A 72,089-nucleotide genomic window follows, 5' to 3' on the forward strand; every position below is an offset into this window, starting at 1 on the left:
ATGGGGAGGGGGGTTGGGAGATGCACTATAAAGTGGCAATGTTTGCTGATGATGTCATGATATTTTTGATGAAGCCAAAAATAAATATACCATGGCTATTTAAAATGCTAAGGCAATTTACAGAGTTGGCAGGCTATAAAATAAAGGAAACAAAGGCAATTGTAGTAAATTGTGCTTCTACTCAGCAATTGGTTCAAGATTACCCTGCACTCTGGGAACACTATACCATGAAATGCTTAGGGGGTCTGGATAGCAAATAATATACAAGACTCTCTGGAGGAAACATGGAATGAGATGAAAAGTAAAATAAGAAGTATGATGAAGATTAGGGAGTTGTTAAAAAGCATATATATCTATATCTATATCTATATCTATATGTATGTCTATATATATATATATATATATATATATATATATATATATATATATATATATAGATGTATTAATAGATATATATGTGTGTGTGTGTGTGTGTGTGTGCGTGTGTGTGTGTGTATAAATATATATATATATATATATATATATATATATATATATATATATATATATATATATATATACGGGATCCATCAATATGTTCGAAGTTTCACTACTTCGAATCACAATTCACTGAGTCCACTTGTTCAAAGTAGTGAAACTTCAAACATTGACTTTGGCATTCACACTAGTGTGGAATGGGAATATTCCCTTTTTCCCGCTGTAGTGCGATCTCAGAGTTGGTATATTTAAGTAGGGGGTATGGGGGGTGCAGGGGTGCTTGCCCCCCTGCAAAAATATGTTTTAGTGTTTTGTTTTTTTTGGGTAGCCCGGGGAACTAGACTTCAGCAAAAGTGCACTTTCGTTTAAGTGGACTTTTGCTGAAGTGTAGGGTCTACTGCTCTATTTCAAAGAAGTGTATTTTCGATGTAGAGCAGTAGATCCATATATATATTTATATATATATATATATATATATATATATATACACACCACAGTGTCCAAGCAATAGATATGTTAGTTCTATATTTTGAGTAGGTTTTCCTGTGGAGGAATGGAAGATGCTACAACTGGAGGTATCTAAGTATATTTAAGGGAGTGGCCTACACATAGCACACACTGGAAAAAAGAAGTTATATACTTACTATAATGTTCCATCTGTGTTGTCCATTTTCATTCTTCTTCAACAGATGGGTTCGGATCCAGTACTTGGATCCGACTCAACTGTTAGACTAGCTTGTGACTAACAACAAATTCTCAAGCTCTTTTCCTACCCATAATGCACTTTTCCTAATGCCCTCAGATCCTATTTACAGCTTGACAGAGAGGGAAACTATAAAAGAATTGCCATAACTGGAGTTCAACGCAAGGGACATATGGATTGCTATGAGTCTCATTCCTCCAGAAGTCATTTGTGAGAAATGGAGGGGGATGGAGCGTTCGGAGTTGAGTAAGAATGAAAATGGACAGCACAGATGGAATGTTATGGTAAGTGTATAATTTCTTTATCTGATGTTGTCATTTTTCATTTAATCCTCATTGGATGGGGCAGAGTCCCCAGCTACAATACCTAAACTCCTGGGTGGAGTCTAAGGAAGAATATTCCTGAGTATAGTTGAGCCAAAGACCGGTCTTCCCCTTGAGACCAGATCTAGTTTGTAATGAGTGATAAAGGTATGAGGATTTGACCAAGTTGTAGCCGCACGTATATCATCAGTGGATGCTCTAGACTGGAATACATTGGAAGTAGCCATAGATCTGGCTGAATCAGCTTTTATTGGTTTTGGTAAGGGGAGATTCAGTTTGCTGTAGACAAATGATATGCAATCCGTCAACCATCTGGCTAGAGTTACCATTGCAATTTATTTGTCCAACTTGTTAAGTGTAAAGGAAACAGACAGCTGGTCTGTCTTTCTAATTCCTTTTGTCATGTGCAGGTAAAAATGTAATTGCCTATGAACATCCAGTAAGTGCAGCATATATTCTCCTTTATTTGTAAGGTTTGGGAAGAATACTGGCAGGTTAATGGTCTGATTAATGTTGAATTCTGACACTACCTTAGGTAGGAATGATGCATTGCTACATAAGGTGACCCTATCCTTGTGGAAAATCAAGCATGGGGGCTTAGAAGATAATGCTTGAAGTTCTGAAATTCTTCTAGCAGATGTGATTTAAACTAAAAAGACAGTTTTCCAGGTCAAAAATGTTAAATCACATTGTGAGGGTTCAGAGGGGGAAATGTGTTAAGGCTTGCAGTACCAAATTTAAATCTCATGGAGGTATAAGATCTTTGTAAGGAGGTCTAAGTAGGAAACTGCCTTTCAAAAACACTTTGGACAGTTGAGAAAAAGTGAGAGAGGAATTCTGAAACCCCATATGAAAGTTAGAGATGGCTGCGAGTTGAACTTTAATAGTTAATGAACTAGCACACTCATTAAATAAACTCACAAAAAATTCAAGAACAGAATGAATCAGGGCTGAGAAGGGGTCTATCTGATTCTGCTCTGCCCAATAAACAAATATTCTCCATTTACTTCTGTAAAGTTTTCTTTTAGAGGGTTTGTAGGAAGATAACAGTACAGAACGGGCAGGCGAAGAAAGCATTGTTTGCCTGGCTATTAATGAAATTGGAGAAACCATGCAGACAGTTTGAGATTTGAGATGCCCGGGTGAACCATGCCTGTTGGGTGAAACAGAAGGTCTGGAGATGGATCCATTATCTAAGGGGGTATTGAAGATGAGGCCAAAGGAAGGGGAACCAAATCTGTTGAGGCCAGTAAGGTGCAATGAGGATAACTTTGCTCTTCACCCTAGCTGCTTTCTGAAGGAATTTGGGAATTAAAGGAGTCAGGAGAATAAGTGTACAGAAGACGGGGGGGGCAATCGTGGAGTAGAATATCCCTCAATGACTGTCCCAGTGGGGGCATTAGGGCAAAGAAGCTGCTGTGCTTGTTGTTTAGGGGAGATGCAAAAAGATCGTAACAAGGCTGGCCCCACTAATGGAAAATCATGTCCATCACTTTCTTGTTGAGAGACAACTTGTGAGGTAATAAGATGTACCTGCTCAGTTTGTCTAATATCACGTTGGACTTCCCTGGAATATGAGTTGCAGTCAGAAAGTGATTGGAAGAAATTACCCATTACCACACTCTCAAGGCTTCTTGACACAGGGGGTAAGATGTGATCCCCCCTTGTTTGTTGAGGTACCAAACTACTGACACATTATCCATTTGGATTGCAATGGTTCTGAGTGGGAGCAAGGTCTGGAATCCTTGCAATGCCAAAAGCACTACTCTTATTTCCAGAATATTGATATGCAAGTTGGCCTCTTCAGGGGACCAAGTGCTTTGGACTGTCTTCCCCAGAAAATACCCCCCACCCCACCCAATCTGGGAAGTGTCCATGGTCACTATGACCTTGGGCTGAGGAGAAATGAAAGGACAGCCTTGCAACAGTTATTATGACTGCATTCACCAGGAAAGATACTTTTTGCATACCTAAGTTATTCTTATCATTGTCGACAAGGGTTGAGAGAGAACTGACCATTGTGTTTGTAGTATTCATTGCAGAATTCTGATATGATATCTTGCTAAAGGAACTAAGATTATTGTCACTGACATTGATCCTAGGGCTTGCAGAATTAACCGGGCTGATTGTCTGGTACTGCAAATAATTTTCTTGACCTGATTTCTTATTGTTTATTCTCTTGAAAAGGGAAGAGAAGCTACCATGGATAGTGTGTTGAACATTGCCCTATGAATGACAATGTGTGAGTTGGTTGCAATTATGACTTGTTGTAATTGATGGTTTCACCAAGATTTGAACAAGTCTGCAACACTTGGTATTGTGCTTGTACCAGTTGATGCCTGGTTGGAGCTGTAATGAGCTAGTCGTCTAAGTATGGAAACACAGGGAATCCCTGCAGTCTCAAGTGAGCTGCTACTACTGCCATACAACTTGGTGAACACCCTGGGGGCTGTGGGGAGGCCAAAGGGCAGTGCTCTGAACTGGAAATGACTGGCTCCCTGCCTAAAGCGTAAGTACCTTCTAAATCATCTGTTCATTTTTGTATGATAGTACACATCCTGAATGTCTATCAAGCACATCCAGTCATCCTTGCTCAGAAAGGGCAGAATGGACTGAACCGTGACCATCCAGAACTTGGTGTCAACTGATTTGTTCAACACACTGAGATCTAAAATCGGTCTCCAGTCCCCATGTATTCTTTGGCACTAAAAAGAGTCTTGAATAAGTTCCAGATTCGACTTGGTCTGGTGGGACCTCTTGGATGACTTTTTTCCTAGCAGCTTTTGGATTTCAAGTGCTGCTGCTTCCCTCTGATTGGATGGAACATCTGGCATTTTCCTTGATAATGAAAGTGATAGGTAAAAGGGAATAATATAACCTTTGGAAATTATTCTCTACACCCAAGTGTCTTTTGTTATGTTTTGCCAGGCTTCCTGGTGCAGAGATAAGTGACCCCTAACTGCCTCCAGAGGAAGACAACTGGGCCAGCAATGAAAGAGTCTGTCAGAAAATGTATCTCTAGACCCTTGGTTTTGTAGGCCTCCTCTGCCATGGGGTCTCTTCTGCCATTATTGCTTCCCCCTCTGCCAATGAGAGAAGTACTTCCACATGTGTCCTGGAAAGGACCCTGACACTTTCTGAACTATGTCTTTCAATCTCCCTGTTGATTCATGGAAAAGGTTCATTGAGGGGTAAAAAAATATATGCCCACTGCAGATAAGGTCTTTCCATCTTTATCACACCTTTGCTGTGGGGCCAAACAAAGAAGACCTGTCAAAGGGAGCATTGATGAAAGATGACTTGAAGGGCTCTGTAAAATCACACAGGTGCATTCCAGGCATGCCTCCTGATGGAAATACCTGAACCTGCGGCCCTAGAGGTGCCTTCTCCAGCATGCAGGATGAGCCTCATGGACAAATTTGCAATAGATTGAAGGGTAGCCAGCTGTGAGGCCACTTGAGCCTCTCCAGTAATGGTCTCTGAAAGGGAGTCTGAAAGTGCCTTAATCAAGTCCTTTGCAGTCTTGTGAAGTGTGTCAAGTAGTTCAGTGATCAGAGAACAAATATCGCTGAAGCATAAACTCATTTCTCAAATCTGTCCAATGCCCTAGATTCTGTATTAGGGGAATGGAAAGTGGAACTCTGTTCCATGTGTTCCTTCCTTGTTGCTGCCACAATGACCGTTGCATCAACTAGTACTCCCTTACACCAATATTCTCTTCCTACCTGTGGAGACAGAAACCTGTCTGGTTTCTTGGTGATTGACTCAATCATATCAGGTTCCTTCCATGCCCGCTTAGAAACCAAATCAATAAGTTCATCGGTGGGCAGTGTAACCCAGGAGGTAGATGGGCCAGTCCTGAAAGCTTCCAGAAATACTGAGTCCTCAGAAGTTGGGTTTTGGCCAGACCAACCACCATTCTGTTTAAGGATCTCAAGGATGTCTCTAAATGAGACATTATTAGGTTGAGATTTGGGAGACCCTTCTCGCTCATGAAAGTCAGTATCCTTGGTGATGGACTCCTGGGGAGATTCCTAGTACCTTCCCTTGTATGTCCTCTTCCTAGGGACAGCTTTGGTGGGATGATCCAGAGAAGTATCAGAAGAAATGACAATACCCGGCCTGTGTTGTCTAAAAGCTTTGGGTCTGCTGTCACCATGGAGTAGAATGCTGAGGATCATAGTGCAAGGTCAGCCGAGATGTTGAGGATAGTGTGTGGAAAAAACAATTGCAGGAAGAGATAGAGCATTGGAAATAACCAGACTAGAAGTAAGGTGGGAAGAGATCTGTTGTATTCCCAGCAAGGTTACTAAGGTATGAAAATTCTAGATCGTTGACTGGAAATACCTCCCCAGATATTTTACACCCCCATATACTTAGTAAGATGTTTTGCATGGTGGAAGCATATTGTTGGAGGTGTATGGAAGAACATTTATTTATTTATTTTACATTTGTTTACTGGGAAAGTCCGACTGGGATAGGACCCATTTTCAATGGAGGCCAGGGAGAAAAGCTCCAAATATAGAGATTATACAAAACGTATACAAGAAATTATACAAAAATATGCAAGACATACAGTACACCATAAATTACATTCTATGCTATTATAGCTGACATTTGTATTATACAATCATCTTAAATAATTCCTTATTGTAGTGTAGATATTGCAGTTTCTCAAAGTACACTGAGGAAAGGTTTGTAGGGAGAACACAGTGCCATATATTTTGGAGTTGTACTAAATTAAGGAAATCCCATACTGATTTGCAAAAGACAGTTGAGAAGATATTAATGGAAAAGCGTACACTAAAACAAGAGCTTTACCTGTTAAACCATGTTGGGGGGGGGTCCCAGATATCGAAAAGTAGGAAGGAGTTGGTTATCATTAGTTTGGATAGCATCCAGAAAAGTAATTACTAGAAAATGGAAAACTCAGCAGAAAGCACAAAGCACTGAAATATTACAGGTGATGAATGAGTTAAGAAAATAAGAAAACTATGCTCTTTAAGGAGCATACTAGCAGATATCACAGGAGGAAATGGAGGATGTGGAAAGACATGATTAAAGAAGTAGGGTAAGAAATAATGCATGATAAGAAAGAAATACTAGAAATGGCATTTAATCAGACTAGGTAGAGGGGAAATTTATTGGACAGCCCATACAGTACGATTAAGAGGGGATGGGAAGGAAACAGATTAAAAAGACAAGCCATAGACAGGAAAGACATGTTTCCCTCTTTTTTTGTTATTTCATTTTTTTTTTCAGTATCATATTTGAAGTCAGAGGCTGTATAAAGACGGCAAATGTTAAAATGCACCTCAAGTAATAGGCTGATGCTTATGTAAAGGGACAAATGGAGTACAACTGAAAATAAAAGGTCAAGAAATGACAGCTGCTTGTGAATAAAATGTGCATTGTAATCCAAGCTGTTTGATTGGATGATGGTTATGGTGTTAATAAAAGCTGCTTAAAAAGAAACAAAAAAAATAATGTTACTGAACTTAAGGTAAATAAATAGAAAACAATTATATTCCCATTGATCTACTCTGCAGTGGCCCTAGATCAGGGATTTGGTGATCTCCTGTGTAATACAGTTCCCCAAACTACATACTTAAGTAAAACTGCAGGTCTCCCTAAAAAAAGATCAGGATGAACAACCTCCAATCCTTGATGGTTGAATTAAAAACAGTTTTTGAAAGTGGTCAAACCTCATGTTATCATCCCACAGCAAGATTCAAGACGTTAAAATATATATTTTACCCAAAGTCCTGTTCAACTTAGTTACCTCTCCCGAGCAACATTTATACCTCACATCAATGACATTCAAGACTGTATATTAGATTTTCTTTGGGAAGGGAACACTCCTTGAATAAGTCATAAAAACTTGTATTTACAAATGGCAGTGAGAGGGATTTCGTGTTTCTTATATTTGCAGATGCAAAATTGCTTTGATAGAATGGTATTATGTTAGGGCCATACTTCTCTGGCATTGTCTACAGAGGTACAATGTAGGCTAAGGCATAGTAATGAAGCAACATCTAGCCCCTCCTACAATGTTTGGGATCCAGGAAATATGCATTCTGGGTTTGAACATTGGGTGACCAAAAGTGGCAAATCAAGCAAGATGCTTTCACCTTTATCATGTTTATACAATAGCCCTTTTATATGAAGGGAACAGTTCAAAATGGAAGCATTAGGTTTTAGTGGTCATATTCTTTGTTAGGGATACTTGGGATGGCACTGCAGATCTATTCCATATATTTGAGGGTATAAAATGGTAACTCCCATTGGTTGCCACTCATTGTTAGCAGTATGTGTAGCTGTAGTCCTGTATATCTATGTTGTTTCATAAAAAATGTTCATCAACAACAAACTTGTTGCCACCTTACTTCAGTTGGTATCAAATGATGTTGGAGAGGCTGCTCAGTCGAGGCTTCAGTCACTCTAAACTGTTGTCTTAGGCAACCGTACCTTCCAATTGGCTGATATCCTCAGAAAGTAGACTGAAGATAGAGAATCTACTAACCTATAGTGATTGGAATAGATGCTACTCAAGTCAGCATAATAGTGGCTGGCCACTGTTGGCATGTATTTCTATTGTTAATGTGCACTATTCTTGGCATGTGACATTGGTGCAATTGTTTAAGAGAGAGGATGGCAGAGGGATAGTTCATGTTGGCATTGTAAGTAGGAGAAAATTAATTATATGTACTGCCCTGTAGGATGCTGGCATAATGGTTAAGGTATTTACCTTACAGACGCAATGTGCAGGGTTTGATTTTCACATGGAGTAACTGGCTAGGCTTAAAATGGCCCAAAAGGGCAGTTAGCCTAGTACTAATCTATGACCATATGAACCGTTATGAGGAGTGAAATGGGAGCATAGAACGTCAGTACCAGATGACATAAATTATACGTTTTGGTTGTTTGGCCTTTCCATTTAATTGTTGAAGATGGGCAAAATTAAAACTATGTGGCTTAGTACAAAGGTTGTCTCTTTTCTATCTTGTCTTCTTAAGCACTGGATAGTTTATCACACTGATTGGACTCAAAGTTTGCACAAAAGTAGTTACAGCCTTAAGGTTTGATTAAATAGCAAATTAGATTTGGCAAAATGGAATAAGTATTGGTGTATATTTTTTGTTTAAAACCCAAGGTGTGAGTTAATCCTTATGTATTGACTAATGATCTGTTAATGTTTGAAATTATACACCATTATTGATTACAAAACAGGGTGAAGTATATTGTTTCAATTTTCACTCATAGTTTTGGTAGGATCAACGAATACTTCATTCTCATTTTGTTCTATTTTTTTTCTTTGAATGTTTGGATTAAAATTGTACAAGTTATTAGTAAATTATTGGACAACGATGATAATGTTATACATATATTTTCTTTCTGTATTTAAATATCCACAAGTTTTGTGTTTCAAACATTTTGCATGATGATATAATGTTAATAATGTATGTGTGTCTACATAAAAGCAGCAACTTAAACCAAGTGCAAAAATACAATATAGTTCTCATCGGACAGCAAAACCCCACGAAAGAAGTACCTAGATGGACAGGAAGCAATAATAACAACAAAGGTGAAAAGGAACCTATAAGTAGTCATTATCAGATGACCTAAGCAAACACGCAATGTAACAAAATGACAAAGAAGGCCACTAGAATAGTAGAAGAAGTGATATCATTGGCAGAAAACATTAACTTCCCCATTAATAGACAGTTTCTAATGCTCCATCTGGATTACTGGACTTATTTCTGGGCATTCAACTTTATAAGGTCATAGACAAGGTAGACAGTTCCAAGGAAGGCAACACAAATGCTCTATGGTCTGCAAAAGAAGCCATATAAAAAGAATCTAGAAGAGCTTAATATGTATAACCCTGAAGAAAGTAGTCAAATGGGAGCATGACTGAAACATTTAAATATATATCAGGGAAATCATAAACCTCTGTCAGCTACCGTATTAAAAAACAGATGCATGAAAATTAGATTACATGATTTAAGATGCAAGGTGAAGATCTTTCACACAAAAGGTAGTGAATGAATGGACAGCCTGTTTAAAGAGATAGTCACAGAGAGTGAGTGAGTTGAAGAATGAACTGACCAGACAAATGGCAGTTTTTGTGTGTATTAAGGGAAACATATGCACATTTTTGTATTCCACAGGAGCATCCTGATGGTTCCTCATCCTGCACCCGGTTCCCCCTTTGCCCCCCCCCCCCCAGACAAGAGCCCTTCAGCCTATTCATTTCTTGGTGGAAGTGAAAGTCTGGTGTTAGGGAGGCAGACAGCCTGCTGATCCTGCAAACAGTCCTATTTCCACCCACCTCATCAGCTTGCATTCTTTGGTATAGCTGCTCCTTGGAGATGCATGCATGGTATTGCACAAGTACAACCTCACTAAACAGTGTACCACTGTGCAGCATGAACATAGTAGGTTCCTGCTGCAGGTGATACACCTATACTTCTGCAGGTGTCACCAGTGCAGCAAAACAAACTGCCTCTTCCACCCAAGGTTGGGTGGTGTTCTTTGCTGAATCTACATGTCTTCCTTTTGTCTTAAGAGGATATTTGATCGGCATTCTAGTTTCAGATCACATCCTAAAAACAGATGAATTGGTGAGTCTTCAAATTGCTCATAGGTGTGTGTGTGTGTGTGTGTGTGTGTGTGTGTGTGTGTGTGTGTGTGTGTGTGTGTGTGTGTGTGTGTGTGTGTGTGTGTGTGTGTGTGTGCGTGTATGTATGTGTGTGCGCACGCGTACACATGTGTATGTTTGGGTGCATGTGTGTGTGCACATGTGCTTGTGCTTACATGAGTGTGTGTGTGTGTGTGTGTGTGTATGCATGCATGTATCTCCATTCTACAATTCAGTTTTTTTCTGGGGTTCGTTTCTTGCCTTAATTCAACTAAGTGCTAGGATAGGCTCTGGTTTCCCTGTACCCCTGGACTGGGTAAAGGGGGAGATTAGAAAATGAAGGAACACACGACTCTTAATTGTTCATTCTTAGCACAAATGTCTTTTTCACAAAACAGTTTTATTCAAAACCATAAGCAATATCAACAGCTTAGCACAATGAGCAATTTAGTACCAGAAAGTATTGTATTAGTGAAGAATGGAGGTCTAAGGCAAAAATTATTACATCCAGAAAATTGGATCAGATATGCTGTCAGCTTTGAACATGACACTGCATAATAATGCTAGTCATTCATTATCAGTAATTCAGTCAGTTTTGCCCATACAGAGCACATTGATCAAGGACTCATCCTGGGCACATCCTCAGAACTGGTAAGAGAACTTAAAAATAGGAAACCCATCAGTGGTCTTCCTCTGTGCACCAACCATTTGGCAAGTTCACTGGAAGATAGAAGTTCAGGAGCCTTCCTTTATATGTAGTGTACAATTCCAAACAGAGGAGAGCTACAAAGTCCATGGGCTATTCAGGTCTTTCCTATAATATCACATATAGGCTGATGCTGTAAAAATCATATCAGCATTCACCAAAACACAGCAATCAGGGTCAACAAGATCAAATGTTGTGTACTCCTAAAGCTGAAGTACTGTAGGGAAACCCAATATTTGTGAAACATTGGACACACTAACGAAGCCACTTCCTGGGCATGCAATCAATGTTGCAAACACTTTCTGCACAGTATCATCATGAAACCAGTATCCCATGTGCATAAACCATATACTGTTTTCATAACTGTATGGGAAATGCTTGAGCCTGACTGACATGTCATTGGTTAAATATGCATGCATCTCTGCTGCTTTTGTCTATTCACATTTCAGAAAGGAACATTCTGAAACTTTTCTCTGTACTGCTGATATTAGAGCTCATGAGGACTGAGTAAAATAAAGAGACTTTGAGGGAGTGCATGGATTACAATGTGTAATCAACTGTTATGCTGCTGGTAAAAATAAATTGGGAGTGCTGACCAATTTGTGCAACCTGAACTTAGCTAGTAGGTACCAAAGGTGCAGACACTTCCATGCATTCCAGTTCCTGGCCTCCACTTACCCTCTTCCCATTCATCAGCTGCATGAAGATTGAAAGCCATTTTATAATACCTCACCCTTCTCCCTCACCATCTTTTAATAATAATCTCTTTACCTTGAAACATCAGAAGCTCCAAATCAGGAGTGCTGAGCCCCATCCATGTTTATGGTTGGTTATTTTATAAACAGGCTTGATAGCTAAGAAGGAAATCTCAAGGTGGGTCATAGACAAATATGCTGGGGAGACACTTTCTGAACCCCTCGTGTTGCATGGGTAAATAGAACTGTACAGTAAGAGGGCTACAGCAAGTCTCTTCCCCCACAAACAAAGAGATGTGCTGTATCACCCCAGACTCCAAGGCATGTCCTTTGCTATTGCCCATACCAGCATAACCAAATGTTCACAGTTAAAATAAATGAAGTAGTACTAAGAGAACACTGAATATTGTTGACATTATAGCTGGTCAAAATCTATAGAGTCGACAAAATTTGGTTGACTAAGCAGATGGTTGGCAGGTATGGAACATCGCACAATATTAAATGCAAGAAAATATGCCCTTTCCCCAATATTGTGAAATCTAACTGTTAGTATATATATAACTAGCAGGAGGTTGGGGAAGCAGCCTCCTTCATGGAGGTGCAGAGGGCTAGTTTTTGTTCATTATTAATGTTTTATTTTTGCATGCACCGAGGCAGAGCTCAGCACATGCATAGTAGTGTGCCTCAGTACAACACATCTAGACCAGCTTGAAATGTGGGGCAGGTGAGAGCATAAAAGGGTATTTGCCATTGTTTTCTTTGCCAAATAAACTGATTTAATAAATTGGAAATTTATACTGCTCACTTTTAAGTGATAAGTACTGAGATATGGCAGAAAGCATAGATTAACAAAGGCGCAATGACCATTTTAACAATGCCCTAAATTCCCCCTGGCATATATCCAAAGAAAGACTATTTCCATATCAGCTTGAGGATAAACACTCAAATGCTTGGGAGTATATTTTCACTGTGACTAGGGAGAAGACAGATTAGTTGCTTGAAGGAGTATGCAGCTACTATCAGCTGGGAGGATTTCCATTTTGAAATCTCACATCTTGAGCCTTGCAATTTCCCTGAACACGGTAAAGGTATTCACAGTGTAGGAATACCCTGATGGGGGTCCCCATTTTACATCACAATATCATCCACAAACAGCAGCACTGCTGTCTCAACACTATAAAAATTCCATCCCAATAAAGCAATGGGATTATGACTCACTCTGTTCCAGGGCTCAACAGGTAAGAGGAAAAGTTTGATATATAGCAGACATCCCTCCTGAGTGCCTCTGGCTAAAGCAAATGGGAACGAAAGGAAGGAAGGAATTAGTCAGAAATATCAATATCAGTCAATTATATAGGGATTATACCACCTGAGTAAATTAAAAGGGGAGGGCCATTTCTGCTAAGATGTCCCACAGTCATTGCCATTTTATCGAGTCAAATCCTTACTGAAACTTATTAGACTGGTAAGGGCTGGGTCAGCATATTATTAAAGCCACAAATGTAAACCAGGAGTGATCTAAGGTGATCCACACTGCTCTTTCCTTGGATAAATTCATCTGGACTGGGAAGAATAAGGTAGGGAATAAGAAGTGTAACACAATCTGCTTAGATTTTAGTATACAGTTTGATATCAGTATTTGTTAAATAGATGGGTCTTTTGTTCACTGTTTTCATGGGATCTTTGCCTGCTTTTGGGATAACATTTACTGTAGATATATAGAATAAAAAATTTACAACATCCTCTGTTTGAACTGCATTATAAAGGGTTTGCAGGACTGTCCACAGAATATCTGCGAGACACTGCTAGATCTCTGAATTTAACCCATTGAATTAGTATTCATACCTGATGACTGAGATTGTTTTAATCTGACTTGCCTGTAATTGACATCTGTTTTACCTTCCAGTCACAACTGCCTTAATGCATTGTATTAATGTCCTCTTCTCTTCTCACACACACACACACACACACACACACACACACACACACACACACACACACACACACACACACACACATTATGTATTTTTTAATATTCTGTAAATGCTTAAGATGCTATCCTTTATAATTTTGCACCTGCAGTTTGCTGAATATTGTCATCCAGATACGTCAGATACATGTTTCAATGATTGTGATGACAAATCAGAAAATTTTCTTTAAATATTTTTGTTCAAGTGAACAGTGCATGTTATTTGTTTGTTATGGGTATATTGTTATAATATTACTCTCTTTGCTTTGTGGTTTGGGTTGTGGCTGAAAAGGGTATGCCCTATCAACACCTGAAGTTAAAGAATTAAACAGATAGGTAGATAGACAGATTAGATAGATAGATAGATAGATAGATAGATAGATAGATAGATAGATAAACAGATAGATAGATAAATAGATAAATAGACAGACAGAGACAGATAGATAGATAGATAGATAGATAGATAGATAGATAGATAGATAGATAGATAGACATAGACAGACAGAGACAGATAGATAGATATATAGATAGATAGATAGATAGATAGATAGATAGATAGATAGATAAACAGATAGATAGATAAATAGATAAATAGACAGACAGAGACAGATAGATAGATAGATAGATAGATAGATAGATAGATAGATAGATAGATAGATAGACATAGACAGACAGAGACAGATAGATAGATAGATAGATAGATAGATAGATAGATAGATAGATAGACAGACAGACAGATAGATAGATAGATAGATAGATAGATAGATAGATAGATAGATAGATAGATAGATAGACATAGACAGACAGAGACAGATAGGTAGATAGATAGATAGATAGATAGATAGATAGATAGATAGATAGATAGATAGATAGATAGATAGACATAGACAGACAGAGACAGATAGATAGATAGATAGATAGATAGATAGATAGATAGACAGATAGATAGATAGATAGATAGATAGATAGATAGATAGACAGACAGACAGACAGACAGACAGACAGATAGATAGATAGATAGATAGATAGATAGATAGATAGATAGATAGATAGATAGATAGATAGATAGACATAGACAGACAGAGACAGATAGATAGATAGATAGATAGATAGATAGATAGATAGATAGATAGATAGATAGATAGATAGATAGACCTGTTGATTATTGAAGGTCTTCTTCTTACAGGAGTTCTTGCTAGCTTTCTGTATCTCCACTTCAGTAACTGATGCAGGTGTCCCCTATGTCACAGTGCTGGCCCCCTTACTTCCATTTTTAATCTATTCTTTATCTCTTAAAGCACCGTTAAAGAATGGTATAATTTTCACTTTAACTAAATTAACATCTGCAAAATCTTTATTAGATGTTTTGCCACTTTCTACTTTCCATTTTTTCTCCAAGCTTCTAAAGAAAATTATATGATTCCAGACTGTTTAATATATAACCAAGCAAAGTTCAGTACAATTTCTGTAATGGTTACAATACGTCTTCCTTTTCAGAGTTATCAGTACTATGTACACAAACATGGAAAACCTTGCCAAATAATGCTGCATCTGTAGGCATCAAATAAGTATTTGATGGCTAATAATATCTTGCTACTTTTAACAGCTAGAAAATATGGCTTTGGTTCTGGCTACCTGATGAAAGAATAAATAGCCTTACCAAATGAACTGCCAAATTTAGGCTTCTTTTCCCCCTCATAACATTTCATCTGGAGCTCCCTGTTCTGGTGCCACTTTTTGTCTCTTTTTTCTTTATTTTTTAATGACTTTTTCAGTTAACTTAATCTCACCATCCTTCTTTTTATGCTGATAACTTTGCATTTATATTTAGTAGTATATTTGTCTCTATATATGTACCTCTCTCTCCCTCTCTCTCTCTCATTGTCTAGGACTCTCTTAGAAATTATTTCTCTAAACTTTGAGCTGGTATTTTATGAAGAAACTACAGAACAGCATCATTAAATGTCACACCATTTTACTCATCGAGAGACCCAGTTTTCCACAACTTTGATCATTAGCCGCTTCCCAAATCTCACACTATCATTGCTGACCAATCAAAATAAGTCAGACCCAATCCTTCATGGTTGCATTTACATTTAGTTTCCACCATTCCACAACCACTGCCGAATCAAGCTAAATCATGTTTGACTGAGCTGACATCTCATACTAATGAACTTTTGGGTGCTATACATAGACTAGCTCTGAAAATTCTGAAGTAGCCACTGATGCCCATGTTTCAATTGCCATCTTATTCAGAGGACCAACTTAGACACTGATTCCGCATTGCTATATGCATTTTCCTAGTAACTGTACCTTGTTTTCCACAGACATGCATTATTCCTGGCTTTCTGCTTTGGTTGGTTGCACTTGCATAATTAAAATTATTCACCAAGATAATTTTACAGACTTATAGACTTGCTACTTGTTTGTAACAGCCTCCTGTAAGTTTTCTAGCCCTGTTTTCTGATCCCTGCACAAATGATCCAGCCTTCCCAAAATTACCTGCCACACATCTCCATTAAACATCTGTAGCTGTCTTTTTCATTTATATCTTCCTTGTAACCTTAGGAATACTTGCTATAAAATCATAGGTTAGCATTTCCACATATGTTATGTAATTTGTTATATTCACAATCCATTCTGTATCTATCTGAGGAGTACACCACAAAGACTTTTATATTCACCTTCTGCACTTCCAGACTTTGAAACCCTAGAAAACTTGGCATAATGAACTTCTATCTTCCATTTCTAGTAGACCCATTTAAAATGTACAGCACATTTGTTATTTTTCATACACTAAATATAGGAACTCTATAGAAGAAATGGTCCATGTGCTGTGACTTTGTACTTTATCACTTATTACTGAAAACTGTGTTCCAGGGTTCATTTAAGCAATAACCCATGCCTGGGTGTGGGTAATGCTGGATTTACCCACGGTTGGTGTGGTTTGGTCACAAGGGTGAAGTCCGAGTGGCCAAACAAAGAGATCTGTGGGTAAATCCAGCATTACCCACACCCAGAAGTGGGTTGTTGCTATTATACAATGACATTATTTATGAAAAAAATACTTACCTTTCTTAAATAATGGCATTGTATAATGCCTCCGTGCTACCCTTCCGCAGCTGCCTGGTATTCTGCGGCAGTTCTGATGTACTGCGCATGTGTACGCTTATGCAGTACATCAGAGCTGTGTGTGGAAGTAATGGAGAAAGCAAGATCTCTGTTGCTTTTTAGACACTGTCTCGCTATGTTAAAGGAGTTTAACATAGTGAGACAGCTTTAAAAAAGTAACGGAGATCTTTCTTTCTCCGTTACTTTTTTTAAAGCTGTCTCGCTATGTTAAACTCCTTTAACATAGCGAGACACTTTCTAAAAAGCAACGGAAATCTTGCGTTCTCCATTGCTGTAACAAAAAAAAAGACTTATACTAATGGAAAAAGTCCGGGCGACCGCAACTTTTTCCATTAGTACAAGTCTGATTTACAATGGGCACGCTGACCAATCAGCTTGCACGTTTTGTAATATTAATGGGGGGGGTCATTGTATAATATCCATCTACCAACTTATTACTTTTAATATCTTGGTTTGGTGGTGGTAATTTAGTCTGTAGTCTTTATGTGTAGTAGTTCTTTGTCAGTCCTTTGACTTCTGCATCTCATATACTATTTCTGTTAGTCATATTTGCAAGAGTTTTTTTCTCTGAAAATGTATCTGCATATCACAGTAGATATGCAATAGATGCTGATGGCTCTTTGGGCAGGATGCTGCCAATAAGGCCTATATCGACCATGTCTGGAAAAATATAGTGGTCAAAATTAATGCTGTCAGTGGCCTGGACTATACTTATAAAATGGTTCACTACAGGGCCACAGACATCATTCTTGCTACTGAAAAAAGAGCTGTCCACCCGGCAAGTTGGATCACTGGGTGGTGGGGCATTGGTTGAGCCACTTTGCATGGAGACAGAAGAGTTTATGGCCTTTGTTAGAGGCAGTGATACCTCCACGTCCCCAGAGTGAGATGCTGGATATTAGTGCAGAGCTCCACTGGGTACCAACAGTATGTATTGGAATATCCTAGGTACATAGAACTCTTCTGTTCTAATAGTAGCCATAAGTCCTCCTGACCCATTAGTTACTAGCCAGTTTATCAAATCAGTCTGATTTAGGTTAGACAGGAACTTTGGGATTCCAACTGCATGACCATCTGCACAACAAATGTTATTTCAATGTTTTGTTTTCAAACAACACCTGACTTTCATGAATACTTTGGTGTTGGGCCATACTTACAAACAGTATTGTATTTTGCTATGTTCACAGGTGATTCTCTGTCCAACACTACCAATGTGCAATTGCCACTGACTGATTTTGGTTAAGAATGATGGCAGGGAGGGATATGCTGGCACAGTCAGGGGGTACAGTGCATTTGCTGGACAGAAGGAATATGAACACTGCATTTTCTACTCTGACCATGGACACAGTCTCTTTACCTGAAGACACACAGGGGACTCAAACCACACATGGCAGGCAGGTTACTGGGGGCATTAGTAGTCAGGGAAGTGTAGTATCCCCTACTGGACACATGTCAGGATCTACCTCTAGCCCCCTTGGGTGGGGAGGTACACACAAGGGGATAGGTTCTGTTGCTTAATGACATGGTTATTGCCTCCCCCTAAAGTTGGTGTGTAAATGGCCACAACCCAGAGTATGTGCAGGGCCATCATATAAACATAGGCTAGTACCACCATAACCATGGTAGAGTTAGCAAGGTTGAAACTGTGTATGGCCTATGAGAGTCTATGTCCCATATATGGGATTGTTTTGCTAGACTAAATCACATACTTGAAAGTGCCATGTCCTGTGAAGGTCACCTATTGCGTATGAAGCACCATTCACTAAGCCATTCCACTCCTGCTTTCAGAGGTGGTGGTCATCATGGCTGTAGATGTTCTAGATTATTCTTGTGTAGTGCTATCACTTCCAGGGCTACATTTGTTGTGGGAGTGTCTATGGCCAGGAGTTGATGTCCCTGGAGTTATGGTCATCACAACAGTAGCTTAACTTGCAATACATGTTGATCACAGTAACACATCAAGCTGACATCTAACTAGGGCCTTGGTACAACTAGTGCATCTCCTGTTTGAGCCAGCTGTTATGGAGGGGTGCATGTATAGGAAGCTCAGCCCTTTGTCAGTCATGGTTTGAACCTGCCCACTTAATCCAGCCACAATGCCACAGCTAGTGCTGAAGCTGTTTTTCGGCAGGCACACACTCATGCCACCACAGATCCCAGTTCATCAAACATACAAACTTCCACTGACACTGACCCTTCACAAAGTCTTTTACTTTAATAACCCCACTCAAAGCCCAAACACATGACTGTAGTCTGTTTTATAACTATCCTCAGAACTTACACCTTTCCCTGTGAAAGACATACACACATGCTCTTACCCCCTCTGGTGCAAATGATAAAAACTATGTCCTGCTCTTTGTATACTGTTACTTAGTTTGTCTATGTCTGATGCTCAGTGTGGCCAGCCTATGCATGGGTAAGCACAGTCTGGCATTGGTTTTGTGTACATCACCTTTACTGTGGTGTATCTGTTTTACTCTACACAGCTATGAACCAAAGTCATATGCAAGCTGCTGTTTTTTTGCCAGTGCCATGGCATACAGTGTCCACTTTTATCTGGTATGATCATCCCTTTCTGCTGGTTCCTTCAATGATTCCTCATCCAGTTCAAGTCCTACTGCCTGGTGTGCTGGGAACTGCTTCTCTTGTAACTGCCCCTCTATTGTAACTGCCTCCTGAGTATGAGATTATGTAGCACTGCACACACTGGAAATATTTTTTCACACATGCCAGGATCATACTGCAGGTAACCACCAGATGCTCAGAAATGTTCCATGTTCTCAGTTAGGCAGAGCTGTACCCCAGATATGCTTTATTCTATAGATTTCTGATGGGTATCATTAGCCAGGATTTCATCACCAGTAAGATGCCCCTGTAGGAAGTCCCCCCTTGCAAACCATTGGTATAGGTCACAGATGTGCTATATGTGTGAGTCATGATAACTGCCGGAGTGGCCTGTTGTAAATGATATAATGTGCATTACTGACCACTTGGCAGTAGATGGAGTAATACCTTTTGTGGTTCATGTAACTCCTTCCCAGTACTGCAGGGGATATGGATGCAGTCTATGGCCCCTAGTACCTCAGGGAAATAGGCCATATCACAAAAGTCCTGTGTGGTGTTCCCTCTCTTGTCTGCGGAATGTGGGAACCACATATTATTTCTGTCATGCTGAAGCATGCCATTGAAAAGCTGGTTGAGTATTCATGAGGCAGATGCTTTAGATATTCCCACTGTGTCCCTAATTAGTCATTGAAATAGTGCTGTAGTTAGCATATTTAAAGCCAGATATACATTAGTATCCATTGGAATAGGTACTCCATGCCTCCCATGGGGCTGCAGTCAAGACTGACAGATGTCCATAGTGTCTCTCAGTCACCACAGTACTGGACCATAATGTCATTGTTGTGGAGTCCATGAAATTATAGAAATTGTTATTAGATAACCTAACACCTCCAGATGCAATGAGAAGCACTATAGTGGCTTGTAGCAGCAATTAGAGTTTCATGTAGATACACATTTATTAATACAGTGGTGACCTCTTAACAGTTTCTTGCAATTCCTTTATCAGAAACAATGAAATTCAGCAGTGTTCATTTATACAGCATGTGCACATCTGTACAGTGTAGCATTTATATGTTTATGAATTGCTCTGACATCTAATTTTGTCAAAGTTGCATACTTCAGACTGTTCATTTTCATGGTATTCCTCATTAGCCTGTCATTACATAGCCATTAGCATATCCACGGCCTGCACCACCGATGCTCATCATTCTGTGCTAGTGTTAAGTGGGTCTCTGAATCTCCCATAACCTGCACACCTGCTCATTATACACATTTGTTCACCACAATGTGTGCAAAGTTTTCTGAATTCCAGACATTTTGTCAGTAATTTCTACACTTCAGTGGCAAGTACATTGGGATATGTGACAGCCTATTGAATTACCCTCTAAGCATTCTGGCAGTTTGTTAATTAATTATTGTGTTTCACTAGTCTGACAGTTTATGGCACTTTAATATAGTCCTGCATTTGATTTCTTCTGGTTCCATTTGCTTGTTGTATATGGTCAAATTATTTAACCACACAGTGCTGTCAGGGCACCCCTGAAGAGGGGTAACTTGTGCTTTCTACCTATACCAAATTATCAAATTAGAAATAACAGCTTATTACCTAATTTAACCATGGGCACTGCAGAAATACAGCATGTCCCCCTCATGCTACACTGCATTGTCAGCACTAGAATATGAATCCAAAGGTCTAGTGGAAGAACAAACCTTGGACCTCCTGATTTATGAGCATCATATGTGAATGTACAACTTTCTGAGCCACTGACATCACGGACCTTCTATACTATTCAGTCCTTGGCATCTATTTATTTATTTATTATTTATTTATTTGTTTATGTATTTATTTTCATCTGCAAATAAAGCTAACTTTTATTGATTAACATACCAGTTATAACCTTGTATTTCTTTTAAACAAGAAACATATTTATTAAATTATCACTTATAACATAGGCAATCATACATTTATAAAAATGAAAACAAACCATATTGATGTAATTTTAGTTGCAAACATTATACATCACTTATAATCTATCCAGTCACTGTCAGTCAAACATTGCAGAGCTCATTCAAATCCTGCCTTCTTTTAAACCTCATTCCTTATCTGCATGAATAGTTTCCACAATGTCCATTTTTTCTATGTAATTTGCTCCTACCCTTTTCTTAAGATCCCATTTCCAGCTGTTTTCTTTCTGTTACTATATTCACTACTTCTAGTACAGTTGGTTTAGACTCTGGTTCCAGTTTTCTAGTAATTTTTTATTTTTTTTTTGGCAGCCACCACAATTAGACTCAGCAAGGCCTTACCATGTCTAAGCAATTCCGATTCTCTATCATAGCTCAAAAAATAATTTCCTTCGTCATGCCAACTTGCTTATCCAGTATTTCTGAAAGAGTAGTCTGCAGGGAATTTTTGAAGTTTGCCAACTCATTACCCTCCCCATAAAAACATATTTCCAATTATCTTTCTTCCCGATCACACCTCCAACATTTGCTACCTACCTGTGGAAAAATTCTTTGGAGTCTACTTGGGGTATAAAACTTCCTATGTAAACCCTTCCAAGCAAAGATCCTAAATGTTCTAGATCTTGTTTCATATTTGGGAGACATACATAGATCACCCCATTGTTTCTTAGTGAATTGCTTATCCAGTCTCTCTTCCCAATTCTTTCTAACCTCCTATGATTGATTCTTATAGCTAGCTTGCAATATTTTATAATGTGAAAACTAGATGCATTCACTGAGCCTTTCTCCTTCGCAGATTTCATAATATACTATAATATTTTTTTCTTTCTGCTTCTAACTGTAGTGATATGTAACTGACACTTTAATATGGTTCAGTGTAAGTTGTTGATTTCGAAGAACATAATCAGATGTGTTTCTGCTCTTTTGCCTGCTAGATTGTTGTGGAATATACCTGCAGTTAGGTTACTTATAGCCAGTCACTTTTTCTTCCGTTTTCGTTATCTGCTCGAAATAATTTTTGAATTAAAGAAAGAAGCTGAATAACAACGCTTTCAATATACGCCCAACTAGGCTGTTTACCTGACATAAAGTTATTCATAAGCTAGAACTACTCAATGAACTTTGTTTTCCTTTGACTAATAAAAGACATCAGATGTTATTTCAAATGCTTTACATACTAGAAAGCAGGGGATGGTGCTGTGAATAGTGCTACATGTCCCAACAGACATTTCTTTGGCTTAATTCTTGGAACGGCTACCTTATGTGCAGTGTCTGTATATCTGCCATGCAGCTATATCAGTTTTCTCCAGGAACCCTGTTTTCCTTGCAAAGACATGATAGGTGAACTGGCATTCCCCAAGGTGTGTGTGTGTGTGTGTGTGTGTGTGTGTGTGTGTGTGTGTGTGTGTGTGTGTGTGTGTGTGTGTGTGTGTGTGTGTGTGTGTGTGTGTGTGTGTGTGTGTGTGTGTGTGTGTGTGTGTGCATTCTGTGATAGACCACCACCCTGTTCGACACTGGGTTCAAAGTGTGGTGCTCATTTGCAGCCACTGTAGGCACCTGCATCCAGCAGGTTATCAGAAATTCTACAATAATTGCTCATTTGTATTCAAAAATGAGCATGCTGATTAGATAGCCCAATCAGTGTGCCTGTTGTAAATTGACCATATGCCAACAGAATAAAGTCCGGCCACTGAAGTACCACTGAGTGTCCAGACTTTCTATTGGAATATACTGAGGGACAATCAATGTACCTGATTTCCCTTCTATTTCTGTGATCGCTCTTGTAAAATCTCAGTAGAAAAAAAATGCAATGTATATTTTCTTTTCACCTTTGTTTCTCTTGTACTGCACTGCTGTACTTTGCAAGCATGGGGATGCAAGTCCCATAAGCACGCTCCGTACATCAGTAAAGAAGGAAAAATGCAGAGGAACACTTCAGTGCCCATATACAAAGAAATAATGTTATTGTATAATAGCAATAATCTACTCCTGGGTGTGGGAGTATCAGGATTTACCCACACCCAGTCATGGACTATTGCTTAAATGGATAGAATAAAAGAAGTTCAAACTGTCAGAGTCACCTATACCTGTATGTGCATTATGTTTGCTTATGTGCATGCACATGTGATGGGTTGCATGATAATATTTATATTTTGCTTTAAAACTATTCTAGTCTATTGATAAATTAATTTTAAATAGAATAATCTGCAGATAATGTTCTCTTTTACTATTCTCACAGTGTTTAAAAGAATAGGCAAAGCCTAACTATGTCTCCTTAACTTCCGTCTTACAGAGTTAGTCTGTTTTTTTTTTTTTTTTTTTTTTTTTTATGGGAAGCGGTCTGATGCCACCATTATTCAATTAGGGACTGAATCTTGTCATCATTTTAGAATTTATTTTCAAGAATTAGAGTTAAAAATGCAATTAATTTTGTAGTACATCCTGAAGTTATCATGGCCTTTTCTTTCTGTAAGTTGCTGCTGGTCTCATATGACAGAAAATTATAGAAGTGTCAAAAGTTTCTTGAAAAAGTGTTCTGCAATAAATTTAGTTTTAGAATAAGGCACACACATAAGGAAAGGTGCAGCAATGCTTCTCTTAAAAAAAGTTAATTGGTGAGAACTTCTAATACTGCCTCATCACATTTTCAGATTATCTGTCCATGTTAGCACACCTGAAATATATAAAATTTTATTATATTTTGAATAGCGAAGATTTTGTATACCTGGTTCAGCAGATGGTAGATGTGAAGGCATACCAAAACTCCTGCCTAGCCAGGGCATCTCATTTGCAAAAACAAAATAAATTAACATTTAGCAATTATCTCTATTTTCATTAAATAAAGGCCACTTAAAAAGCTAGGAATTCATCCTGACTGTTGGTAACAAAGGAAATCTGTGAGCAGTAGATACAGAGCAGTCGGCTGAGGCATATTTGCATCCCTTCATTTATAGTGCCATTTTGGGCAGCTGTTATTCTTTCTCTGTTCCATACCAGCATATACTCCGTGAACGCAAGTTTAGCACACAGAATTAACATTATGAACTTCATACTGTGTGGCTTTAAGCATGTCACTTCTCCATATGTTGTTCCCAGTTCACTCCTGTAATTCATTTCAAGGATTCATCCCTTTTCCTGTGCAAAGAAAATAGACTGGGAGTATGCTATTTAAGATGCACATTTGCAGTTTAGCTGAAAGGTTACAATCTTTTAGCAAGTTTTATCTGGTAGACATGTATATAATTCCTTCACTTTTCTCTTGCAACCTGTATGACTCTGAGCAAGTCATTTATCCAGCTAGTGTTCTTGGGCATACCTTTCAACTCTCCAGATTTTCGCAGAATATCCAGATTTTTGCCTCATATTTTAGGTCTGTTCCTCTACAAATTCTGTTTTTTTTGACAAATCATTGAATTGAAGTCACTAAATAATAATGTACATTTGAGATTCAGATTTCATATCCTTCAGAAAATGCATGCTGATACAAATCCTGTTATTTTAGCAACTTCCTAAGTTTATAAGAGCAATATTTAAAATTTATTCCTATTTTGGGGCTTTGTTTCCCCATTTACTGTATTTTTTGTCTAAATTTCTTGCTCTAAGAGGTTGAGAAGTATGTTCCCAGGCAGCCCTTGAAAATAAGGGCTCTGTATTCAAATGTCAGAATTTACAATGCCAAGTCCCAAAAACTATAAAAAAAGACAGAAAATATAGGAGAAACATGAGCAACTGTATACTCCTTTAAATTTGTTTTTTTTGCAGAGGACAAGCCCCTCCCCCTGGCACCACCTGATATGGAGAACAAGCCCTGCAACCCGGCAAACTTATATATACCAACTCTATAATAAAATTAAATAAATAAAATTCTAACATTGCAATACCCCAGAGAAAAGGGAATATTATGAGAAATTGCAGTCTCAGACTAGACTTAGTATATTTAAGTCCAAAATTTTAGTCACTCAGCCTCCTCATTCCAGGACATGATATTTTGAGTCCTGACATTTCACATGCCTATGAAAAAGAATGTGTGTCTGGTGTGCTTATCTAGTTAACAAATAAATGCAAGTCTCAACATAATACATTATTATTTACTTAGCACTGATTTTTTGCAGATTACATAAAAAACATGGTTGCAAAGAATGCTATCAAGTCTGGGATGCCATTTTCTCAGAGGTCCACAGTGGGGCATTTTTTTTTCAAAATGCAGGATTCTATCATCAGTGTAGATAGAATGTCAGCCACCACAAAGGACTTATGTCTCAAATTTTTTTACTTAAATTCATACTCACTCAGATGTTCATCGTGTTTCACTGTTGCAATCATTACACTTGGGTTATCCTGCCGTCAGGCGGTCCCGCAGTCGGCCAGAGTTCCAAAGTCTTGGTCCGGCATCTGTTGCTGTCGCTTCTTCCCTGACATCAGTGCACCAGGGGTATATAAGATGCAGCTGATGCCATTTTCTTCAGTCTTTCTTGTCGTGTGGTGCCCGAAGCAAAAGCAGTTCGCAAGTGCCAGTCGGCCTACTCCTGAGAATATCGAAATCGAGTTTCAGAACCGAAGTCTTCAATAAAGCTAAGTACCCCGTTAGGAAAACTTTTTCTTGCTCCAGACCGATGTCAGTAAAAGTTAACAACTGTATTTCTTGTGGGAAGCAAATACCTCATAAGGACTTCCACTCTTACTGTATTTCTTGCCTAGGCCCTGATCACGGCATTGTTGGTTTTGTGCTAGATTCAACAAACGCACTATTAAACGTCGGTTTGATTTTGCATTGCATTACTTTGGCCGTAGGTTTAACTACATAATGCCGTCAGAACAGCCGACGACCGCTATTCATAAAAAGGGCAAAGACAAGGAAAAGGACAGGCATCCGAGGTCCAAAACCGACAACGACGAAGCCTCTTCTAGGCAACCCCTGACATCCGCTACCTCAGAGCCACAGGCCGCCTCCGACTCTCACGTGGAGACATCTAGGCATCTGGAAACTCAAGTTATTGGGCCTACAGAAACTATTCCCTCAGATGGGTCTGGAGCCGCTGTGCAGGCATCGGCTTCTGAGGGTGTTTTCAGACCTTCACAGCTTACAATCAAGTCAACTGCAGCAGCAAAGGCAAAGTCTAAAACCTCTTTACAGTCAAAGAAACAAGTACAGCATTCTCCTGGACAGTCATCCATGCCTAAGAAACAGATGCTCAAGATGGCTGAAGACCTAATTACTTTGATCAGGGGTTCCCATCCCCCTCCTGATAAAAGGCCTAGGCAGGAAACAGACTATGAATCATCTGACCAGGTTTCAATTTCCTCTGATTCCTCTTCAGACCAGGGATACTCTCTTCCTCCCTATGAGGATTCTGATGCTGAAGAATCTATCCCTTCAGCCTATCCTCCTGAGGATTATTCTTTTGGAGAAACTTTACACACCATGAGGGAGCATTTCCACTGGGAAAGCCAGGATTATTCAGAATCCAAGAAAAGGCTCAGAGACTTTCTTTTATTGCCACAACACAGGCCCCTGGCTATCCCCCTGTACTAGATATTGTTGATGATGTTTTTTTTCTGAATCTAGTTTGACTCCTGATTCTTTACCCCCAGCACCAGTCAAGCCAGATAGGTACTATAGGTACTATAGGGTCCCAGGCTCTCATACGTTTCTTTATAAAAACCCTGCTGCTGACCCAGAAACTATTTCTCAGGGTCCAAAAGGGGTCAAGGCTTCCACTGCAAAAAACCCAGTCCCCTCTGACAGGGACTCCAGAGCACTGGATAGATGGGGGAAAAAAGTTTACACTTCTGCAACCTTAGCAGTAAGGGCTTTGAACTGCCAATTTCACATGATGAAATACCAGCAATATTTAATGTCTCTGTTAAAACAGAAAATGTCTACAAGCTCTGAATGCACTGATAATAAGGAAATGCAGGATTTATTGCATGCAGTTGAACAAGTAGGAAAACACACTCTGCAATGTGGTTTTGATTCATTAGAGGTTTCTTGTAGAGCCGCAGTTACAGGATCTGTCATTCGAAAGCATGCTTGGTTAAAAGAACAAAGTTTACCTGATCATGTTAAAGCCAAATTACTGGATGCTCCTTTACAGCATGATACTTTGTTTGGTATTAAGGCAGAAGAGGTATTAAAGAAAATAGAGGATAAGGCAAAATCAATGCAGACAGTAAAGGATTTCTTACAGGTACAGCCACCTAGATTTAGCAGAAATTGGCCTTCTAAAAATTAGTCCTTTCCAGTGTCAGACAGGCCTCAAAGAGGCAGATACAGATGCCCAAGAGGCAGAGCTCAGCCACAAGGCTCTTACAGACCAAGGCAATGGGGTGCTTCAACCCCCAAAGGAGGAGAAGACAAGTCACAACCTTACAAGAAACAGTCTCAATGACTTCCCTTTACAGGAGCCAAACACTTACCTATTGGCAGCTCCTTTAGGAGGAAAACTAGCACTTTTTTCACAAAACTGGCACATAATCACCCAGGACAAATGGGTACTAAATATTGTCTCTCACGGTTACAGGTTACACTTTCACACACTGCCAAGGTCAAAAGGAATGCCAGACCTGCCACAAAAGCAATGGGCAGAGGCACAAAAGCAGATTACAGCTCTCATGGCCATGAGAGCAATTCAAAAAGTACCTCAGCAAGAACAAGGACAAGGATTTTACTCAAGACTGTTCCTGGTTCCCAGAAAGGACAAAGCCTGGAGACCCATACTGGACCTGTCTATTCTAAATACTTACCTGGACGTTCCCAAATTCAAAATGTTGATACTGCAGCAACTTCTACCCATGCTGAGCAAGAAGGCTTGGCTGGTTACTTTGGACCTCAAAGAGGCATACCTGCATGTCTCTATCAGACAAAATTGCAGAAGATACCTCAGATGCATAGCTGGCACAATGCATTACCAATTCTCTGCACTGCCCTTTGGCTTATCTACTGTGCCCAGGGTCTTCACAAAATGCCTGGACCAGTGATCGCATTTTGCAGACAAAAAGGAATACAAATATATCCTTATTTGGGTGACTGCCTTATTCAAGCAGAGAGCAAGGACATTCTACTAAAACATCTGGCATTTGTAAAAAGATTACTAGCTGCCCTAGGGTACACTGTAAATGAAAAGAAGTCAAAACAAGTGCCCTCTCAAGAGATAATATTCCTGGGTGCAAGCTTGAATACAACAGCCCAGACGGCTTATCTCATGCCAGACAAGCAAAGGCAACTGACTCATTGCTTTCAAATCATGGCAACAAAAACCCAGCTACCTGCAAGAAAAATTCTGCAGGCGTTGGGGTTCATGGCATCCTGCATTCTATTAATTCCATATGCAAGACTGCATATGAGGAAGTTACAATGGTATCTAAAAACTGTTTGGACTCAACATTGCCACAGCTTGGAAGCAATAATAACTCTTATTCCTTGCCTGCAGAAGGAGTTTCGATATTGGGCACAGGCCTGTCACCACAACAAGGGACAGCTTTTCACTTTACCCACAGCCAGGCAGACACTGACAACAGATGCATCGGATTATGCCTGGGGGGCACACATGGCAGGAAAATATATTCAGGGCAAGTGTTCCACAGACCAAATGCATCTTCACATCAATCAAAAAGAGATGCTGGCTGTACAGAATGCCCTGACAGCTTTCAGCGACCTTCTACACCCAGGACAACTACTGCTAAAGATGGACAACACCACAGTTATGTGGTACATAAACAAGCAAGGAGGCACACACTCATACCCCCTTTGCAGGCAAGCTATGACCTTGTGGAACACAGCACTGACCTATCAAGTTCATTTGCAAGTACAATTCCTGCCAGGAAAGATAAATACTCTGGCAGACAAACTAAGCAGAAACCTCATGGACCCTCATGAATGGAAACTAAACCCACAGGTCTTCACCATGATAACAAAGAAATGGGGATGCCCGTACATAGATCTTTTTGCCTCCCCTCTCAACTGCCAACTACAGAAATTCTGCACAAGGACTTACCATCCACAAGCTTGGAAAGTGGATGCTCTTTCATTCAACTGGAGAACACTATAAGTTTATGCCTTCCCACCACTGCCTATTTTTCCCAAGGTGCTCCTAAAAGTTAGACAAGAGAGGCCAAAAATGATCCTGATTGCCCCAGACTGGCCACGCCAGCACTGGTACCCCAATCTTAAAGAACTTGGCACAAGGCCCAGCCTGGACCTTACCTCAAATTCCTCACCTTCTGACTCAACAAAACAATCAGATTCTGCACAGCCAACTCAAAACCTTAAATCTGGCTCCATGGCAGATAACATAACCACTCAGACCACATCTCTCTCTAAAGCTGTTATGGATGTCATTCTGGAGGCCAGGAGGCCCAGCACCAGGAAATGTTATGCAGACAAATGGAAGAGATTCTGCGCCTGGAACCAGGGACAAGGTTTTGACACAGTTGTTCCAAATATTCCTCAGATTTTACAATACCTAACAGAGATGTTGAACAAAGGCCTATCCTTTTCATCTATTAAGATCCATGCTTCTGCCATTTCAGCTCACTATAACACAGAGCCTCCAATTTTCTCTCATCCATTACTAAGGCAGTACCTCAGAGGGGCTAAAAACATAAGACACCCCCAGGAGAGCACCAATACCTACTTGGGACCTCAACTTCATCTGGAAAAACTCACATTGCCTCCTTTTGAACCAGCTAATACAGCGGATATAAATTTTTTTATCATGGAAGACTGCTCTGCTCCTAGCAATAACTTCAGCACGAAGAGTCTCAGAGCTACATGCTTTAATGGCAGTGAAGCCTTTTATCATTTTTCATCAGGACAGGGTTTCTCTAAGGACAAACCCAACATTTATGCCAATGGTGATATCCAGTGTGGCTCTTAACCAAACCATTCATTTGCCAACATTCTTTCCAAATCCCCAGAATAAAGGGGAGAGACTTCTGCATACTTTGGACATACACAGGCAGTCACGCTTCTACTTGGACAAAACAAAAGCTATCAGGAAAACTGAGCAACTGTTTGTAGCATATGCTGCAGGATCACAAGGAAAAGCTATCTCAAAGCAGACCATTTCAAAATGGATAGGACACTGCATTCGCTTCTGCTACGCACAACATGGAAAGCCAGTGCCTAAGAACATTAGGCCGCATTCTACCAGGGCAACTGCCACTTCAGCAGCCTACCTCAGAGGAGTACCAACCAAGGACATTTTGGAGGCTGCAACTTGGAGTTCAGTGCACACTTTTACCAAGCACTACCACTTGCCTCTTTACTCCAAATCTAGAGCAGGCTTCACTACTGCAGTTCTGCAGGGCCTCATCGCCTCTCCTAATTCTACTTAGATCCAGCCACCCAACCTCAGCTTTGGGATTCTTCCCAAGTGTAATGCCTGCAACAGTGAAACACGATGAACACAGTACAGTTTTGTACCTACCATAAATGTAGATGTTTGAGTGTATTCACTGTTGCAGTCCAGGTTACCCTCCCTCCATCCCCTCTTTCTTGGCTGGGGCCTATCTATACCTTTCTATCCTGTACAACCTATGTGGTGTATTTGCTTGTAGCTGAAGGTATTGTTTTTTGTTCTTATACATGTATTGCCTGCCTATTTAGGGGCACCTGACATTTGGGGCAAGAAAAACTGAAGAAAATGGCGTCGGCTGCATCTTATATACCACTGGCGCACTGACGTCAGGGAAGAAGCGACAGCAACCGACACCGGACCAAGACTTTGGAACTCTGGCCGACTGCAGGACTGCCTGATGGCAGGATAACCCAAGTGTAATGACTGCAACAGTGAATACACTCGAACATCTACATTTATGGTAGGTACACAACTGTACTTTTCCTTTATAGCATATTGCACTTTTAGAGTTGAACAAGTGCAGTTTACCATAAACACAGTTCACTAAAAACCTAATACATTTTCATCTGGTTTTCATTCTTTTTCATACAGCTATAGCTATAGCCCTGTATCAGTTTAACTGACAGAAAAAGGTCTGATAGCAATGTTATCTGTGTAGCATTTGTACTGCTTTTGATAAACTCAATTTTCATCAAATTTTCATCTACCAGTTTCAGGTACATTATTTATTGTTTTCTGCAACATTTAGGGGAAAGACATAAAATATTTCCAGTACTATACCAGGACATTTTTTTTTCATTTCTTTTGTGTTTTCATCACCTAATTGCTTAGATCAGGACTTACAGTAAGAGCATTGCAACTTGCTAATCTGAATGTATTTAGTGTTAGCGTTATATTAAAAAAAAAATTACCTTTGAAAAAATGTAGTTTAAGGATGAAATGTTTAGAACCTGGCTTCTGGCATAATTCTGTTTAAGAGTTTAAGAGCTATTGATTATAACTGTTAACTGTGAATAGGAAAGAAGCATTGGGGTTCATACTCTTTTCACAAAAAAACACCTTTGGATCATATTTCCCTTATAAACCCCTTCCCTTCAAAACATACTACACCCACGCACCAAAATAAGAGTCCCGAGATCCAACCAAAAGCCCCTACTACAAGTATCTAAAGCCAATAACTCTGCAGGTGCATCCCTCTACAGCAATATTATTGCTAAACAATGGAACAGCCTTCCCCCCAATATCTTAACCATAGCTTCCTTTACCTCCTTCAAAACAGTTCTAAAATCACATCAACTGAATTCTTGGCTCTGCAACTGCGATACCACCAGATAATGTCTTAAAACCCCTGCTATTCTCTCTCTAACTCCTCTCCACCAACACTTACTATTTTATTCTAGTATTACATTTGTTTTGTTTTAAGTTTTCTGTTCTGTTGGAGTTTTAAGAGTTCCTGGCTAGGGTCAGTTAAAAAAAGTTACCAAGAATTCCTTTGCAAATTTTGAATAAAAAGAAATGATGTACTCACCATAACGTTCCATGTTTGTTGTCCAGTATCTCGCCTTCATTTTGCTGGTTGGATTCGGAACCGAGCATCAGTTTCGTCTCGGCCTTATACTAAAGCTCGAGAGTTCTTTGCTGGCTCGAGGCTGCACTCTATCCCATGAAGCCTAGTGGCTAATACCCAGATATCATTTGGTAAGCTAACAACACTAGACTACATCAGATTTGTGTAATTCTAGAAATATTTTACACAAATATATATATATATATATATATATATATATATATATATATATAGCAGAAAAATAATATAGTGGTGTAAGCTAACTGGTCCTCTAATAAAATAGTCATACACAGCAAAAAAACAGAAAGGAGGCACCGGAAACACAGCAGTTAAAAGCCAAAATTTATTCCAAACAGATAGGTGAGCGCTTTTGCAGCCAAAACCGCTTCATCAGACAACTACAATGCATCATTACTAACAATTTAAAGCAAAAGCATCCAATCACAAATTACTACTAATAAAAGACAATGAACATTTAAAGACATATAAGTATTTTTTTTTTAAAAAACTTTTAAAATAAGGCTCTAAAAAATGCCCAGACAATTATAACTCAGTGAACATATTACCTTGCCAAAGGTCTATTGACCAATATGGGTCTGATAGAGATCTTTTTTGCTAAATATATATATATATATATATATATATATATATATATATATATATATATGTATATATATATATATATATATATATATATATATATATGTGTGTGTGTGTGTGTGTGTGTGTGTGTATATATATATATATATATATATATATATATTTATATGGGTCTACTACTATTCACTGAAAGCACATTTCACTGAAAATCAGATTAGTGTGCACTTTTCACTGAAAGCTCAATTCACTGAAACACATTTCACTGAAAGTTATATATATGGCCTTTTCCCCAATGTAGTGTGACCTTGGAGTTGGTATATATAGTAAGGAGGGGTGTGGGGGGCACCTCCCCCCACACTGGGGGGTGTGGGGGGTGTACCCCCCACATATTTTAAATATTTTGAACTATATACATGTATACTTGCAATTGCAATATATTACTGTTCTCTGAATATAATATATACTTAAAATATGTAGGGGCTATGCCCCCACCCCCCCCCCCAAAGTGGGGGCCGTGCCCCCCACACCCCCTTACTATATATACTAACTCCAGGGTCGCACTACAGTGGGGAAAAGGCCATATATAACTTTCAGTGAAATGTGTTTCAGTGAATTGTGTTTTCAGTGAATTGAGCTTTCAGTGAATTGTGCACAGTCAAATGTGTTTCAGTGAAATGTGCTTTCAGTGAATAGTAGTAGATCCATTTATGGGTCTACTACTATTCACTGAAAGCACATTTCACCGAAAATCAAATTAGTGTGCACTTTTCACTGAAAGCTCAATTCACTAAAAACACAATTCACTGAAACACATTTAATGCTGTGTGTGAGGATGAACTGAGACAATTATATAATGATGTCTTTATGAACAGACTGAATGTAAAATCCTATAATATAAAATATGAAGAATTGATGGCCTATAAACAGCTGGCTAACAACAAAGATATTATCATCAAACAAGCTGATAAGGGTGGAGTAACAGTGATTTTTGATAAAACAACATACACTGACTTAATGCATCAATTTTTGGATGATAACTATGTGTTTAGAGAAATTACATTTGCTGAAGTTAGAAAAATTATTAGTGAAGTAAATATGTTTGTATATGAGATGCAGACACAGGGTGACATTACATTAGAGCTTTTTAATTATTTTACAGTTCCAACTCCAGTAATTCCGGTCATTTATGGAATACCCAAGCTGCAGAATTCCCTCACTATACCACCGATGAGATCGATAGTCTCTGGAAGGGGATGGTCAACGGAACCCCTTTCCATTTTTGTTCAGGAAAAATTAAGTAAATACTTAACTTTATGTCCTAGTTATATTAAAGATACCAATGATTTTTTTTAAAAAAAAATTGTACTGTTGGTATGACAATAACAGGAATCGTAAATATATAATGGTGACTATGGATATAGCGTCACTTTTTACAGTCATACCAAATGAATACAGAGTGAATGCCATCCGTGACTTTTTATGCCAGAATTCTAGGATGAAAGGGAGAGAGATTGAGGTCATATGCAGCACTATAGATGTTTTTTTAGAGAGGAATGTCTTCCTATTTAACAAGCAACCATACTTACAAGGTATCAGGTGTAGCCATGGGTACACCAATGGCTAACACATACGCTAATATTGTATTAAGCCAGTGGGAAAAATGTTTTCAGTGATGTTAACTTATTCAAGAATAATATACTCTTTTATCAGCATTTTGTAGATGACTGTTTTTTATTGTGGGAAGGAAATGAACAGCAATTAAATGAATTTGTTCATTACTTGAATAACACAACGGACTTTTTGAAGTTTACTGTAAACTCCTCTAATGATAAAATGTCTTTCTTAGATGTTGAAATATACAAAGATTATAATGATGAATTAGGAACATGTGTTTATAGAAAAAATGTACAGGTTAATAGGTATACGCATGATAAAAGCATGCATGCTCGATATATATTTAGAGGTATTATTAAGAGTCAGTTATTAAGATTAAATACGGATCAGCATAAATGTGAGGAACAGATGGCTATATTATGTGATGAATTTCAGAGTAGAGGGTATAATATGAAATACATCATAGAAATAAGAGATAATATACTGAAAAATAGAAATACATATGCGTGTCCATATTTTAGCAATTATACATTTACGAATTAGGAATTTAACAATTCACACTCTGTATTGAGATATGTTACCACATACAGTCATATGACCAAATTTGTAGAGGCAATAATTAGAAAAAACTGGCAGATTCTGATGGCTCAACCTGAGCTATGTGCAATATTGGGGCATATACCCAGGTTTGCATATAGAAATATGAATAATTTAAAAGGAAGATTATGCTATAAAGATTTTGAGGTAAACTTGTTGCAGCAAATAACATATAATGTTGGAACAGTTCCATGTCATGCTTGTAGCTGTTGCTCTGATATTTGTGTTAAAAAGTTTTTTGAACATCCAATAAATAAATCAAGATATGAAATAAAATATCAAGCAACTTGTAGAACTCTGATGGTGGTTTATCTAACTACCTGTACACAATGTTCAGGATTTTATGTGGGAAAATGCTGGAGAACTCTAAAAGATCGTATTGTTGAACATAAATCAGGAATGAGAAGAAATGTTTTCTCTAATGCATTAGCCCAACATAAAAAGGAAAAAGGAATACTATATAATTTTAGATTTAAAGTATTAGAAGTAATAAATAGAAATTTAAGACTTGGTGATATAAATAATAAGTTGGATATATCTGAATACAAATGGATTGTAAGGCTTGAAGCCGATAAAACACCAGGGTTGAATAATATGGTAACCATTAAACTTATGTTAGATTTTAAACAAAAGCAATATGATTAATAATTTTTTAAATTTTATTATTTGATATAAATCGTTACATATATTAATTGTATATTGAATGAAGTATTATTTATGAAATTTTTGTACATATTTTCAATGAAAATTGATGTTATATATATTCTATAAGCATTTTTTATGCAAGTGCCCTTTAAGGACAGTTTATCAATTAAGTGAAATCTAAGTATTTTTATTGTGTTTTTATAGGATGGCTGTGTCATGTGGTTGTGATTTATTGTGTATATATACATGTGATTTTTTAAATGCATTTACTAAACAATGAAGAAGGGGCATTCCCGAAAGCTTTGTTCTTTTTAATAAAGAGAGCATTTTTTGTTCTATTCGTTTTTCTGATATACGTGGTGCAAGGAATAGAAGAAACTTGAAAACCGTGGTAGAACTTGGATTTTCTGGATAGAATTTTGGCCAGGGCCGGTGTCTTAAGCAACCTCCTCACAACCCTCTCCACATCATCATCTGATAAACTCCTGGATGATCTGGAGAAGTACACTTGTGGTTACCTGCCACTGACTGCAGTAAAGGGGATTGCTGCACCGAGTGTACAGGCTCCAAAGATGGTGAGCAGTCCCTCTTTTTTCTTCTGGATGGCTCCGAAGTAGCTGATGAAGCCAACGGAGATTTCTCCTTCTCAGATCTGACAACCTTTGAATCCAAGACAACAGTAGTAGGGGTAGATTTTTGTGTCGGTTTTGAAGCCGGAGCCGATGAAGATTTTGAAGAAGAAGAAGATTTTGAAGTAGTTGGCTGTTGAAAAGCATGCTCAAAGAGCCCTTTAAAAAGCCCTCTATTAATCAACTTATTCTTGTGCTCCTGCAGGACTCTTGCACTAAACCCATGGCAAATGGAACAAGAATCCAGCAGGTGCACTGCCCCTAGACAATAGATGCAGCTAGTATGTCCATCTGTTATGGACATCTTCTGTGTACAGGAATCACATTTTTAAACCCTGATTGCTTTTCCTAAGATATACTGACAAAACAAAAAGGAAAATCAACTTAGAACACGATGGTCTGATCAACAAGAAACACATTTTTTTTTTTTTGGTAGGGATAGAGAAACTAAAGGAAGGCTTGAGGAGTGTCTCTAACTAAAAATGACATGCTCCTCAAACTGAGGAGATGTCTCTAACTTAAACAACGCTCCTGGGGGAAAAGACAACAGCGGGAAAGGGGGAAAGAAGCCCTCTAACTTAAACGGGATGAATAGAATATGCACAGCTCCCTAAACCTCTAACTAAAATGGAAAGGGGGCACACAAATAACACAGGCCTGTGAGGGAAATAACGGCCAAGAAACAACACAGACGAGAATGAAAACGGACAATATAGGGATAACTAACAACACTCTAAGAGCCAAATAACCTCACTAATAAAAATATTCAAAAACTGACAACAACTAGAAATAGCAGTCTAAGAATGAGAAAAATATAAATACTCAGCCTGAGCCAGCACAGATGAATTCTGAAGCTTCAAGCGGCAAACTAGATCTGAGTATCTGCTGCTAGGCTTCATGGGATAGAGTGCAGCCTTGAGCCAGCAAAGAGCTCTTGAGCTTTAGTATAAGGCTGAGTCAGAACTGATGCTCAGTTTTGAACCAAACCAGCAAAATGAAGGCAAGATGGGACAACATAACATCATCAGTTAATTAGTGGTAGGAGCTGAGAGACAGCATTATTCAAGCTATGTAGGCCTCTGTCACACATTTCAGCTCATGGTTTGACTTATTTGGTATCGCCCCATAGGGTCATGTGCCTAGCCCATCTATTTCTCCAGGGGCCTCCCTCAGCCAGGTTTTGAACCTCACATATCTGCCTCTCTTGTGCCCAGATTAGTCCTAGGTATTCTCCTCATTTATATTCCATCAAGCCTAGTCATTCTTCAAGTATTAATGTTGATTCTCAAGGGTGTCTCTCTCACATGTGATGTGGTTTGCTTGCAGCATTGGGAGTCTTATTCTAATGAATCGGGTTTATGGATTTGTATATTTGTAGCCGTCAGTTCCTCCTGAGCAGGCCTTGCACTTCATAGAGGATCTGTATTTTTGGTCACGGGCCGCATCAATGGAGGTTTGCTGACCTCATTTTTTAGGATTGAAGTCACCCGCCACCAGCTGAATTTCTATCGAATAGATCTTTTTAATGCTCTGAGTAAGCCAAAGGACCAGCGACTGAGGAATTGTCCTTTGGACTATGACTTTGGTGGGATGAGATGCAGGATCATATCATTCTGTGTGATGCATTGTGTGATACATTCTTCAGTATGAGTATGCAGTAAAGTGAGGAATGGACTACCCCTTTCAATGGGAGGTCTGAACCTCATATGAACCTCTTCTGTAGGTCTCTCTTTATCTTCATTAATTTGGTGTCTAATGACAGACTGTGTGCTACAGTTTTCCCCAGCTCTAGGGTAACTGGGTGTAACCTTTTTTCCCTAGGGCCATTTGGTAGCTGGCTGCACTCTTTCTCTGAAGGCCGTGATTCTGCACTGTTTATCCGCTTCAAGTAACCCCTCTGAAGAGGATATAGTCTTCTGTATGCAAACTTTAGCGCCTGCTCACCCTGCAGTCTTCTACTGGCTGGAAACAAGCCATAACCCTGTGGATATTGCTTGACGATGTGAACCCAGCTGCCAGTCATTGATGCCCAGGACTGCTTGATAGGTCGCACACTTGTGACAGGCTTTGAGTTCTGACCATCGGAGTGCCCATCTGACCCTGTGGGTTCTGACTGACATCAATGAGACCTGGTGTTCGGTGGAGCTTGCGACAAGGGTATCCCAGATCGCTGATGAGTGTTTGTTCTGATAACCGTATCAATGTGGGTTATCAAGGCTGTGACCAAATCAAACCCAAATCAGTATGAAAGTCTCCCAAATTCTTAACCGACTGTTTCCAAGATGGCAATGACTGCCTTGTCCAAAGGTAGTTCTTTGACAAAGCCAAACTCTCCATCCATTTTTTGGATCCTGGGTTTTGTCACGCCACTATCTGGGGCTGTGTCAAGGTGGCTGGTCAGTACTGCCTTTTGTGGTCAAAAGTCACAGTTGCAGTGCGCCACTCCAGTGACACAAGATTATGTGACTAAGTTGAGTGATTGCATTAAGGCTTGCTCTGTGGGTTTAATTCCCTCATTGAGGTCGGAGCAGGCATTGCTGCCATGGAAGGACACCACAGTTCTTGGTTTGGGTCCTGAGGAGTGCGTTTTCACTCTTGGGAGAGGGGAGTTCTTGATGGCTGGGAATGCATAGTTGGGATCCCAATTTTTTAGTGGGGATATACGGGCACCACACCTCAGTATGTTTGGCTGCTGTGTTACTAGTACAGATATCTGTCTTCATTTTCAGTAATTAGCACATCTACGTCTTTCAGTTTTGTTTCAGGTTATAGCTAACATGTTATCTTTTCTTTTGTTTTTTGTCTTTTAGTTATTTTATCATTTTTCTCTTTTAAATTTTTCCAGAGATCTCTTAGTTCTTTTGATTTTCTATTTTTAGTTTTACTATTTGCTTTTTTTGCTTTGCTTTTCAAGTGCCTCCTTTCATTCCTTGTTTTTTTCCTGCTTTGGTACACAGTCCCTTTGCTTTGTGTTTTGCCTGCCTTTGTACATTTTTCTTTGTTTTTTGTCTTTGCCTTCTGTTTTTGGGACGGCTGGTGCATGCAGCCCATCTTAACAAGTGATTCGGTTAGGGATTGCGGCCGCTTCTTCCGCTGTTTTGTCTGGCAGCGCTTTATTCTGTCACAAGAGTCAAGTTTTGAGTGAGGTTTAAGTAGTTCTTTTTCTTCTTCTTCAGGTGGTTTTGAGGCCCAGGGTGGGTATTGGCACCATTAGTGATTCCGTGTAGATTGTGGGTAACTCGTGTTAGTGACAATGTGTACCCCATGTTCAGTTGATGAGTCTGGCATATGTGTGATGATGATGTTGGGGATTTTTCTCATGTGGGGTGCGGTGGCTTAGTTGGGACAAGAATGGTTGGCTTGTGGGATTGGAGTCACCTTTTTGGTCAGTTTGGGGTTGGCAGTAGTGTGATGGTCTCCATGTATAGTGTTGATGAGACTAGTTATTCCTCAGTTTGCATGTTGGATTATTGTCTAGTGTGATTTAGTGTTTCTTGAGTTTGTGAGGGTGGAGATTTCATGGGCTGTAACATGCTACAATTGTTGCATGCAGATGGGCCTATGGTTAATTGCAGAAGGATGGTCTCCGGATGCATCTTGGTGATTGATGGTCCTTGAGGTGTGATTGATCTTGATGAAGTCCTGGTTCCTGTTCTGGTATTGTCCAGATTTTGGGGTCCTGATGAACAGATAAGAGGTGCCACTGGAGGTGCTCTGGGTGCTGGTGACACAGGTTTGACATAGCGCCCAGGTATCTAGACAAGGATCAGAAAAGCCTCATTGCGGTATCTTTTTCTTGATGTAGTGACTTCTGGAGTTTTTTCTTTTGTTTCCTTTTAGTTTTTCCTTTTTGTTTCTCTAGGGTAAAAAGGGGATTTTGGTGGTTTTTCCAGCCTTCAGCACAAGTGGGGTGGCAAGAGCTGCCAAAGCCGCAATCCCAGGGTCGCCTGTGCAAGTCAGCCCTGTCGGCATTGAGCACCAGCTATTGTCCCAGTGTATTTCCCAGAGAGACCAGCATTTTCTCCTTTGTCGAGCTTAAGATCATAAGTCAATATGATCATGGCATCATTCTTTGTGTCATATTTCTGGTGAAGGTAGGTGAACTCTGACTGGTCTAGCTACATAATCAGAGGGAACTGGCGTAGCCTCAACATGTCTCTTTCACAGTCTAATCGCCTCAGGTCGCTTACACCAGCACACCAATGACTGAATCATATTTGTACCTGCTGTACCTGCTGTTGTGAGTGCTGCTGTGCTATGTGGCGGATGCGCGGATTCTGAAGGGCAGCTACATACACCTTCTCCACCTTCTGTCTCCCTGTCGGACGCCAGTGTGTCAGTGTGTCTGTGCACCAATGACACCAGTGACAATGTAATTGTGGTCGTGTTGTGTTTTGGGCTGTTGAAGGTTTGACACTGAGACTGTACTGTCTGTCTATGTTGTGGTTGTGCAGGTGTTGTTGTTTGTGGGTCTGGTGGTTGTGGCTTTGCTGTTTTGGTAGATTTTGGCTGTTTTGGTTCCGAGTTTCAGAGAGTGTCTTTGTGTGTTTTTGTGTATTTATGTGTATGATTGAGACTATTCAGTGTGATATGTTGTGTGGTTCCTCTACCTCCCTTCTGTGTTCGTCCATGTTGATGTTGGAGAGAGCCCAGCTTTTTCAGAGCTTCCTGTCTCTAGTTGCATGCATGTATTTTTGTTGAGTTGTGGGAGGAGGAGAGGGTGTGGAGGAGGAGTGCAATTGTAACATTGGTACATTCAATAATATTCACCAGCTCACCAGCTGAGCAGGAGACAACTGATCTCCGATGCTAGAAGGAATAGATAAAAAAAAAAAACAAAAAAAAAAGATACCGGGGGTGGGGACGGGTGGACCGAGGATTTGTTTTTTGGGGTATATGACAAGAGTGAAGTGAGTAGGTATATAAGGTGTGAGGTACTGGCAAAGTCGCCTGTACGATAGAGAGAATGAAGTTCTTGGAGTCAAGTAAGTAGAGGATATCTTTTAATTATAGCATGATTATAGTAGTAGTATAGTTCGAGGAAGCTAAGGTTTTAAGGAAAAATTTGAAGAGTGAGTAGGAGGTAGTAATAGTTTAAACCTGCGGGCTGCCTAGCCCTTAGTGTGCAACAGTAGCAACTCAGCTAAATCATAAATCGGCTAAATCGGCTAAAGCTGCTTGCTTTTATAGGGGGGGGATAAGACACAGGAAATGACCCAAATTGGCCAACAAACCACTCTCGTCTGTGTTGCTCTTTTATTTAGAAATATATGTAGTTATCTGAAGTGTTTGTGTGGTGTGTATTGCTCTGAGTATCACTCATCTCTGCATTTAATTTTGATTAGAAGCTCTTTATTTAAGGTTTGATCACTTCTATTTTGTATCTTATTCTAGTATTACATTTGTTTTGTTTAAAGTTTTCTGTTCTATTGGGGTTTTAAGAGTTCTTGGCTATGGTCAGTTAAAAAATTATCAAGAATTCCTTTTCAAATAATTCATTTGTAAACTGTTAATAACATCAGTTAATTAGTGGGAGGAGCTGAGAGAGAGCATTGCTCTTTTATTTAGAAATATATGTAGTTATCTGAAGTGTTTGTGTGGTGTGTATTGCTCTGAGTATCACTCATCTCTGCATTTAATTTTGATTAGAAGCTCTTTATTTAAGGTTTGATCACTTCTATTTTGTATCTTATTCTAGTATTACATTTGTTTTGTTTAAAGTTTTCTGTTCTATTGGGGTTTTAAGAGTTCTTGGCTATGGTCAGTTAAAAAATTATCAAGAATTCCTTTTCAAATAATTCATTTGTAAACTGTTAATAACATCAGTTAATTAGTGGGAGGAGCTGAGAGAGAGCATTGCTCTTTTATTTAGAAATATCTGTAGTTATCTGAAGTGTTTGTGTGGCCTGCATTGCTCTGAGGATCATTCATCTCTGCATTTAATTTTGATTTGAAGCTCTTTATTAAAGGTTTGATCACTTATATTTTGTATCTTATTCCAGTATTGCATTTGTTTTGTTTTTAAGTTTTCTGTTCTGTTGAAGTTTTAAGAGTTCTTGGCTAGGGTCAGTTAAAAAAAACTAAAACAACCAAAAAAGCCATTGAGTAGAATGCAGTACTAATTCCAATTCAACACGAAAATGACACCATCCACGATCATTTTTGTGTCATTTTCGTGTTGAATTGGAATTAGTACTGCATTCTACTCAACGGCTTTTTTGGTTGTTTTAGTTTGGTTTACATTGGAAAGCCACACTATTTTTTGTCAGTTAAAAAAAAGTTACCACAAATTCCTTTGCAAACTGTGAATAACATCAGTTAATTAGTGGGAGGAGCTGAGAGACAATGTTGCTCTTTTATTTAGAAATATCTGTAGTTATCTGAAGTGTTAGTGTGGTCTACATTGCTCTGACTAACACTCATCTCTGCAATTAATTTTGATTTGAAGCACTTTATTTAAGGTTTGATCACTTGTATTTTGTATCTATTCTAGTATTACATTTGTATTGTTTTAAGTTTTCTGTTCTGTTGGAGTTTTAATAGTTCCCCACCCACCCGCCAATCCTTGTTGTGTTCTTAAATTTGATGGCTTTTGAGTTGCCCACCCCTACTATAAATGTCATTTTGAACACTCCTCCCAGTCCCATCTCATCACTTTATTCTACTCAGTAGATAGAGATCATTTGGGAAGGCCCACCCCCTTATTTTATCAACATTAAATTATGGTGTTCCATCCATTCACACGTAACCCCCCCAAAAATATAACTTTATTCATCTGCTTTTACTGTATTTGTGTTTCTTCCTACTTTATTACTTACTTAAGTACTCAATTGCATTTATTCTGCTGCATTTATTACAGCTTGTTAGAAGCCTGATTAAATTGTAACTGCTATTCTAAGCCTTTTGGTTTAAGCACTTGGGTTTCACACCAGTTGTTTTACATTAAGAAGGTTTCTGGTCTGCACTCTTGTGGCAGGACAGGTAGCTTACATCCTTATAAGTTGGAAGTTGCTGATTGAAGGCTTAGTGTCTGTTAATCTAAAAGTGTACTAGTTCTAGTTTAAGCACTTTGGCTTCAGGCCAGTTATTATACATTAAGAAGGTTTGCGGTCTACACTCTTGTGGGAGGAGAGGGTAGCTTCTGCCCTTCTGAGATGGGAATTCCTGGTAAGAGATTTATTGTGCCTGCTTATTTCAACTGTTTCTTTCTGAAATTGGTGTGCCTTATTTTCTGTAGCATAGACTAGATTCAGACCTGCTGAATCTAACTTTGTTTGCATAACTTGAGCACTAATCCAGGCCATTTTTTTTTTGGAGAAGGTTCCCCTGCACCCTAAAGGCAGGAGTGCGCAGTTACAATTTGTCTGATTGAGGACTGCTGGAACAGGGATCAATTTTTAGCTATTTTACTGGTTAATTGGGTAACTTGCTTAACTCAGTGTGCTCATTTGCTACTATTATATTAAATGAAATTGCACTTTATTCATCTGCTTTTACTGTATTTGTATTTATTCCTTTATTTTGCTTTTGCTGCCTGTTTTTAAAAGTACTAAATTGCATTTATTCTGCTGCATTTATTACTGCTTGTTAGTAGCCTGATTGAATTGTAACTGTTATTCTAAGCCTTTTGGTTTAAGCACTGGGATTCAGGCCAGTTGTTTTACATTAAGAAGCTTTGTGGTCTGCACTCCTGTGGCAGGACAGGTAACTTACATTTTTCTAAGATGGGAGTTGTTGACTGAAGGCTTATAGTCTGCTATTCTAAAAGTGTCTTAGTTCTGGTTTAAGCTCTTGAGCTTCAGGCCAGTTATTTTATATTGAGAAGGTTTGTGATCTGCACTCTTGTGGGATGGAGGGTAGATTCTGCCATTCTGAGCTGGGAATTTCTGCTTAAAGGCTTATTGTGCCTGCTTATTTGAACAGTTTGTTTCTGAAATTGGTGTGCCCTGTTTGCTCTGTCATAGAATAGATTCAGACCTGCTGAATCTAGCACTGTTTGTATAACTTGAGCACTACTCCAGGCCATCCGTTTTTTGGAGAAGGTTCCCCTGCACCCTTTTGGCAGGACTGTGCAATTATAACTTGTCTGATTGAAGACTGCTGGAACAGGGCTCAGTTTTTTAGCTTTTTTATTGGATAACTGGTTAATTTGTTTAAATCAGTTTGCTTGGTTCTACTGTTATATTAAAAATGCACTTTATTCCTCTGCTTTTACTCTATTTGTGTTTCTTCCTACTTTATTACTTTATTTTGCTTTTGCTGCCTATTCTTAAAAAGCAATCAATTGCATTTATTCTGCAGCATTTATTACTGCTTGTTAGTAGCCTGATTCAGTTGTAACTGTTATTATAAGCCTTTTGGTGTTAGCACTTTGGCTTCAGACCAGTTGTTTTACATTAAGAAGGTTTGTAGTCTGCACTCTTGTGGCAGGACAGGTAGCTTATATCGTTTTAAGTTAGGAGTGGCTGATTGAAGGCTTAGTGTTTGTTATTCTAAAAGTTCTGGTTTAAGCACTTGGGCTTCAGGCCAGGTATTTTACATTGCGAAGGTTTGTGATCTGCACTCTTGTGAGAAGAGAGGGTAGTTTCTGCCTTTCTGAGCTGGGAATTTCCGCTTAAAGGCTTATTGTGCCTGCTTATTTGAACTGTTTCTTTCTGAAATTGGTGCACCTTGTTTTCTGTAGCATAGACTAGATTCAGACCTGCTGAATCAAGCTTTGTTTGCATATCTTGAGCACTAATCCAGGCCATCTTTTTTTTGGAAAATGTTCCCCTGCACACTAGTGGCAGGAGTGTGCAGTTAGAACTTGTCTGATTGAAGACTGCTTGAACAGGGCTCAGTTTTGAGCTTTTTTACTGGTAATTGGGTAATTTGTTTAAATCAGTTTGCTCATTTGCTACTACTATATTTTAAAAAATTGCACTTTATTCATCTACGTTTACTATATTTGTGTTTTTTTCTACTTTATTACTTTATTTTGCTTTTGCTGCGTGTTCTAAAAATTGCTCAATTGCATTTATTTTGCTGCATTTATTACTGCTTGTTAGTAGCCTGATTAAATTGAAACTATTATTCTAAGCCTTTTGATTTAAGCACTTGGGTTTCAGACCAGTTGTTTTATATAAGAAGGTTTGTGGTCTGCACTATTGTGGCAGGACAGGTAGCCTACATCCTTCTAAGTTGGGAGTTGCTGATTGAAGGCTTAGTGTCTGTTATTCTAAAAATGTATTAGGTCTGGTTTAAGGACTTGCACTTCAGGCCAGTTATTTTACAATAGGAAGGTTTGTGGTTTGCACTCTTGTGGGAAGAGAGGGTAGATTTTGCCCTTCTGCTTAGGTATTTCTGGTAAAAAGCTTATTGTGCCTGCTAATTTGAACTCTTTCTTTCTGAAATTGGTGCACCTTGTTTTCTGTAGCATAGACTGCATTCAGACCAGCTGAATCTAGCTTTGTTTGCATAACTTGAGCACTAACCCAGGCTATCTTTTTTTTCAGAGAAGGTTCTCCTACACCCTTGTGGCAGGAGTGTGCAGCTAGAACTTGTCTGATTGAGGACTGCTTGAACTGGGCTCAGTTTTGAGCTTTTTACTGGTTAATTGAGTAATTTGTTTAAATCAGTTTGCTCATTTGCTACTGCTATATTAAAAATGCACTTTTTATTCATCTGATTTTACTGTATTTGTGTTTCTTCCTGCTTTATTACTTTATTTTTCTTTTGCTGCATAGTCTTAAAAAGTACTCAGTTGCATTTATTCTGCAGCATTTATTACTGCTTGTTAGTAGCCTGATTAAATTGTAAGTTATTCTAAGCCTTTTGGTTTAAGCACTTGGGCTTCAAACCACTTGTTTTACATTAAGGTTTGTGGTCTGCACTCTTGTGGCAGGACAGGTAGCTTACATCCTTCTAAGTTGTGAGTTGCTGATTGAAGGCTTCCTGTCTGTTATTCTAAAAGTGTACTAGGTCTGGTTTAAGCACTTGGGCTTCAGGCCAGTTATTTTACATTAAGAAGGTTTGTGGTCTGCACTTTTGTGGGAGGAGAGGCTAGATTCTTCCCTTGTGAGCTGGGAATTTCTAGTAGAAGCCTTCTTTTCCCTACTTATTTGAACTGTTTCATTCTGAAACTGGTGTATTTTTTTCTATAGCATAGACTAGATTTAGACCTGCTGAATCTAACTTTGTTTGCATAACTTGAGCACTAGTCCAGGCCATCTTTTTTGGGAGAAAGTTCCCTTGCACCCTAGTGGCAGGAGTGTGCAGTTATAACTTGTCTGATTGACGACTGCTGCAACAGGCTCAGTTTTGAGATTTTTTACTGGTTAATTAGCTATTTTTTAAAATCAGTTTGCTCATTTGCTAGTGTTATATTTAAAAAAATTGCACTTTATTCATCTGCTTTTACTGTATTTGTGTTTATTACTTTATTTTGCTTTTGCTGCTCATTCTTAAAAGTACTCAATTGCATTTATTCTGCTGCATTTATTACTGTTTGTTAGTAGCCTGATTAAATTGTAACTGTTATTCTAAGATTTTTGGTTTAAGCACTTGGGCTTCAGACCAAAATGTTTTACATTAAGAAGGATTGTGGTCTTCAAGGTCACTTACATCCTTCTAATTTGGGAGTTATTGATTGAAGACTTGGTGTCTGTTATTCTAAAAGTGTATTAGGTCTGGTTTAAGCATTTGGGCTTCAGGCAAGTTATTTTACATTAAGACGGTTTGTGGTCTGCATTCTTTTGGGATGAGAGGGTAGATTCTGCCCTTCTGAGCTAGGAATTTCTGGAAAAATGCTTATTGTGCCTGCTTATTTGTACTTTTTTTTTCTGAAATTGGTGCACCTTGTTTTCTGTAGCATAGACTAGATTCAGACCTGCTGAATCTAGCTTTGTTTGGAAAACTTGAGCACTAATCCAGGCCACCGTTTTTTTGGAGAAGGTTCCCCTAAACCTTAGTGGCAGGAGTGTGCAATTAGAACTAGTCTGATTGAAGACTGCTGGAACAGGGCTCAGTTACAAGATTTTTTACTGGTTAATTGTGTAATTTGTTTAAATCAGTTTGTTTGTTTGCTACTGTTATATTTTAAAAAAAATTGCACTTTATTCATCTGCTTTTACTGTATTGGTAAGCTCTGACCAAAACCTACTCCAAATCTCCAAACCTAATAAAACCATAGGTAAAAGTCTATATAGTCATGCAGTCTCCACATCTTGGAACAAGCTCCCTCTCCCTATCAGATATCTCCAAAAGTCACCCAATTTCAAAATAGCCCTAACAGACTACCTACAAAATTCATGGTCCTGCCCCTGTAAAGAACCAACTTGACCCCCTGCTTGTAAGCTTACTACAAATTGCCTTCTAACCTATACTTCCTGTTTCTCAACAACTAGTTAGTGCTTACTAGGACCTGCTATACCCACCACCCCCTCATTGCCTTTCACCTTTTATCTTTTATTTTTTTCTTCTCCCTACCAACCTGGACTCCTTTACACTTTTCCCACTAAATAAAATGTTCAACTCCTCATATAAACCTTTCTTACGAATTTCACTAATCTGTATTTTTCAATTTTTATATGCAACTGTAAATAATTTATATCTTTATTTTCAACCTTTATGAAACTATAAATAATTTTTGTATCTATCTACAAACACTACTGCAACTGTAAGCTTGTTTTATATCTAAGTGTAAACAATGTATCTGGAGCTTTTCTCCTCGGGTCTCTGCTGAAAAAGGGCATCTACCCAGTCAGACTAACCTGGTTAACAAATAGCAATAAATAAAATATATTGTGGGAGGAGAGGGTAGATTCTGCCCTTCTGAGCTGGGAATTTCTGGGTAAAGGCTTATTGTGCCTGCTTATTTGAATTGTTTCTTTCTGAAATTGATGTGCCTTGTTTTCTGTAGCAAAGAATAGATTCACACCTGCTGAATATAGCTTTTTTTGCATAACTTGAGCACTAATCCAGGCCATCTTTTTTGGAGAAGGTTCCCCAGCACCCTAGTGGCAGGAGTTTGCAGTTAGAACTTGTCTGATTGAAGACTGCTGGAACAGAGCTCAGTTTAGAGCTCTTTTACTGGTTAATTGGGTAATTTGTTTAAATCAGTTTGCTCTTTTGCTACTGTTATATTAAAAAATGCACTTTATTCATTTGCTTTTACTGTATTGGGTGTTTCTTCCTACTTTATTACTTTATTTTGCTTTTGTTGCCTGTTCTTAAAAGTACTCAATTGCATTTATTCTGCTGCATTTATTACTACTTGTTAGTAGCCTGAATAAATTGTAATTCTTAACTGCATACATATCTGCTGACCTCATAAGACCCAAATGCAGTGAAAGTTTTGAAACACAAGGAGAATAAATCTAAGATGATTTCCATTCTTAGTTTAGCAGAAGCATATCAGTGTTAAGCGGGAATGGAAATAAAACCAGGAGATAAAAATCATGCAACAACTGAATATGCCAAAAAAAAACAAAAAAACAAAAGAGTGAATATAAGGAGAAGGATCAGATGAGAAGGAAAGAAATGTGGAAAATGCATAAGTATAGTTGCAAGTATAGAAAACTCCATATTGATCAGGACTGAATGCAGGAATGGTTAAGGACAGGCAAATTCAAACTACAGTGTCTTGTGTACAGAGAGACACAAAGTCACAAAATATCAGGATCTTTAGGCAGAAATGAGAGCAATGTGGAAGAAAGATACCCAGACAGTTCCAATAATAATAGGTGCAACGGGTCTTATAGAAAAGAATTTACAGTCATATTTAAATGTGTTACCAATGCATGTAATTCCATACAAATTGCAGAAGGAGTCATTACTGGGCACATTGTGAATCTTACAAAGAGCAGTTTTGGCTGACATCAAAGATTGTATCAATACTAATTTCATGAACTTTAATTATACTTTGAGTTTCGAATAGGGTCTATTCCCATCATGGCAGGAAGCAGTGCACATGTGTAATGCATACAGTGGCTCCAGGAGGATAACTCTAATTCCCAAACCACTCAGTCCAATCCAACAGATAAAACCACAAATAAAGCCACAGAAAGAGCAACCAACAGCTTCCACAAAAATATGTTTTATTCACTGTACTTCTCAACCTCAAAGCCTTCAAGGAGAGCCTTCTTTCTGTGGAAGCTGTTGGTTGTTCTTTCTGTGGCTTTATTTGTGGATAACTGTAATTGCAAGGATCACCTAATGGAAATGGAATCACTGTAATACATGGTTCATTAACAGCATATAAACAGTTGGAGGACTGCTTTGTTTCACAGCTTGATGGTCAGTGTCTAAACATTGTAAAACAATGCATATATTGATCCATCCTGCTACTGGTCACACAAATTAAATATCACCTGTTGCAGCAATTGGCACACACAACAACAGTTGTGAGCATGAAGTATACGACATTTTTTCTCTGTGATTTGTCATATAGTCAAACATGGCAAGGCAGGGAGAAGCTAAAGCACAAAGGTAGTGCTTGTAGGAAAGTAAGATTTTCTTCCCTCAATCATATAAGGACAATAACCAGAGGCTCCTAATGGGGGGGGGGGGCTATGAATGTCCTCAGTACAAGGCTGAGGTTATTCCCCATCCACCCATGTATGTACTGTTTCTTTTTCCATAGCCCTTGAAGCTACTACAGGGAATGTGCAGCTACACAGGAGGATACAGTATCTTGGAGAGGCTTGGGATAAGTGCACCTGCTTACTGCGGTACAGGTTTAAACATTAACAATTCATTCAGGTACTATAGCTGCAGTCTGACACAGTATAGGCGTTGTACAGTGCTGACTCTTCTGCGCTAGGGTCCATGGTTCATAGGTAGCAGTATGACCGCTTGATGTTCATATTGTGAGTGTGTGTGCTTGCAAGCCTCTCAACATGTTTGCTAGGTTCCATGGTTCATAGGTAGCAGTATGACTGCTTGGTGTTTGTATTGTGAGTGTGTATGCTTGCATGCCTCTCAACATGTTAAGACTTTTCTTATAGATTGCATGTGATTATGACAGTTGGGTAGATACCAATAATTGTTTGCCTATTGTGACATCATCGGTAGTTTGGAGGTAGTGTTTGTAGCACTTTTGAGTAGAATGCCTTCAACTTTGAAAGGGAAACATATGTGAGCTACATGCAGTCACTGTATCTGTCACTTTCACTCATGAGCCTTTTTTCTCAATATACTTAATAGGTTCATAGGTAAGTACTAGGCTAGCTGTCCTTGTGGGGCATTTTAAGCCTAATCAGTTCCTCTTTTTGTGCTCAAAGTAACATATCCCATTTGCTTATAACTTGTTCTTAACCATCCCATGGCCATTAATGATATATTACCTCTAATGAGAATAACTGAGATCATACCATAGATAATATGAGGGGACCCATGCATGGGTAAAGTGGATAAAGCATTTAGGATCTGCATCTGTCCATTAGTAGTATGGGGGGTAGCCCTGGGGTATATTTTCTGTTTCCCATCCATAGATGTAAGTTGCACTGGAAAATGGACAGAGATGAACTTTGTTTTATGTGGATGAGGAGTCTGTTGCATAGCAGCAGTCACGGCCGGCCTTAGGCATAGGCGAACTAGGTGACCGCCTAGGGCGCCGTGCAGGCCAGCCTCAAAAGGGCACAATTCACGGATCGGAGTTAAGCCGAACAGACAACAACGTTTCTTTTTTTTTTTTATTTATTTTTTTTATTTCTCACCGCTGCTGCCCTAAAGACTACAATTGCGCCCTCCCCAGCATCAGAAGGGCGCAATTTACAGAGTGGAGTTCTGTTGTGAGGACCCCTAACTTGGAAGTCGAACAGACAACAACGTTTCTTTTTTTTTTTTTTTTTTTATTTCACTGCCGCTGCCCTAAAGACTACAATTGCGGCCTCCCCAGCATTCTGTACAGAGCGGAGTTCTGTTGTGAGGACCCCTAACCTGGAAAAGCAGAACAGACAACAACGTCACGTTTCTTTTTTTTTTTTTTTTAAATTTCACCGCCGCTGGAAACGCTATATAAAGATAATTGTGGATCACACTTCAAAAGGTTTCTAAGTGTTATACATAATGACGTATCTGTGTACTATTGGAATTTGACCACACTTCTCAATGTTTTAGTATGCTAGCCATAAAGAACGATACAGTGTGAGTTGGTGTGTAATAAAACTGTTCCTTCAGAGGGTTAAAGTAGAAGGCAAAGCTAAAGTGTTCACCTACAATAAGAAGTGCCTTCATACAACAGCACGTAACGATGAAACATTTTATTTGCTGCTCTAAAATGACTACTATCTAATAATAATAATGTAAGAATATTCTTCTCGTGGATGATATAATTGTGTTGCTGTGGGATATCATCAGTATGTGTCTGTTGGTTGGTTGGTGTCTATGGCTTGTTAGCCAGAAATCTTGAACTGACATAACCACTGAACAACTAAGGAATAAAATAGCACAGCAGGTGTGGTTTATCATACCATGGTGTTATATCTCAAAGTGCAGTGAGACACAAGGTGAAAATGACTGTCTTCTGCACCCAGTGAGTGGCAATATCCAGTAATAAAGCATATTATGAAAAATGTTATTCCTTTTATAAAGACTTTTTATTGTAGTCCACTGTGATGTCACACCAACCAGCCTTCAGGACTATTAATAACTGACTAGTAATTTTATTTGTTAGGTCACTGCTCTACAGTTTCCTCGCACTATAACTAATGAAAAACAAAATGGACTGTTTGCCTTTGTTATTTACATGGCACTAATCTGCTTTTAGCCAGTGGAGAATGATATTCACAAATGAAAAAAACATAAAAATGAACATGCAGAAATTCATATTTCTGTTCTTTTAAAGAGCAGAAAATGCAAAGGGGGAACATATATTACAAGATGGATGCTGCTCCCAGATGTTGCTTTGCACCACTAGTTTCCAGAACAAAGCAGATATGAAATAGCAATGGACTAAACAGAACATAACTTCCTTGTTTCAGGCTTCAGTAATATGAAAGTCACATTAACCACCTACATTAATTATAATGAATTATTCACTCCTCACATCAGTATTTGTGTCTGCATGGTTTCACTTTCTCTCTCTCTCTCTCTATATATATATATGTATATATATATATATATATATATATATATATATATATATATATATGCGTATGTATGTATATATAAAATATATGTGCATGTGTATATATTTATCACAGGAAGAAAATAAGAGATATAAGTTGTGATAAAAACAAACACGCAGCACATTTGCAAGTGTAGCTATCTTAAAGTTTGTAGTCTTAACTAAGGTACTCCTGCATGGAATTTACACATCCTTTTTGGGTCAACAGGAGTGTTTGCTCAGTGGTCCCATTTCCTCCTAAATCCCAAACAAATGCATAGGTGAAGTGGCAATCATCCAAACTGCCCACGGACATGGATGCTGTGCTTCAGTGTGTATGTGTGTGTGTGCGTGCATGTGCGTGTGTGTATGTGTGTGTGCGCGCCCAGAGATGAACTGGCAACTTCTCCAGGATTAGTTACTCTGCCATGACCAGAATGTTCAGTTAACAGATGAAGTAACACAATAAGCTTGGGTAGATCTTGGGGTGGAGTACAGCAAAATCAACTGCTCAATATAGTAGCATACAAGCACGAATGACTATGAAGAGTATTATACGTATGACTAACAGCAGTGCAGGAATATACTCCAGCTTCCCTAAGATTCTGAAATACACTAAGTGAGAGACTGGAGAATGAATAAAAGTACATATCTATGAAACAGTACATGATATTTTATCATTCCTTCATCAGCATCAATAATATCAGAACTCTAGCTCACCACCACCAGGTTCTAAAACTGAAATATTTTCACTTACAGTAGAAGTATACACCATACTTCCATTTACTGGAGCAGAACGTCCAATATTCAAAGTCAGACAATACAAAAGGAGCAGCACATAACATTCGTTCTGTAAACACATCATTATTCAAAACTGAAAACCTACAGATCTGTAATTGGTGTGCTTATATGTAGGCACATTGACAAATAAATCATCAAAATAATTTTCTTCAAGTTTAACAAAGGTGAAGAGTTTTAAAACAAAGCAAAATAATATGATACTGTGCATGTACAAGTTTAGCATGCAAATTTCTATAAAAGTAGTTTTCACTTACATAAATATTTTACTTTTTTGACGAACAATTGACATACAATATAATTTTACAGATTTCTCTACAAATATGAATAAATTTAAAACAAAACAGCATCACTGCATATTGTGTCCTTTGTTTTGTATCTTGTCTTTGTAATCCCCTCGCTGGGTCTGAAATTGGTCTTTTGTGATCAATGCCATACCCCATAAAATAAACAAAAATAAAGAAGTAAATAAAAATAAATAAAAGTTATTCAGCATTCAGATGTTTACAGAACTGAGTGCTAGTTGTATACATATACACTGTGTATTTTGAAAAAAATGAACAAATTTTGAAAGATTCAAGTTCCTGTATTTTGCACTTATTGTTTTCTGCACATACATTATGGTGTTACAAAATAATTAAAAAAAATATATATGTATAGATATATATATATATATATATATATATATAAAATAAAATCCCATCCTCTAAAGCAGTAACCATCAGGATCCAGAGGCATGGTTTGAATACTGGTGTGCAAGAGTAGGTAAGTAAGATATCTACTCACAGTTCAAGCACAAGGGCTAGCCAGTGTACACAGGCTCTTATGTTAATGTGCACAGTGGTCCTTGCTGGTGCATGGAAACATGCTGACGAATTGTGACTCCTGCATAAAATCAGGTATGTAATTTAGAAAGCCCTACACTGAACCCAAGATATTGTTACAAATCATGGCTGCTCTCGGTAAGGAAACCCATGATCTGAGCAGTAAGATGCTAAAATGCAGAGAATTGCTGCGCACAGGTTGCAAAATATGCATAAAGCTCCACCCAAACAAATAATATGTGCATATTCTAAGTATGGTGAACCATGTTGTCTAGTCATACATATGTGTGTAACAACACAGACATACACATGTTTACACAATAAGCCATGTAAATCATTTCATCCAGTACTCTTTTTCAAGGTCCGTAATGTACAATGATGCAACACAGTCCACTGTTTTAGCACCTCCCAGACACATTAGCCAAGCAGTACGGGTTCTTTAGCAAGACCATGATGTCAGATAATGCAGTCTATTAACAATAACAAGATGCTAATACAAAAGTTATATGGGCATACATGATAAGTGATTTAAATTATCATTAATGAGATGCTAACACAAAATGTATACAAGCAAACAGGATATGTGATTTAAATGAGCATTACTTCTGAAACCTATTCTGTATGCATTTGTATGGTGCTCCGCCATCCATGTGAAACGCCAGAAATGCCCTTTCCATGCATAATTTTCCTAAAAACGTTTGTGAAAAGTATGATGTGGAAAAAATTGGCCTACTACATGTGCTGCTGACTAAAACCAGTGAAAAACATATCCTCATGATTTCTAACTGAACATACATATAGGCTATTGTAGGACAGCCTAGAACATTCATAACTACTGAGCTCAAACTGTATGATTTATGTGATCCTTGGCTACACTGGCAATATAGAATGTGTTTTCAACAACCATCTGCATATAAGGGGCATCCTTTGCTGGCAACTCCCTACTAGGCAGCGTTCCTTGCTGCTGCTTTGGCACTTTAAGCCGGCCTGACTGCTGCAATATTTTGCTGTCTGCACTTTATTTTATGTTTTGCCAAGTACAGGACATTGTGCTCTTTTGGAGAGGACACTTGTGCACCTATCATCATGTGTCACATTACACACAATTCTGACAGGCAGAGCGTAAAGATAGACTTTGTGTCCTGCTGACACATGTGGCTTACATCACACTGTATGGAGCATTATGTTGTTTGTTTTGAGCCTTGCACATCACTGCCATATCCAGCTAGCATTGTGCAATTATATTACCTTTTGTGTGCTGTTAATCTGCACATTGCTCTCCTGCAACACCATCACACTGAGTATGTGCTCTGTCTTTTAATTGTGTGCCACAAAATCTGCAGACCACAGAGTTCTTGAAACTGACAATTTTTAGTATACTGCTAAGCTTTCTAAATACTGAAAATTATTACAGAAAAAAGGAATATGTGAGGGTCTGGTGTTAGATTTGTATAGCATCTTGTACTAATAGGATTGGGAATTCACTCTGTGAATCAAGGCTTCAATGTTTATCACAACACTTGCAATATGTTACTTAGCCCAGCCATCCAACATATACTTTTTAACATCAGACTCCACATATTCCATACATATATGTGTGTGTGTGTGTGTGTGTGTGTGTGTGTGTGTGTGTGTGTGTGTGTGTGTGTGTGTGTGTGTGTGTGTGTGTGTGTGTGTGTGTGTGTCTATGGGCAACTATATGTAGGTTAGTGGTAGGGAAAGGGCTAAGTAAGGGAATACATTGGAGGAGTGTTTGCAGTTTAGGGTTACAGTAAGGGTTACATAAAGGTATAGATGGTGTGTGTGTGTGTGTGTGTGTGTGTGTGTGTGTGTGTGTGTGTGTGTGTGTGTGTGTGTGTGAGAGAGAGAGAGAGAGTTGTGTATCCAATATGTCTGTGTAGCGTGGTATTATTATGGAAAGGGATTTTCTAAGGTAGGATGTAGAGCTGGGATTAGGGGAAGTATTAGTAAGGTCAAGCAGAGAGCTTACTAATTTGTGCTAACCCCAACCTTGCCCCTTCCCTAACCCCAGTTCTACACCTTATCTTGGAAAACTCATTCCCGTAATACTACCTCTATTCAAATTATTTATGAAAGTAGTGGTTGGGTTTGAGGACTGCAAGATGAAATTATTGACTTTCCATTTCCAATCTGTTGTATTAGTCTTGCAGGTGTTCAATGTACTGAATTCAAACTTTGGTTTGATTATTCAGTGTTTGATCATTTTCTGTAGACCCATACATCTGTATATGTGTATTTATCTCTCTGTATCTGTATCTATTTCTCTCTCTATATATATATATATATATCTATATATCTGTTAGAAAAATATGTATTAATGTGTGTGCTTAATGCTAATTAGAAGCTAAAAGAGTTAACACGTTTTTCATTCTATTTTATATACAGCTTAGTTTTATATGAGATTAAAAGATGCTTTTGAAACTGCAGTGTGCTTTCTGAAACTTAAAATCTGACTATTTCAATGTCTAGCATTAATAGTGCCAACTGAAACCCAATGTTTTAAATCAAGCAGACTGGACAGTTTGTACAAGTGAAACACTTTTTATTGTTGAAGACTGCAGTTGGAAATGTTCATCTGGTAGCCAGCAAAGGAATAATTAAATGACAATTTCCAATGTCTTTCACATGAAGTGACAATTACAAGTGTCAAAACATCGCATATAGAACTGTACATGTAATGGGACAGCAATGCAATAAAGTCATCTGACAATAATAAAATTGGAGTATGAACTGTATAAAGTAAATGTCTAGTAGCCAGCAATGAAATAAAATCTGACTATTTCAATGTCGCTAGCATTAATTGTGCCAACTGAAGCTTGTTTTCAAATTGGCCAACCAGACCTGACAGTTTGTACAAATGCAAAATTTTACTGCCAAAGATTGCATATAAAAATGTACTTGACAAGTAATGGAATAAATCATTTGCCAATATCAATGTCTCTTGTCTTAAATATGCCTTCAAATTACTTGAGTGGACCTGATAGCTGAAAGTAATACACTGCTGTTTAAAACTGAATTTAAAGGTCCCACATCCATCTGCAACCCATAATGGATAAACACTGCCAATACAATTCTGAAATCTGCTTGGTGTTAAGTTCTATGCAAAATTCAAGTCACTGACTGTAGTAACACTGCTTTCCTTTTTGGCCTCGGTCAGCACAACAGCTGCAGTGCCACCACATCACAATATGTAGCTGTCTGAAGTATGTAGACTTGATGGCTGACCTGTGAAGAGCAAGAAGCACATCAGGGTATATAGTAAAAATGTAGAGTTGCTGCTACACTACACCAAATGAGAACTAAACATCTATGAAACATCAATGCACATTGCAAAAAAGTTAATACTGTCTCTTGACTGCAGATAACAATATACAAGCAACAGATCAACCAGGTTTAAGGATATTCAGCCTTCAATTGCAGTCAACTAAACTACAAGGTGTCTTAACAGTATGACTTGGATTTTCATGCATTTAATGGAAAGAACTGGAGTGTTTGTTGGAGTGACCCTTCTGTGGGCGTGGCTCAAATAGGGGTGTTCCTTGTGTTCAGTGTGGGTGGGGCTTAAGGGGCGCCAGAGCAGTGCTTCGCCTAGGGCGCCGTTTCAGCTAAGGCCGGCCCTGGCAGCAGTGTCCTCTGAGAAATATACTTGCCCCTCCAAACATTTCTGTTGATATTGCTGATGAGGTTTAGATCCCTGTTCCAAGTATTTCTGAAGCTATTTGACTTACTCTTGTGCAGTAAATCTATCAGTACTGGGTCAGGATGCCTTGTATGCCAGACATAGGTTATGTCTTAGCAGTCTATAGGCTACTGATTATAGTGACAGGCTTTGATTCAGTCCATGTAGAGCACGTTGTTTAGGCCTTGCATCCTTTTAATGTTTTAGTTTTGACTGCTGGCTTAAGTCAGAATGTCCAAGTAATACAACATGCTAAATGTTTGCCTTCAGGATCTGTGTGATGATCTATTCACCTCCTTTGTTTGCCTATGTTGCCATCATTAATAATTATTTGTTTATGTTTGTTGTAATTCTGAATAAAATACCTGCAGCACTATAGTGGAATCTTACATGTGAGCTGCATTTCTTCTTTGTATTTGTACATTTGTCTGACATACACCATTGCTGTGTTTTTGACTGCAGATTCACATGTATTGTATAAAATATCTGAATGCATTGATTCTTGAACATTCAGACTTAATGTGAGGATGGCTGTGGACATGATTCTGACCCTTGGTTGTATATCATGCCATTACTGGGAATTTGGTATTGATGAGTGTTGATTTTCTAGTGTACTGCCTGTAACAATGGAGAAGAAATGTACATCTGAGCTCTAGTTTTTCTTTCTGTCTGTACAATTGTCTTTTTCTCTCTCTCTGTCACATACACACAGCTACTGTGTGTTTGATTATAGACCTTAGGTTTATTGTCCAAGTAACTTGACATGCTAATGCTCTATTTTTCTGGTTGCATATGATGATGTCTATGTTTGATTCCTACCTTGGTTGTGTGGGAAACATACATCTGAGCTACATTTTTCTTTGTACCTGTATAGCTGTCTCATACATGCCTTCGCTATGTGTTTGACTTTATACTTGAAACTGCTTGTCTAAGTAGCTCAACAAAGTAATGTTGTCCCTTTTAGATTGTATATTATGTTGGCTGCGGGTTTGATTCCTACCCTTGGTGGTGTGGATTACTGCTGCTGGTCTTTCAAGTATACTACACGTAATGTTGAGAGGGGGTTATACATCCGAGCTGCATTGTTTCTGTGTATCTGTATACCTGTCTCACATGCATGATTACTGTGTTTTATTGCAGCTCTTAGTGTGATTATCCAACTAGCTCATCACATTGATTCTTCACTTTCTGATATGATGGTTGTGGATTTGATTCTTCCCATTGCTTACATAATGTGTAGTCACTGCAGGTGGCTGTTTGCATGATTTGATTGTTGTGGGCTTGATCCCACATCAATTGTATAATGTGCCTTTTTCATCACTGTGGGGTGGCGTTTGTTATACCCTTGAGTTTAGCACCTATGATGTCATCATTTTAAAGATTGTATGAGTTATGTATTATCTGCACTTCTCTCTTCCCAACTCTCTTTCTGACTGGAAGTTCTATTCTGACCAGAATTAACCCTTAGCCTTGTTTGCTCAGAGCATTAATAGACTCTTTATCCATCACTGTTTATGAATGACGTTGTTACTGTTCTGACAATACTGCTGGATCTTGTTACTCTTACTAATAAAGTTCTCTTTTCTTGTTTTGTGTTACATCACTTCCTCCACTGTTCCAGCTTTCTTGTGTACTAACCCTACCCATAACTTGACAATGCCATTAACCCCAACCCTGCACATTGCCTTACCAAAAATCCTTTCTGTAAGAGTACAGCTACACAAGACACACACACACACACACGCACACACACACACACACACACACACACACACACACACACACACACACACACACACACACACACACACACACACATATATATATATATATATATATATATATATATATATATGGATTCACTTTATAACATCGAAATACTGAAATGTCGAATTTCAGTATCTCAAAGCTATAAAGTCGAATGTTACAAATAGCGAACGTTCATAATCGTGAATTTGACGTATGTTGAAAATATGTTGAATTCGCGGTTATGAAGTTGCGCTATGTAATGTCCGGGTTTGTGTTTTGTTGGTGCGCGGTGCCGTGTTTGGATGTAGGTGTTATGTCAGGTAAGTGAGTGTTTTGTAAGGGTTTTGAGTGGGAGTTAGAGTGTGTGTGAGGGATTGGAGAATGTGCATGTGTGAGTGAGCTTTTGTGTTGTGTTTGTGCGATCTCGGAGTTAGTATATATAAGTAGGGGGGGTGGGGGGCACAGCCCCCCACATGGGGGGTGCAGGGGGGCTTGCCCCCCTGCTTATGTGTGTGTGAGTTGTGTATGTGTGTTGTTTTTTTGTTTATGTTGTGATGTGGGTGTTGTGTTGTATGTTTAGTGTAGTGTGTGCAGTGTTTTCGGTTATGTGGTTTCGCAGTTTTTGTTTGTCGGTGTTTTGTGGATTCGGTTTTATAGTCTCGAGATACTGAAATTCGATATTTCAGCATTTCGAGGTTATGAAGTGAATCCATATATATATATATATATATATATATATATATATATATATATATATATGTATATATATGGGTCTACTTCACTTGATCTAAAACTCATTTGAATGACACCCAATTGACCTAAATTTAATTTGACTGACAACTCATTTGACTGACTCAGATTTTACCGACATTTAAGACATAGACTTTTTGTGGGTTTTCCTTCACCTGTGACTTGCTTGTGATAAAAAGAATCACTGTAACTTACAGTGCTGACTGTTAGAATTCCGATAGTCATGTAGAAAGTAGTGTTGTCATGTTTCTAAATGTGGGTTTGTCTGTTTACATTTTTATGGGAAGTATCTAAAGTAATTTGGTGAATGTTTTGTGCATTCTCAGCAGTAGTAGCAGCCTGGAGAGTACTGTAAGGCAAGTTAAAGGTATATGCCCTTTTCCCCACTGTAGCACAATCCCAAATTGGAAGGTGTGGGGGGCGTAGCCCCCCATCTAGTTTGGTTGTACATTTTCCTGTTTCTGTTAAGAGGGTAAGTAAGTAGTTTTTAAGCTCTGGCAAGGGTTAGTTATTGGTGTTCTAAGAGTGCTTGTCTATGGTTTAAGATTTAGTATGTTGAACTTCAGCATTGTAAGTTGTTGGTGAAATGGGAGTCAGTCAAATGAAATTTAGGTCAGTTGGGTGTTGGTCAAATGGGTGTTAGTCAAATGAGTTTTAGGTCAAGTGAAGTAGATCCATATTATATATATATGTATGTATCTGCATTTGAATGAGTGTGTGTGTGTGTGTGTGAGTGCCTGTCTGTCTGTCTAAGCATGTCTTTGTGTGTCTGCCTATTTGCCAACATGTGTCAGAGAGGTGAATGGTGAACAGACTGTTACATTTTTTAATACTAATGGCTGTGAAAGTTTTGCTGCCAAAGAGGAGTGGTGACTTCTACCCTATTAGTACACCCAGCAACAGCACTGTGTGGTAGTTTCAGATGACAGCTGTAGTACATAACATTGTTGTCTCTGAATCATACTGAATATATTCTACATGGCAGCTGCCAGCTTGGTGTACAATATCATCCATTTAATCCATTGTCACTTACCCATTAATAGTCAATCTGATGTTGTAAATCTTTGTTTATTTATTACAATTGGGACTTCAGTTCCATTCTCCTGTTTTTAGGTTGGTGGGAAGAGGAGGTGTTATTTTCAATGGAATATTATAGGAAGAATGTGTCTTTTTATAAATGTTTTGTTGACGATGTTTTTTTCGTTTGGACTGGTAGCATGGCCATCTTGGAAAGGTTTGTTGAAGAAATCAATCAAGCAACTAGTTATTTAAAGTTTTCTATGAATGCTTCCCCGAGGAAAATTTCTTTTCTAGATGTCTTTATAGAGAGACTGAGTGATGGTTCCTTCAATACTGGTGTTTTTAGGAAAGAGTGCCATAAAAATACATTACTGCATAGGAGCAGCATGCATCCTAATCATGTATTTCGAAATGTTGTCAAGGGACAAGGGATGCGTGTTTCCAGGTTGAACAACACTGAGATATTCTTGTCTGAAGAGATGACATATTTGAGAGATAGGTTTATGCAACGTGGTTATAAGTTGTATGACCTTAATGAAGGGTTATATGAGATTAATTCCATGAGGGAAAATAAAGCTAAACCATATTTTTCTGATCAGCCTTGTAATGGGAAACGCAATAAGGTTGTTGTATGTGATAAGATTAGGATCCCTATGTTTTATACCAGGGATAAGAATAACATTTTCCAAATTTTTAAGAAACACTGGGATGTTTTGCTGACAGATCCACAAATTGCGGAGCTTATTGGAGATAAACTGAGATTTAGGTACAAAAATAAAAGGAATATTAGGAGAATGCTATGTTACTCACATGATAGAAAGGAGATAGTAGGTAGGATAGGCACACTACCATGTGGAGAGTGTAATTATTGTTCATACATTAAAGACACGGGTATGTTTTTGCACCCTGATACAGGAAGAGAATTTAAGTTTGATTGTACAGCGATCTGTGGGACCAAACATGTGGTTTATTTGGCAGTCTGTGTCACGTCAGCCTTTCTATGTTGGAAAGACTGATAGACAGTTCAGGCATAGGATTAGGGAACATCTTTATAACATCAGGACAGGTGTAATCACCAACGCTTTAGCTAAACATGTTATGACCACAGGGCAACAGCATTTGTTTGAGTTCATGGTCATAGAAGTGATTCAAGTAGGTTTGCGAGGGGGGAATATTAGTTATGTAACAGAAGAAAGAGAAGCTAAGTGGATTATTCGGTTACGTGCTGATGCAGGAGAGGACTGAATGAAAGGGTTTCCTTAAAGCCCTTTCTTCGAACTAAGAGTCTTAAAGTTAGATAGATATTAGTATACATGAGGTATATGTAGGCTGTCCTTGCTATATTTATTATATTTTATATGTCTTAGTTAAAATTATTTTAAAGTTTATAGTTCTGACTTCTGGTCAGACTTTTTTACAAGTGATTTAGAGAAGTCAGTAATGTTGTTTGTAGTATAATCTCTGACTTCAAGTTGATTGCAGAGATGTTTGAATTGTTTAGCTAAATGTTAAAGGTTTTTGCAAAATGAATATTATCTGTATTTGAAGTGTTGAATCACTGTGATGAGTTTTTTAAATATTGAATTTTAACACGTAACTTTAAAAGGATGGCCTTGGAAGTGGTTATGATGTGTCATGACATGATTGGTGGTTGAATGATTTTAAATGAAGTCTTGGTACTCAGTTTATTAGATGGTCTGATGAAGCTATAATGTGAAAGCGCTAACCGACTAAGTGCACTAATAAAGCTGTGTTTTTTACTTAAACTTGAGTAAGCAAAGTTGCTGTTACGTTAAAGTCGCAAATTATTTTGAACTCTGCATGGTAGCTGTTGCCATATTTTTCGCTTTGGTGATTTTTGTTCATCTTGGGAGCACAGCTTTTACCTCTTGGAGTTAAGCCATTTTTTTTTGTTGTTGTCTCATATATATATATATATATATATATATATATATATATATATATATGTATCTGCATTTGAATGAGTGGGTGTGTGTGTGAGTATCTGTCTGTCTGTCTAAGCATGTCTTTGTGTGTCTGCCTATTTGCCAACATGTGTCAGAGAGGTGAATGGTGAACAGACTGTTACCTTTTTTAGTACTAATGGCTGTGAAAGTTTTGCTGCCAAAGAGGAATGGTGACTTCTACCCTATTAGTACACCCAGCAACAGCACCGTGTGGTAGTTTCAGATGACAGCTGTAGTACATAACATTGTTGTCTCTGAATCATATTGAATATATTCTACATGGCAGCTGCCAGCTTGGTGTACAATATCATCAATTTAATCCATTGTCACTTACCCATTAATAGTCAATCTGATGTTGTAAATCTTTGTTTATTCATTACAATTAGGACTTCAGTTCCATCCTCGGAACCGATATGGCCATTTCCTAGCTTGTACCAGCCAAAAACTCTCAGGTAAGGCCTACCCATAATGCCCCTCTCCTAGTTACTCCAGATCTCGTTTGCCACGTTCCTCGTCAGACGTGCTAGCCATCTCTCTCAAAGCTAAGTGGAAAATTGTGATTTTTAATATAGTTTCTCCTCAAAATTTCTTATTTTTTATTCAATTTAGCCTTTTCTCACTGTAGCCTATAACCTACTTCTATTCCCTACCCTTTACCTTGGTAATTAAATTTCTACATTTGTTGGTACTGTCCCTCTCTCCTGCCTTTGGTAGGCCCTTCCTTACTACTTGTGGTATTTTTTTAATACCATCGTTGGTATTCTCTCACTTTTTTCTCTCCCTTCTTTTGTTTCTTTTATTAGGATAGCCTTGTTGCCTTACTATGTCAGACAAAGCTAAGTTGGGATTTAAACAGTGTGACAAGTGTAGGCGTAAGATGCCCAACTTGGATGGACACGCTCATTGTGTCTACTGTTTGGGCATAGACCATATTAAAGCTGACTGTGACATTTGTGCTAGTTTTAGTAATTGTACACTAGCAGAATGCAAAAATAAGCTTATTTTAAAGGGTTTAATTAAGACACCTTTTTCAGAGACTCTATCTGGGTTGGAGGTCTCAACTGCTCCAAAGACCAAAAAACATAAGGAAAAATAGTCACTCAGTTCCTGCATCTCCGTCAGTTATGGAACCAAGTAGGCTCCATGCTTCTCCGGCACCCTCAGTGCAGACCTCTTCAGCACCAGGCTCTGTATCTTCTTCCTCGGTGCCATCTATGATATTCACCCCATTTCAGTTCCAGCCTCGGCACCACTGACTTTGGTGCCGTTCTTGGATCCGACATTGGCTCCTATGACTGTACCTGCTTCAGCACCATCTCCAGCCATGGTACTGATAGTTTCTTCGGCTCCTAAAGTCCAATATCCGCCAAGGACAAGATACTCTCCAACTTATGACCTTTTTTGGGGGCAGAGGTTTAGCCCCTTTCTAGAAAGACCCGAGTCTCCTTCAGCAGCCTCCTTTAGATCCACCAGGAGTTTTTCTGAATTAGACCTAATGCGGGTTGTGGACCAGCTTCTGGCAGCTAGGGGATTGCCTATTCCAGCTAGACCTTCTGTCCCTCTTGGCTCAGAATTTTTTAATACATCTTCCCCTGTTTATCCTCCTCTGGCCTCTACCCAGGTCCCGGAGATCTCAGTACCAATGTCCACTCCGGTGCATACTGTCTCAGCTCCAACAGCAGTTTTTCCCCTGTTGGCACCGAACACTCTTGCTGCATCAGCTCCGGTGGAGCTGATGCTCTCTTGGAGCAGTGCTTGGACCATCCATACCTTGGTACCTAGCCCAGTGCCTATTTCCTTGCTGGCATCATCTATGTCCACAGCTCTGATGGCTTCCAGTCCTCTCGGGGCTCCTCACCTAGACGTGGGCATCTCAGGATGTGGTGTGACCCCGGTTCCTAGGTTGTCCTTCTCAGTTCCGGGCTCCCATCCCTCCTCGAATGGGCCTGCTTTCCAGGTGATGGAGAAGGTCCTTGCCTCCACAGGCTCGCAGTCAGCACCAATGACATCAGCATCAGAACCCCCCCTAGCATGCAGCTATCCCAACCCCCTATTTTGGGATCCTGGGCACGGGAGCTGCAAGACCCCCTTTGAAGGGAAACCTTTCTCCGGAGTATTCCTCAGAAGATCCCGCTGGGGAGCCACCCCAGAAGAAATGTTGCAAGAGGAAGCACCTTGATTCCCCAGAGGAATCTATCACTGAAGACACAGATTGTGATGAGGGGGAAGGGTCCCCACAGTTTCCCCCAAATGACATCTCATTCAGAGACATTCTCAAAATCCTCAAGCAGCAGGGAGACTGGAAGTCCTCTAACCCTTCTTCTGAGGAGGCGGTGTTCTTGCAGGTCTTCTCTGCCCAGCCATCTACTTCCTGGGTAACCCCACTGGCAGATGACCTTGTTAAGCTCATTATGCAGCATGCCTGGAAGGCTCCAGACAATGTAGAACCTGTCCCCCGGAGGCCAGACAAAATTTTATCTACACCTGAAGACCAGCCACACTGGTTGGTCATGGCAGCAGCCACCCAGATGGAACTGGCAGAAGATAGTTTCACTATCCATCCTTCGAACAGGGAGTCTCGGGCCATGGACAGATTAGGGAAGTTGGCCTATGCTTCAGCGACCTTCGTCAGTCGCTGAACTATCTGGCACACTTCACTTGCCTCCAAAGAAACCTAATTTCAGAAATGTCTTCCTCTTTGGCGGGGGTACTGCCTGATGAGGTGCGTGACACTGTTGCCTCACAGCTAGCTACCCTTGAATCCATCTCGAACTCCTCGATGCGTTTGATATCTCACACCACCAAGGGGGCAGCTTGAGCTGCTGCATCAGGCATTGTCATGAGACATAATGCTTGGATGCGGATGTGTGACTTTGCAGACCCCTTTAAATCATCCTTCATCAATGCACCTGTTGACGAATCTGCACTTTTTGGACCCAAAGTATGAGACACACTTGCATGAAGTGAGAAAGACAGAAAGACTTTGTCTGCTGTGGGCATACACTTTTCCAACCCCTAGAGGTCCTACTCTAGGAACCAGAAGGGAGGAAAAATGTGGTTCAAGAAATCCCAAGGATTTTTTGTGACTCTCATGGTGAGCAATCCCCCTGGGGCAGAGGGGGCAACTCATCTGGAAGATGTCCCTTTCAGGGTAGAGGGGGTATGCATAACCAGGGCACTAGAGATTCTTTCTCCGGCAGACCCTACCAGTGCTCCTGAACAGCAACCCGATTGCTTTCCTCTGGAAGCAGTTGGGGGTTATTTTTCTCTGTACCTACCAGCCTGGCAACTTATTACTACCGATGTTTGGGTGCAGAGAGTAATATCCAAAGGCTACCAAATATCATTCTATTTAACTCCCAGACCCGTCAAACGAATCCCCGATGTACTACCCAATCAGAGGAAATTAGCAGCCTTAGAAATAGAAAAGCTGCTAAGAAAAAGAGTCATCCAACCAGTCCCACCAGACCAGACAGGATCCGAGTTTTACTCGAGGTTCTTTTTAGTGCCAAAAAAGACAGGGGACTGGAGACCAAGCCTGCATCTCAGCTTATTGAACAAATTTATCAAACCTCAAAAATTCCGGATGGTCACGGTACAGTCCATTCTCCCCTTCATAGGGAGGGGCAACTGGATGTGCTCTATAGACCTCCAGGATGTGTACTACCACATAAAGATGGATCACTGCTCCCGGAGGTTTCTCCACTTCCAATGGGAGCCAATCACTACCAGTTCAGAGCACTGCCATTCGGTCTCTCGACAGCCCCCCTAGTGTTTCACCAAATGTATGGCAGTTGCGATAGCTCATCTTTGACTACAAGGATTCCCGGTGTTTCCGTATCTAGATGATTGGCTCTTTACTGCTCCAACCAGGTATCCCCTAGTCCGCAACCTCTCTTACACTCAAGGTCTCACTCTCCGCTTGGGGATTACAATCAACAAGGAAAAATCTCAAATGTCCCCAACAAAGACAGTGGAATTTATTGGAGCAGTCTTCAACACAACATCCTGTCAAGCTTCTCTCCCCCCTCACAGGCTTTCGAAAATAAGATACCAAATCCAAGGCCTTTTTCCTCAGACCTATGTACCAGCACGCCTTGTACTGCAACTCTTAGGCTCCATGGTGGCTGCCATTATGTTAGTACCACTGGTGAGGCTGCACATGAGAATCCTGCAGTGGCTCCTTTCCAGACAATGGTCATTTTTAACTCACCCACTTGACCACATAATATTTCTTACAAATCATTGCAAGGAAGAAATTCTATGGTGGATGAAGCCACAAATGAATCTTTGGTGTTGACCATTCTGTCTTCCTCAACCCACGGCCACGGTGACCACAGATGCTTCCCTGATAAGGTTGGGGGGGCATTTCCAGGTGTAGACGGTCCAAGGCACCTGCTCCCCCATGGAGGCAAATTTGCACATAAATGTCCTGGAACTGAGGGCAGTTCTCTTAGCGTTGCAAGTGTTCCATGCATCCCTATCTTCTGGGACCATTGCAGTTCAGTCAGACAACATGGTATATCAACAAGCAAGGCAGAACTAAGTTTTACCCCCTGTGTTGGGAAGCCATGAGGATTTGGCACTGGGCAGTAGCTTCCAACCACTTTCTTATAGCAACGCATATTCCCAGGAGTTCCAACCTTATTGCAGACAATCTAAGCAGGAACATCCTGATGCCTCATGGGTGGTCCCTCAACCCTGTAACAGCGAAATGGATCTTCCGACACTGGGGCAAGCCTTGCTGCGACCTGTTTGCTTCCCCCCTAAACAACAAATGCAAAAGCTACTTTGCCTTGATCTCCCCTCGGGGCAACTCCCGAGGGATGCTGTAACACATGATTGGCCCCCAAGAATTCTGTATGCCTTTCCCCCATTTCTCCTCATTCCAAAATTTCTCCAGAAAGCTCAGAGGTTGAGAAGCAAAGTCATCTTTATTGCACCCTATTGGCCCTGTAAAGTCTGGTTCCCATTTCTATGGCCTCATCTGATTCACAGCCCATGAATTCTGGATCATTCCCAAGACCTGTTATCTCATCCTCAGGGACTGATTCATCCAAATCTCTACAGTCTCAAGCTCACAGTTTGGTTCCTCCACTTCCAGTAATTGCCAGGCTGCCTGACATCCCATCCCCTGTTCGTGAAATTCTTCTGGCTTCACACAAACCTTCCACCAGGAAAGTTTATTCTAGTAAATGGACTAGATTTTCTATTTGGGCCAAAGATCAGAACATAGATCCCTTCTCTATGTCTGTTCAAAAGATCCTTCAGTACCTGATGACTCTTTTACATGGAGGAGCCTCAGTATCGACGATCACTGTACATTTAGCAGTTATCGCCAATTTTCATAATGGATTTGATAATTATTCGATTAATGTCACACTGCCTATGCAAGACATTTTTGAAAGGAGTATTACACGTTAAACCTCCGGTCAAGCCTCCCTTAGAACCCTGGCACTTGACTTTGGTGCTTCAATCTCTCACAGGTCCTCCTTTCGAGCCCTTTGATTCATGTGATTTAAAGTTTTTGTCATGGAAAACCTTACTTCTAGTAGCACTTACCTCAGCGAGAAGAGTATCTGAGCTGTAGGCCCTGAGTGTCAAGAGACCTTACTTGATCTTCCACATGGATAGGGTGTCCCTTCGTACTGACCCTTCTTTCTTGCACAAGGTCATTTCTGGATTTTCCATTAACCAATCTATTGACCTGCCGGTTTTCTTCCCTTAGCATTCTAATAGAAGGGAGTACCTTTTGCACACCCTTGATGTGCATCGGCAGGTTCTTTGTTATTTGGACATGACTAAATCTTTCAGGAAAGCAAATCAATTGTTTGTGGCCTTTGCAGGACCCAGATTGGGTAAATCTGTTTCCAAAGTGACTTTATCCTTCTGGCTTAGACACTTCATTACTATTATCTACCAACAGAATAAGCTATCCTTACCTTCCAGAATAAAGGCTCATTCTACCAGATCTATGGCTACTTCTGTAACATTTCATTCCATAGCCTCTATGGATATCTGCGCAGCAGCCACTTGGGCAAGACCTCATACCTTTATCTCTCATTACAAATTGGATTTGGCCTCCAGGGGACAAGCATCTTTTGGTTCTATGGTGCTCAGGAATATCCTTCCTTAGGGCCACCCAGGACTCAAGTAGCTGGGGACTCGGTCCTAATTGTAATGAATAAACAAAGATTTACAACATCAGATAAAGAAGGTATGTCTTACCATAACGTTCCATCTGTGTTGTAGATCTTTGTTCATTCATTACTTCCCACCCTCCTTCCACCTGCCTGGACTCCTGGTGGACTTTAGGAACTCCTGGTTAGGGTATTTGTTCAGACAAAGCCTTCTACTAGTTTTTTATTACTACCTCTATTATATAGGGGTGGGCAAACTCGATCTGGAGTAATTAGGAGAGGGGCATTATGGGTAGGTCTTAGCTGAGAGTTTTTGGCTGGCATGAGCTTGGAGACAGCCATATCGGTTCCGAGGATGGAATCGAAGTCCTAATTGTAATGAAAGAACAAAGATCTGCAACACAGATGGAACATTATGATAAGACATAACTTATTTTTTCTGCAACCTGGCCCTACAGAGGGCATGACATATCCATCAGCCTGATTCCAGTCTTCTATTATAAGAATTTTCAGCTAGAACTTTAGAGAAAACTATAATTTTAAAATATTGAACAAGCATAGAACAGTGTATCAACACAAATTCTCACATGAAGTTAAAATAGTGCTTTGGAAACAAAAACAATTGCCTTCAAAAGTCATTTATAAAATAAAAAAGGGGCAAACAACTGAGGAATGACTGAGTATGTGAAAAATAAATTTAAGAACTCAAGTTTGTCATATAATATATAAGATATTGCATAAATATACAAAAGCATCAGATTCTTAAAAACAGATGAAGTACATCATAGATATGTTTTAATTTACTAAATCACATGTTTCCAAGTAATAAACCTTTTTTTTTTGTCTCCAACCCAGGTCACAAAAGGAATTGTAAAATATGCACACAGTTTAGAGTAATTAACAAACCAGTGGAAAAAACTACAGAATAAACTAATACATGCAGAGGGAGAATATGCAAATACTAACCAGAAAAGGATCAGAAGTTAAAACCGAACATCACACCTTTAACTGTGACAGCCAAATTTCAAAAGAATTTATTGTCAGGCTAACAAGCCACTCCAAGCTGTAAAATTCTTAAAAGGACTTACATGATTCCCCATGCATTAAGGAATAATGCATGTCTATGATCAGATTTTAAAAGAAAAAAAGCTGTTTCAATGCCCTGATATTTAATTAGTGTAGCACACAAGCTAATAAATGCATAAAATAGTGTATCCCACAGATGTGAATGAGTGATTGTGTAATGTGCAAAGCTCACCTATATGTCAACAGTATAACTGTAGGTATCCTATGTCAAATGCCCCAGTGCTTGTAGGAACTTTGCCAACACACAAGGGGACCACTTCAAATGGTACCTACTTGGTTGCCATGAGAGATGGATCTCTGCATCTGGGAATGCATGTAAATTGCGTCCACAATAGCTGTGCAGTATCCCACCATGCCTCATGTGGTTTGTCAGCAGTACTACTACCTACTTGACATTTGCGCGCAGGAAAACTGTTGAACAATATTTGAATAACATGGATTTAGTCAAATAAATTCACCAGAGAATTGTGCAACTGATTGCTAAATGCTGTGAGAAAACTATACTTGACCACCCCACAAGACCCAAGGTATAGCCTGCTCCAGTGAGTCAGTATTTGCTATACATATAAATGGGCATTTGTTCTGGTTTGGGGGGGTACCCTATTATAAGGCAGGCATTTTGACTAGCACAAGAGTAAATATATAAATTATCTCCTACTTGAGAAATATAAAGGTATTCATTGTATTGAGCAACTAAGGAATATAGCCATCAGAGTAAAACTCGTGGCTCCATATGATGAAAACAAAGTAACAGAACCATTGTCTAATGCAAAGACAATAAAGAAGCTGATTGTAAAAAGAATAAAATAGAAAGACTTTTTGAAGTTGGGATGACTTGCTTATTGTTCAGGTAAGCAAAAGTGCTCACTAGACCTTATTAAAAGATAGGAAGGTACACTTACAGCAGAGTGCTGTCTTAAATAGACACAGCTACTGATATAAATAACTGGCAGAAGGTAAATACTGCCATCTATGGAGAGAAGAAAGAGGAGAAGACAAGCATTTAATTCTCACAGTGACTGACAGTGGAAAGGAAAACATTGAAATGAGTTTATTTGTGGTCAAAATAGGTAAAGGTGTGTGATGCACTTTGGCATCATGGTGCTAATGCCAGGAAGTGCTATGAAAGAGTTATGATCTGATATGAAAAGGAGTTAGGCCAAGATGTGATAAATGCTAAAGACAGAGTCTACAATGGATCAGATATGATAGAAATAGAGAACAGAAAAACAGATACTTGCATTTAATAGACTAAGTTGCTCTAGTAAATAATAATGAAAGTGGTAGTACGTACACAAACTTAACAATGAGCCTATCAATAAAGATAGATGAAAAGTGGGAAAGGAGAAAAAAAGAAACGAAACAAAATAGGCTAAAATCACTAGAAGTAGCTTACACTGGACATTCATAATCAGAAAAAAGAATGAATCATGGGGTCTATATTAGATAATTGAATTTTCAAATGTTCAACTGTCATATGATCGAACTTTTAAAAGTTCGAAAATCTAATAAAAACAATAAACTACACAAATAACCTACCTGAATGTTTTAAGCAACGGGGCAAGCCCCCATGCACCACCCATGTGGGGGGCTGTGCCCTCCACACCTCCCGCTCTTTAAATATACCAACTCCAAGATCACACTACAGTGCAAAAAAGAAAAATCTTCCCATTCTGCACTGTATGGAGATCTCCGTTAAAACGTTCGAACTTTCAAAACTTCGATCATATGGTGTCGACCATATGACAGTCGAACTTTCGAAAGTTCAATCATCTAATATA

This window comes from Protopterus annectens, chromosome 13.part0 (genome assembly GCF_019279795.1).
Source record: "Protopterus annectens isolate FY-2018-M chromosome 13.part0, PAN1.0, whole genome shotgun sequence".
Classification (NCBI taxonomy): domain Eukaryota; kingdom Metazoa; phylum Chordata; order Ceratodontiformes; family Protopteridae; genus Protopterus; species Protopterus annectens.